This window comes from Cyprinus carpio, chromosome A4, assembly GCF_018340385.1.
Source record: "Cyprinus carpio isolate SPL01 chromosome A4, ASM1834038v1, whole genome shotgun sequence".
In the NCBI taxonomy this organism is placed as follows: domain Eukaryota; kingdom Metazoa; phylum Chordata; class Actinopteri; order Cypriniformes; family Cyprinidae; genus Cyprinus; species Cyprinus carpio.
The window spans coordinates 26,725,044-26,790,051 of record NC_056575.1 but is presented as its reverse complement, the minus strand read 5'-3'; the positions used below and the strand labels follow the sequence as shown (position 1 = coordinate 26,790,051).

Below are 65,008 nucleotides of genomic sequence, written 5' to 3'. Positions count from 1 at the left end.
TAACTAAATAAGAATAAAAATAGATATAAAAAAAACAGCAAAAAATATAAGACTATTAAAAACTATAAAAAGATATGCATTATACATAGCAATACAAAATATAAATAGTCGTACTAAAATACGTATAAATACATCTATATATTATAGTCTATAATACATAAAAATACCATAAATATAATAACAACTATATATAAAAATATTAAATCTCAATAACGTATACTATATAATAATAATTATATAGACATATATAACAATCATGACACTAAATTACAAATATAACCTAGCTTATATATAATACATAAGCGTAGCTAGCTAAATATAGTTAAAAGGGAGAAGAGAAAATATATAAAATAAAAAAATAATAGTAATACTTAATATACCTAGTAAGTATAAATATAATATAGATGTATACAAGTAATAAATAACTAATACCGACTAATAATAGGATCCTAGAACTATAAATACCAACTATAATATATTATGACATAATAGTTTATACCTTAAAGAAATAAAGAATAATTGATAAAAAAGAAACTAGCTATTCTATAGATTAAATAAAATAACTATCTATGATTCCAATAGATAATAATAACATCTAACATGAAATGGATAATCTACTTCTTCCATATAGATAAATAAAATATAGTTCTAAGTATCTATATACTAAAAAGAAAAATATTTAATAAAACAGAAGTAAACTAAAGGGCTATGAATAATACTATGCTAAATAAATATAGACTATATATTAAAAACTAAAAATTATTATATATGCTAAATAAGAAAGCAAAAAACTACGCTATATAAAAAAACTAAAAATATACCATCATAAGGCCGCTAATAGTAATAATAATGGGCCTCACATTAATTGCTAAAAGTAACCAGTCTACCTAATGGCCAATATAATATAGCCCGCAATAAAATAAATATATCCGATAATAACTAACTAATAATTCTAAACTAATTATAAAAAAATAACAGGAATCAAAATATATTAAATAAATAAACTAGTAATATAATAGGAATACAACTATATAATAAAATACCATCCTATCTATAATAACGATAATCGCTTATCTATGAAAAATATGCTAATATTTTGAGATGATAATATATAAAATAAGTAATAGAGCTAGTCAACCTAACTACTACATAAATAATCACTAACTTTATCTAAAAAAATGATACAATTCAGATAGGTAAGAAAAAAGGATATAAAAAATACGATAAAGGTCAATATGGCTATTCGCTAATATAGAATATATAATGAATCTTAATTATCATAATATAATATATATTTTTCGAGAAGGATAGCTGTACAATACTAAACATGTTTCGTCTACTTCTAAGGATATAATAGAGTAAGCAGCAGCCCAAACAAGTACCATAATTACTAATTTAAGCTCTAACAGATAATCACAGCCACTATAAAATCTAAAATGTCGAAAAACTAAAGTAGATTATTATAGATCACTATAGCCAAGAAATTACTTAAGAATGTAATCAGTTTACTTACTCAGAGTACATAAAAAATAGATAGTCTACCATAAACTATAACCTACTATAACTGATTATAGAAATTGGTAACATAATCTAAAAAATAAAAAATAAATATCTAAATATAACACTGTAAAAATTGCAATGTAGGGAGCTATTATACTAAATATCTAGAAAAACTACAATAAAAATAAATGCTAATATAATTGCTAGTAACACTAACTATATACAAATTACATCTTATAATAAAATAACATATAAACATATACTTAAGTGAGACTATAAATAAACGTCTAGATTACAAAAATACTAAAATATAAAATAAGCAATTCTACAGACAAATTGTACTTGATAAAAAATATGAATAACAATCTAAATATAACTCTAAAAGGTAAATAATTGTCTCAATACTAAAAACTCATATCTATATCTATATAGGTATATATCTATTAAAACTAAACTAAAAAAAATAAAAATACTCATTCTATATTGGACTACTTCATCTCCAAACATACGGTAAAATGCATAAGCTAAAAACATTGGAAGGAAAAACATCACCAGTAACAAAATATGGGACTATTCTATACCATCAATATCTATAAAACTATACCAGTATATAATATCAAGATACGGCATCAAAAATATATAGTTGACCAGTAAATAATACTCTATATATAAAGTCTCAAACATATATAGATCATGATACAGTAAAATAAATTATATTGTAATGATAAACATACTAAAATACTTAAATACTGATATTAACAATAATAATATGCGGACATAAAATACGTTACAAATAACTAACTATATATATAAAAAGATCTAATAACTGCGTAAATAGATCTAAATTAACTATAAATATATAATAACCTATTAGTTAAAACTAAAGACTAGAAATGAAACTAGAGAAATTATATATATATGATAATAAAATAAGATAGAACTATATGTAATAAAATAATAGCGGCATATAATATAGAAACTAGGTCTAACATAAAACATAGTTTAAAAATAAATATATCTAGGATAATCATATGATTTGTAACATAACTTATTAAAGCCCACCCTATAAATATACCTACGCTACATCATATAATATATAATAAAGTAACTGAAGAAACTAAATCACTAGGTAAAAGAATAAGTATCTAAACATACTCACAGTACTACAAGATTGGAATCGGATTAGTCTAATCCAAATTACTACCTAATCCGTATCCTACGCACAACACCCCCAATTACATGACAATTCAGTTATGATCTAGATTCAATTAGTATTAAGTCATACATTATACAATACTTCTATAATAAATCCATATATACCAGTCTAAAATACGATATATATGGATTAAAATATTAATCTATAAGTAGCGATGATCGTAGCAGTATATAGTATAGTCTATAAAAGGACTAATCTTAACTTTAATATATATAGTAATAATAAAGTACGTCTAGATAGAATATAATCTAACAATACAAATATCAGCTATGTTTTACAGTAATGATACACCTGAATATCTTTGGATCAGAGCTGCAAACTAAAAATATACTTAAAACTGCCAATTTAAGTGTGCAGGACCATAACGTTACTCAGGGTTACCTCTTTTATGTGATTGTACATTCAGTCAATTATAGGAGTTCCATGACAAGGATGTACAAAATAGCAATTACGTTTAAACCAAGTACTATACAGGGAAATAATGCTCTTGCACAAGTTGTAACCTTGTTCATGGCCTGAAACACATTTAGATGAGCTAAAACTCATGACGTTCTCACAACAATTTCCCCACCTCTTTTGTTCAGACATCTGTTACAGTGGCTATGCGGGCCATGCAGCCAGACCAACTAGGATGCTTGTTGCTTGATGCTTGCAATATTGTCATGATCTCTGCTTTGTTGGGTATGAATTCAGTTCCTTATTAGTAGTATTAGTATATTATTATTATTATTATTTATATTGTAATGTTAGATTAGAAAGCACAATAAGCAAGTAAGTAATAGATGTATTTAATAGTGACTGAATAAAAAAGCTACTGTTGTACATTGACTTATTTGGAATTTATTTAATTTAATGGCAAAGATCAATAATACATATCAAAGGTTTTAGGAAAATTGAATAGTATAATAATAAATTACATATATAAGATCACTGTAATTTATAGATGTAAAAGTCTAAGTATGCGGGTAAAGGCATAATACTGTAGAAATGAACTAAGCGGTATAGGACTAAATATACTGTAAAGGGGGTGTATACCACGTAACTAGCAAGAGAAGATGACATCTAAAAGTATACAGCCGTAACATACAATAAGAAAGTCTAACAGCTAATCCTTAGGTATACCACAAACAGGTTATCACCCTGTCTAATGCTTGTTATTTTTGGAAATAATTTATCCATTCTCCAGCTTTCAGGGAGAAGTGAGAACATTCAAACATGAAAAGCATCGTGGCATTTCCCTTGCCCAGCAAAACACTGAAGTCTAGGAAAAATACTAATTAACAGTCTAACAAGGCCTTGACTAGCAGCACACCGTATAAATCTTTACAGAATAAGGCGGTAGAGGGTAGCTGTGCTAAAAGCTGCAATAATGGGGATTGTGGCGGTCTATGGCACCCCCACACATCTGAGAATGTGCTTTGGTGAGCAGGGCCGCATCTAAGCATTCTGCTGAAGGGTAATTGCTAATAAGCATAAAATATTAGAATATTGAAGGCCTGAATCACATTTACTACCCCTTAACCATACCCCTGGTTATCGCAAAGCACTTAAGGGGTAGGGGTGTCTAGATTCCCTTTTTTGGTTGGAGGAGTAGGGGTACTCAAAAGAGTTTGAACATAAGACTTAAATAAGAGAATTTGTTATATAGAAAATGCACTGATTTTGAATCTTTGATATTAAAGACTGGATAAATAGTCCAATACTTTTTCTTTTTTTTTTGTGCATTCTCATGCACATATTTCATTAAAATCAGAGTAAACCTAATCAGAGCGATTGATACTAACTCAGTTTCAAGCTGTTCTGAACCTGAAACTCAGGGAGTTTCCCAATTCAGAGTAAGTCAACACAGATTTCAAGTTTTAACTCTGAGTTGGTCGAACTCCTTTTTTGTGAATGGGTCCCAGGTAACGAGCCTGCAGGGGGAAAAAAAAAAAAAAATAATAAGACATGACAGACTGCAGGAGGAAGCCAATGATGACCCTGAAACAGTGACGGTATAGGGGAAGGGAATCAGATAGCCATTCAAACTAAGATTTTTCGGGACCCACTTCAAATGTAGGGGGTTTGAAGAATTTCCAGTATACACCAGTTACAGCAGCAACATATAATAAACGCTGCCCAAGTGGCATAAATGTTTTATGCCAAATAATAAGGGTTTTAAGCGAAAATATTCATTTGTTTACTTATGTTACATTTAATCTTGTAATCATATTTACGGGGGCATGTTCTCCAGCCTAAAAATCACAGTTATTATCTGGGTTAGTACTATAGGGCATCATATAAATGTTAGATAATCAATGCATTTCTAACTACAACACATATGCAACAGTTACATATAAGATGCAACATGTACATTTCCCAAGAAAGTAAAGCTCTATAAATCTATAAACCATTAGTATTGTTGTTAGTATTATTAAATACATTTCCTATTCAATTTGTATTATTTATAGTACTCAATTATTACTCTAGCTTTTATCATAGCGACAGTGCAAATATAACCACAGTCATCTGTGACTGGAAGAGTATACAGACAGGGGCCGGGCAAAACCTTATCAGGAATATTCATCAGCTTGAAACTACATAGATTCATACAATAAACTGCCAGTAAACAAAAATAATGACTTTATTCAACAAACTATCCTAATAACTCTGTGTCTCCTCCACATCAGCGTAGCGCCATTTTGTAATTCTGAGCAGCGCACAGATGGTGTACACTCTTCTGTGTCATACAAGCCACCAAGGCTACGTTTTTTTTTATGTGTTTACGCTTTGGTTTGAAAACAAAAACCCCCAGTGCTATCGGCACAGCGCGCGGACCACAGAAGAGCGTGCGCTGCCTGCGTACTACTATAGATTTGCCAAAATGGTGCTACACTGATTTGGGATATGACACACAGAGGAGAGGAATGGTTGAATAAAGTCATTATTTTGTTTTCGTGATGTACAAAAATATGTTCTCGTTAGCTTCATAATGTTACGGTTCAATGGATGGCAAAGATGGAGTATTATGATGATGCGTTTTCATACTTTTCTGGACCTTGACACTGTAGAATTACCTGGCAGTCTATGGGACAGTCTCAAGCCTCCCAGTTTCAATCCAACATATCTTTAAAATTGTCTATAGGATTGAAAAGATGAAAGAAGAAGCTTACGGGTTTTGGAACTTAATGACATCGGGGTAAGTGATTAATGAGAACGCATTTTACATTTGGGGTTGGAGTAACTCTGTCATGTTATGTAAACATTTAATTGAATCGACTATTTAAATGTGCAGATTTAAAAATTATATTATGACTAAAATGATTGACAATAATAATTACCATAATAATCGTATATAAATATAAATAAACGTTAAAGAAGTAAATAAAATGTGGGAAAAAAATAATATATTGACAAAAACAGTACATGAATAAATAAATATGAAATTAAAATAGTTTAGGAAATAAATACAAGTGGGGAAATAAATTAATTGTGTAAATAAATTGCAGACAGAAAAATTGAAGTAAATAAATAAGCGTGGTGGGAAATGAATGTATAAATTAATTTCAGATTGGAAAAAACTATATATGACAATAAAAAAGAGAAATATAAGTATGAAAACTTATTTATTTTTGTTTAGTCGAGATTCCATATCAAAGATGCATATGTTTTACTTTTTAGATAGAATCTCTCATATTAAACGCACTACAAATTTGTGATTGCTGACGCGGCAGCGCGTGAACAGAGACTTGTATTTTGATCTGGTGGTGTGGGCGTCATTTAAAGGATGCGCCGCGCTACTGCGTCTGAGTGTCCAGCTCAAAAAGAAAGGTTTGTTTTTAATCATCTAAAGCGTTTTAAAAATCAATTACAACGCAGGCAGGATGCTTTATAGTTTTTTACACCAAGCGACAGGTTGTAAAGTAAAATCACCTTCTAATAGATATGTTACAGGGTTGTTAATTTCTTTTATAACATTGATGAATGTTATTTGCATGCAAAAAACCCGCATTTACACATTTAGTAACAGACACGAGGGCGTTCTTATTTCGCTCCTATGTGGTTGAATAAGTTCATCCTAAACACGAACTCCAGTCACTGGTAAGTAGTGTGGGAGAAGCAGAGCTTTCAGGCAAAACTAAGAGTCATTTGGAATCAAGTGCTTTCATAAAGATTCGACTGTTTTTGAATCTCTGACCGAGACCTGCTGCTCAAAACAACAAACACACGAGTAATGACCACTTTTACAGACTATATATAGTGTTGTTTTATTCATGTACTAATCATTAAATACATAATGTTAATCAAAACTAAATAATAAATGCTAATTTGTTGTTTTATTCATGTTTATTATCATAATGTATTGTTAAAGTTTTGAGTGTTTTTAGCCAAGTTTCAATAAGGAGGTTCAACCAACTTGAACTCTTGAGTTGACTTACCCTGAGATGGGAAACGCTTGAGTTTTCGGGTTTAGAACAGCTGAATTGTGTAAGTTCAGTCCAACTTTGAAGGTAGGTCGAGCTCTGGGTTTAGTGCAATAATCAATGGAGCTCCAGAAATTATGATTCACCATGGCAACAGCACCAACAAAAGATGTCTGCATACTTTGAGTCAACACATAAGTTTAATTCTTAATCTCTTTTATAATGGCAGGAAGTGAAAGCTGGCAGAGGCAGCTAGGTTATTGAACTAATATTAATTTTCATGGTATCCCATGGGCAAAAAAAAGGATAAAAAAGAAGAGAGCGTTACAGCAGCTAGAAATTAAGTATAAAAACAATTCAATCAGGTAATGCTTAAAGTATAAAAAATATTCTTGGTGTAGGCTACATGACTTTACAAACACTTGCTAAAATACATTTAATTCAGTGTCTATTTCAGTGGTGCAGCAAGCTTTTCACTTCCGTCTAATTCTTTTCACATAAATGGTAAAGATTCTCTAGTCCAGCCTGTTACATGTCTTAATTAGAGTAATGAAATTTACATTTGACTTATACTCAGTCAACAGCAAGAAGGCTCATAAAATAATAAAGAATGGATTTGAAGAGGATATGGCCACACTTGTTTTTTGCTTTTTTTACTTGTGTCTGTCTTTCTTTTCTTGTCGGGTTTTCCCTAGAAAAATTTACTTAAATGCACTTGTTTCCCCCAGGACACAAGAATAAACATCTTAGGCTATATCATTTTTCTTATTATCAGAACAGGGATTGTGATTTAAAGTTATTTGGTATATTTGTACTTGAAAATAAAGGGACCAACAATAATGAGTAAGGAACAAAGCATTTTTTTTGCAGCATGAATGAATAGATAAAGGTATTATAAAACATAAAGCTTACACTTTAAAAAAAGGGAGAGGATGACCGAAAGAAGAAAACTGGGATTTACCAAAGAAAAACCTGCTCCTGACCAGGTTCGGTAGGTTACCTATGGTTAAATTCACCATGGTATAAAGTTACCTCTCTCTTTCAGAAACGGTCTTGACTAACCCTGCTTTCTTCAGGTTTTTGACAAAACCTCCCATTGATGCTACAGAAACCCCAGAGGAGAGTTTCCCTATTTCAGGGTCACCACGAGTTTTGAACTTAACCTCCTTTCTGAAACGGGCCCCAGATCATTTAGTCCTTAACTTCAATCTGAATGACTCCTTGACTAGTGTGTGACTACTGAACTAGGAGCTGATTGAGACACACCCAGAGATTAAGTTTGTATTTATCTTTCTTTCTGTTAATTATTCTGATCTAACAGGACAAAGTGTCCCAACACACAGAAAAAACTCCTTGCTGAAGCAACTGAGATCCAAGGGACACATTAAAAGATTGGCATTTATTAAAAGAGGAAGAGGAGAAAGAGACATTTTTTAAAGGAAAGAAACATGAGTCAAACATGAAGAGACTGAAAAACACAACAGGTTGGTTTTCATCTCAGAGTGAAACTATTTGTCCTTTAATATGCTGTTACATATTTATTTGCCAGGCCATATGTTTTTGCTACATGTCTGTGCAATCAGTGTTGCCAACTTCTTTCAATGGAAAGTAGCTTAAAACAATGTTTGAAAAGTCGTACAAAAATCGATTTATATCGACAATTGTATGATGAAATCAAAAACAATGACAGAACAAAGACAACTTTCCTGTGCGTTGTTTTGGCTATATTTGCTCATTTAATTCTTCAATGTAAATGCCACTGCTAGGACGGAGGTAAACTGTTATTGTGAAAATGTTATTAATCGGTTAGTTGCAAAAATAAAAGGTCAGTGTCCATGATGGACAGATTGCTAAGGACAGATTGGATCTTTCTTAAAAAAAAATACGAAATGAAAAGTTGCGATTTTCTATGCCGATATGGTACGGCAGCAAAGTTCCTTGATTATTACGCTATGGTACGGCAGCAAAGTTCCTATATTACCAAGATATAATGAGAGTATAGTTCTCAGTCATATTGGCCTAGAAAATCGCATATTTTCATTTTCCATCGGTCTTAGTACACAATGTAACTACAGAACAGTCAAGTTTTAAATAGGAAAAATATCAAAACTCTTTGGTCATTTTTGAGCGAGATGCTAATGTCTAATCAGATTCAATGAAATCAATGTTAAGGTTTAAGCCGAAAAGTGGTAATCCAGGACCGGGCGATCGTTGAAGGCTTTTAAAACGGATGTTACATTAGCTGTTTTTAGCAGATTAAGCACTGACAAGCGAAAATATGTCCACCTTCCGCAAGTCGCCCCCACAGCCACGCCCCCCCTTGGACGTATTTGGGCTCACCAGACCAGAAATACTAGGACAAAATTACTACCAAGGCTACATCAGCGGTTCCCAATTCCAGCCCCCCATATTCTGACGTGACAGGGTAAGCTTAAATGGTTCCCTGCTCAGGAGTAGAAGGCGCAAGTCGGGAGCCCATGAACACGGTGTTGTGTGGGGTCACATGGGATCGGAAACAAAGTTCATGCCACATAAACGCGTTGAGTCACTTCCTAACGCGGCTAGTCATTCTGACTCGGGTTTGGTTGGTTAAACTAAGCGAGGCATGCACAAAGGGGGCGCCAGGAACTCTGGGACAATTTGGGAAACGATAGGTTACAATCATGTGGTCGTCACCGCTTGGAAAACTTTATAACGTGCAACCATTACCCGGGAATGGCAAGCCCGGGGTTGTTGTTGATGTGTCTGCCCATGCTGAATCGTTGTGAATAGTAGAATGCATTGAATGATCTGATAAGCGTATCCTGTCTGCTTTCGAAGACAGGTGCGCAGCGGCAGAGGTATGCAGAGATATGGATTGACGAGCAGGTAGGAAGAAGTAAATTAAAACTTTCCAGGACCCGAGACAGTTTTGGTGGATGAACATTTTCTTGGACCTATGCCTATCACAGGATATATAGATAAAGGTAAATGACATTTAGAGCACTTAATTTAATGATTGCTATTGGGATCCTGTGAAGAGCACTTTCAGCCAGCATAACAAAAAACAATTTCTGAAGACAATTGCCACTGATGATTCAAATCGTGTTTGAGGCAGTTGTTGTAGAGTAGTGCTGTTGTTTGTCATGCTCCAATCCAAATGCCGGACATGGATTTATGTTTAGTGGCGTTGATACGCAACGTGTAGAACAAAGACCGTGTAAGTCATTAAATATGTACTCATGTCCCACGGATGCAACAAATGGCTTGTTTGTAATGGGTTTATTGTTTTTGTCTTATTGCGTTGGTTTCGGGCTGGGACCCGCCATCACTGATATATCCACAAGGGGCGTCACAAGCTTGAAGGCATTTGGACAATCTACCTTACACACTGGATAGCTGGCCAATCAGAGCACACATAAGCTTTTCAGGCCCGATGAGCTTTGTAACAAAAAAAACATGCGTTCAGAAATACAGGGCCATAGAAGTGGAAACAATATTGTACAGTATGTCCTTACAACAACAAACACAAACATATGCTTGTGTTTTTAAAGCCTTGTTAGTTTAAACTCATCCTGATACATGGTTTTTCTATTAATGCACACACATGAAGTGGAAGTACAGAAAGCCATCTGTCAAGCGGTGCAACATGACAGTTTCCCTTACGTCAAATGGGTTATGTTAAAAAGCTTATAAAAACAAGTTCCGTAATGTTGGTTATGTGCAGATGTGAAAGAAGTCTCTTGGTCATGCTGGCAACACACAACTAACACAAATTCAATGAGGCCTTAGATGGCAATTGTTTAAATTTGGGATATTGTGAGGTGCATGTTCCTGAAGAAAATTCAGGACTACCACTGAGGCATATGAGGGAGTTCAGAAACCATCCTTACTGATATAGAGAATAACTTCTTGAGTGACTGTCTGCTTTGTAACAAACAGCAACATTACACATTAAAGAAAGTTGAAAGTGTAAAAAGCATAAAATGACCTCTTTAAACCTAAATGGTGTTACATATGTTGGCTATTTGTATCATTGCTGGAAATTTCTCTCTTTCTGCCTTCGGACATGATTGGTGGGTGAGATGAGGACAGTCAAGACCTGAATGAATGGACAGGGAAAGAATCATCTTATAACTGTGAGAAAAAATCATTTGAGTTGCTCACAGACTTGAAAGACTTCCTCACGAAAAACGGCTCAAAATCACGGAAGTAGTTATTTCTCATTGCCCAACAGTGTGGAAAGGGTTTTCGTGAAAACGCAAGATTAAAAAGACACATGAGAGTTCACACAGGTGCGAAGCCTTATTGCCTGCACACAGTGTGAAGCGTCAGTCATAAAGAAAACTCTTAAAGACATGTAGAATTCACAATGGAGGAGATAGCCTTCACAGTCTCAGTGTGGAAAAAAGAGTTTCACTCACCTTGGGAAACCTTGGAGTCCAAATGAGTCTTCACACGGAGAGAAAGAGAAGCCTTACCAATGCCACCAGTGTGGAAGAAAGAAGTTTCAATCAGAAAAAGAAAACGTAATTGCCACATGAACAATTCACACTGGAGAGAGTCTTTAACCTGCCAACAGTGTGGAACAAGTTTCACTCACAAAGGACGCTTAATGACACATGAGATTACACAATGTAGTGCAAGCTTACACATGCTTCAGTGTGGAAAAGAGTTTGATCAACATGAAAAACCTTAACAGTCCATATGAGAACTCATAGAGACAAAAACCCTACACATTTTGTTCTGAGTGTGGAAAACGACGTTTCCGTCAAAACGGCACTTTGAGGCCCACATGAGAAGTCACTTGGAGGAGCAAACCCTCCACGTCGTCCTCATTGCAGAAGAGTTTCAATCACAACACATTGCTCGAAGAAGCACATAAGAATTCCCCTGGAAGGAGAAGCCTTTCACCTGAAACAATTGTGGAAGAAATTTTAACGAAAAAAAAAAAAAAAAAAGGAACCCTGTAACCAGGCACAGAGACTCACACCGAGAGAATAGCGGATTACTGGGTTCACTGTGGGAAAAGAGTTTCAGATATAAGCATAGAGCTTAAATACCAATGCGTTTACCATATGAAAGAACTGTATTTTGTCATCAGTGTGGAATTGGGGAAAGGTTCACAGACAGGAAACATATTGGGCCTCATTTCAGAACACGAAGTACAAGGGGGGCAATTTGTTCACAATACTGATTGGTGGATTTAGGGCCTTGTTGCACCGGGTTAAAATGTGGTTGTTGATCAGATCACAAATACTCTGTATACCTCTCTTGTCCCCTTTTAACTATCGTCCCCATTTTTCACGGGGACGGGCCAGGGGGTGGGTAAATAATATTTGTTTTCTTTCTCAGATCTTTTGATCAAAGCTATAAAATACGTTCTCACAAATCCATATAAATGCAAAATGAGGACAGTGGAAAAGATACGGGAACAGCAGCTTTAGTTTTACTTGATAGCTGCCCAAAACCAGCCCAAACGCTGTGGTTGAATGTATAAATTGAGGTTGGGGGAGAACATGTGGCTGCTAGGTTTGATTAATATGTAACATGTGCTGCATGTATTCCTTTTATTACTGAATAAATGTGAAAAAACGTCCTCTGGTACTAACAATTAACCTCGGTTCCTGCGATACGGGAACAAGTACTGCGTCGCTAGATGCTTATGGAGGAAGGAAGGAAACTCCTTTTCACCAATAACTGAAGCCTTTTTCACTAACGCAGAGTAACTGCACAGCCATTGGTGCATGCAGTGAAAAAAAACAATGGAACAATGGCGAGTACCTGAGCTGTAAGAGCCTATGGAACATGAAGCCCGCCAGAGCCAGAACAGATTTTGCATGGGCGGGGCAAATCGGGCTATATTAGCCCAGATGGCAGCTGCACAGGTGTCTGCTATTGGACCACCGAGTAACTCTGGGTGAGGTTTGTAGGTTACATTTAGCAGCCCCATAGGTGCAGAGCCCACAGCTCGGGTGGGGGGTTGCCAAATCGTACTGTTTGCTGGGGGTCATGGCGACGGAAAGCGTTGCATCGCAGGGGGTGAATTCTTGCACGTCGGCGAAGCGCTCTGCAAGCCCGTAAACAAACAGGTACCGAAAAGCCCGTGGGGGAGACTGGACAAGCGAGCGATGGGAACCTTGTCCTGCCTCCTTGATAAAAACAGAAGTTCCGTAATGTTGGGTTATTGTCTGAATGTGAGAAGTCCGCTTGTCATGCTGGCACACACACTAACACAATTCAGCCAGCCTTAGATGGCAATGTTTCTTGGATCTGTGAGGCGCTTGTTCCAGAAGACAAATTCGGGGACACCCCCTCGACCACTGAGGCATATGAGGGAGTTCGGAAACCATGCTTACTGAAATAAAGAATACTTCTCTTTGAGTGACTGTCTGCGTTGTCCAACAGCACATTCCCCATTAAAGAAAGTTGAAAGTGCAAAAGAATACAGGACCTCTTTAAACCTAAATGTGTTACATATGTTTGGCTATTTGTAAAAATCATTGCTGTTCTCTATTTTTCTTTTCTTGCTTGACTGCTGATTGTGGTGGAAGAGGACAGTCAAGCACCTAATGGAAGGGAAAGATCATTATTTCATAACTGGAGAAAAATCTTTTAGTTGCTCACAGACTGAAAAGACTTCCTCAAGAAAAAAGGCTCAAAATACAGGAAGTAGTTATTTCTCCTGCCAACAGTGTGGAAAGTGTTTCAGTGAAAAAGCAAGTATTAAAAGACACATGAGAGTTCACACAGGTGAGAAGCCTTATGCCTGCCAACAGTGTGGAAAGCATTTCAGTCATAAAGAAACTCTTAAAGCACACGTTAGAATTCACAATGGAGAGAAGCCTTACACATGTCCTCAGTGTGGGAAGAGTTTCACTCAACTTGGAAACCTTGGAGTCCACATGAGTCTTCACACTGGAGAGAAGCCTTACAAATGCCAACAGTGTGGAAGAAGTTTCAATCAAAAAAGAAACCTTAATTGCCACATGACAATTCACACTGGAGAGAGTCTTTTCACCTGCCAACAGTGTGGAACAAGTTTCACTCACAAAGGAAGCTTTAATAGACACATGAGAATTCACAATGTAGTGCAGCCTTACACATGCTCTCAGTGTGGAAAGAGTTTTGCTCAACATGAAAACCTTAAAGTCCATATGAGAACTCATAGAGAAAAACCCTACACATGTTCTGGGTGTGGAAAGAGTTTCCGTCAAAAACGGCACTTTGAAGACCACATGAGAATTCACTCTGGAGAGCAACCCTACACTTGTCCTCAGTGTGGAAAGAGTTTCAATTACAAACAACACATTGAAGAGCACATAAGAATTCACACTGGAGAGAAGCCTTTCACCTGCCAACAATGTGGAAGAAATTTTAACCGAAAAGGAACCCTTAACAGGCACATGAGAACTCACACAGAAGAGAAGCCGTTTACATGTGGTCACTGTGGAAAGAGTTTCAGATATAAAGGAGCCCTTAAGTACCACAGTAACACATGAGTTTTCACATATGAAAGAACTGTATTTTATGTCATCAGTGTGGAATTGTGGAAAGGTTCACAGACAGGAAACATCTTAGGAATCATTGCAGAAACAAGGAAATCTTGTTCAAAATACGTGATTGGTGGATTTAGGCCTTGTTTGCACCTGGGTTTAAAATGTGTTTTGGTTGATCAGATCATAAATACTCCGTATCACCATCTCTTGTCCACTTTCAACTGCTTCTTTCCCCATTTTTTCAAGGGGAGGGCCAGTGGGTGGGTAAATAATATTTGTTTTCTTTCTCAGATGCTTTTACGATCCAAATGCTATAAAAATCACGTTCTCACAATATACATATAAATGCAAAATGAGACAGTGGAAAAAGATAAGGAGAACAGCAGCTTTCGTTTCTACTCTGATAGCTGCAAAACCAGACCAAACGCTGTGGTTGAATGTTATAATTGAGGATTGGTGGAGAACATTTTTGCTTGATAGGTTTGATTAATATGTAAATATGTGCTGCATGTATTCCTTTTATTAACTTAATAAATGTGATAAAACGTACTCTGGTACTAACTTAACCTCGGTTCCCTGAGATACGGGAACAAGTACTGCGTCGCTAGATGCTTATGGAGGAAAACTCCTTTTTCACCAATAACTGAAGCCTTTTTCAATAACGCAGAATAATTGCAAGGCCATTGGTGCGTGCCGTGAAAAAAAAAAAGCGCTCTGCAAAGCCTTGAACAACAGGTCCAAAAAGCCCCATGGGGGAGACTGGACAGTCGAGGATGGGAACCTTGTCTGCCTCCTTGATCTTGAGTCCGGTTTAGCCATAAGTGGTTCTCCAGCATTGACCTGTCAATGGCTTGTACTGTTGCCTTTGTGGCTCGTAGGGCCAAGTCTGTCACGCTGCGCAGTTCTTTGAAAGCCGTGGGGTCGGGTATGGACTCATCCATGCAGCGGGGCTGTTAAGCCTGAACGATCTGGAGTACGGTCATAGAGTGAAGTCCATAGGCTGCTTGGCCAGACGAGGAGTAGACACGTCCAGCGAGGGCCAAAGTAGTCCAACACGGCTTGGAAAGCTGGGAGACATAAGCCTTACATCCCATGACAATGGGTGGGCAAACGTGCGCGGCCACTGACTCATCCAGCGGAGACAGCTTCTTGTAGCCCTTCTCTTCAGCGTCATCGGTGAAGAGGAGGGCAAATGAAGTAAACATACGGAGACAAGCTGAGTAGGGAGCATGCCATAATCTTGTGAGTTCGTCATTGACTTCCAGGAAGAATGGAGAGGCTTTCTGACGAGGTGCCTAGCAGCGCCCCAGCAGGAACCATTTGTCCAGATGACTGTGAGTGGGGTCCTTCAATGTAGACCACTCCCAACCCAGCTCCTCAACCGATTAAGAGAAGACATGGAAAAGCTCGGCATCCATCCCTGTTTCGGCGTTGCTGGGATCCGTAGAGGGCAAGGGGGAGGTGTCAATCGTCAAGCCCGACAACTCCTCCACGTCTGAGGCTGCTAGAGACATGCTGTCATCACTCATGCTAGCAGACAGGTTCCTGGGTGGAATAAAATAGGACAGAGTCGCTCTCTGAAAAGAAAGTGATCCAAGCGCACAGAGAGGTGAGACTCATTTTCTCACAATGAAAACACTTCATCTCTCTGAGAGCGGCTTCGGTGTGGGACTTAGCCAGACAGGAAACACACTCTGAGTGGCCGTCATTAGCGTGCAGGGAATTCCTGTACGATGTGCAATGGTGGCACAGCATTTGCAACAACGCCGTGAAAACCAATGGCTGTGCAGTTACACTGCGTTATCGAAAAAGTTTCCGTTTTTGGAGAAAAAACGGAGGCAGTACGAGTGAAGTATCGATAGGGGACAGGATTTGTGAGCATTGTGGATATTGTAACATTGCTAATTCTGTTTCCTGATTTTTTTTTTTCATGAGGTAATTTTGCTACATACCTCTAGGGGGCGCTTATGTGCCTTATTCCAAGCTGTAAGTCAGGTAAATTCATAGAAGAAATGAGTTGACAAGTGACTTAGGGTTCAATAAGTCTTGTCACTTAATTTCAGTAAGTACACACTTAACGAGTGCTAAAAGAGTATGTACTATATATGTGAATAATATATACCTGAATGTGTCAAGTATGAATGCTTTCCGAACATCATCTGCTATGTTGACATTATCATGTCCCTCACAACATTATAACAAGCGCAACAATTTAAAAGATATGAGCGTCCGGTTCAATTCATCTATCTGTAAATATCTTGAAATTGATTAAACTTGCTTGTGGTCTTGTTGAAGAAACAGCTGCCCATTTATTTTGGGATTTTAGGCTAAATTTTAAATGTGATTATTCTTATATTTTGAACCCTATAGACCTTTTACGCACTTCCGCATTTCCCGACCGGAACCTACGTCATGAATTTGTATTAGAACTTCCTGTTATCATAATGACGAATCATGAGCACAACATAGTCGGAGTCGAGAAGAAATACTACGTTTTCTGTTGTGTTTTCCAGGTTGTTGATCTTCCAGCCAAAAACATTTCACTACCTAAGATCAAAATTCTTTTCCTGTGGATCCAAACCTGAAACCCAAATGGATACGCCGATCCGAAGAGAGGAAGGGCATGGATTTTAATGTAACAAAGACAGAGTAGCCAACAAACTAATAAAAAAAATGTCTGCAGCCGGGCGCTTTTGTTCCGGATGATTACAGTGGTGGCTGCGTCGTTAAATTCGCCTGAAGAGTGGTGTTGTCCCGAGCCTATTCCCTGTAAACAACTTTACTGCTCCTTTAAGAAGGGAGTCATATATGACAGAACCTTCAAACGTCAGTCCCTCATACAGCTATGCTGTTGAGATAGCGAACATGGTGGCTAAGGCAGTAAGGATGGATCACGACTACGTGACACAGCCCACCTGCAGGTATATTGTTCATAATGTGTTTAGTTAACGCTAGTCCACTTAATGTGTACGTTTTGGATAAATGCTGTCTACCTGAACAAATTAATTTTATAATATAAGCTGTTCACGAATTCACTAACGTTAGCCTACATCTGTAACTAAGTCTCATGTCCCAATGCTGGTCTCGCTGTAAGGGGCCAGAGATTGGCAGTAGGGGAGATGCAGGCCAACCTAACGCTTTTCTGACTTCTCCTTTTGTAAACCTCTTGGTTTAGGTCATTTAGTTTTTTCGCCCAAATAATTTTTCCACAGTTAAAGTTGATAGGGTATCGGTAACAAAGTCACACCATGTCAGTCCTGTGATTGCCAGTTGGCCCTGAACCTGCCAGTAGTACTTATGTGAACGCCTCAGACTGGCGTGGCCTTCCTGCACCTTGAGGTGAGCAACCTGAGATGGATCAATTTTTGTGCTGCTCTTCACCTAAACCAGGCCAAAAGGAGGCGACTCTGAAGGGTCATACACCCGACCGTCTGGACTGGCCCTGAGATGTTAACACATTAACTCGCAACAGTTCAGCATAGTTTGCCAGCACTTCAGGCTCCACTAGTAGACCACGCTTCATTGCAGCTGTTTGTTTTGTGGAGCCTCTGATCATCTGAATAGCTGCAGTCCTAAAAACGACTAGCAGTCAGCCTTGGTCGCCGTAGCTGTGTCCACGCAGGACAATTGGATTGCTGCTGAGTTTCTTTTGCTATCTCACAGGACAGCTGCGGTGACACTTCAAGAGACTGAGATGCATTAACTGATGCAAGGTCGGGACGAAATGCAACCTGGGAAAAGTGTGCTGCATCACAGGAAGGGATGGAAATTCTGGAGCCATGTGGTGTAGGAGGAGGTCACTGGACTTCTTGGGTGGACAGTGATAGGACATGGGGGATCCACAGACCCAAATTTAGATGGCGTCAGCTCCATCTCAGAAACCCCATCCAATAAAACAGCCATGAGAGGTTGGGGCTGCACCTGGCTTAATTTGCTTCCAGATGCCATCATATATGGATCTGGCAGTGATCCTAGACAAGAGAAACACAAGATTATTGGTCACACAAAAGAAAAGTTAGACATGAGTGCATAACTACATTTAAATTTTATTCATTATATCTGCGGTAACCATAATTTGGTTAGTCATAACATTAATTTAACTTTTTGTTGCTTTGTGAGAGCAAGTTAAGTTTTTTTTAATCACCTGTATATGCCTTGTACAGTGTGGACCTCAGACCGTCCTTGCCAACTGTTTTGGGCTTTTGCACCACCAGCTCACTAACCGGTTCAGGATGGATTCCCTTAAAAGTAAAAGACAAAAAGCAATTACAGTCTGTAGTCACTACTGGGGGTGTTTTTATAATAATTTACAGTTGTTATAGATACAAATCAGTTCTTAAATCATAATGACATGTTTATCACAAACCCACCTGTGTTCTTGGTCTGTGCCATCTTTGCAAGCCACTTGTGCAGGCCAGGGGGGGTGGAACAGCCTGCAGACCCAGCTGTGAATAATGTGCGGTCTGGTACAGGATGGCAACTATGTGATTGCAGAATCCTTTACCAGCCGCACAACTTCAGGAGAAAGATTTCAGGTGGGCACTTTCTGCATCCAGTGATATCTAGACACAATAATTTAAATAGGTTATTAAGTCATACTTATGTTGCTACATCAGTGTTCATAATAACATGAAACTATAACTTTCAGTAGGGTGACCAGATTTGAGTTGGTAAAAAAGAGGAGTGAAGTGAGTTTGTGAGATATTTCAATCGAGAGTAAATGGGTATGTAGGCAGTGGACGCAGAGCGTGCGTACATAATGAAATAGGATTAAATTTCCTCTATGTTTCATGTTAGTTATTATATAAGGGATCAAAAAAGAGGACATGTCCCGGAAAAAGAGACGTCCTGGTCACCACCTACTGTGGGTCCAGTAAAAGAACAGTAAGTGGAAGAAAAGTGCTGCCACCGCACAAGAAGGGAGTGAATACGCAAGAACGGCACTTTTGCCAACCGTCATTCTGTTCCGTAGGTATTCAACCTCCAGTTTTGTGAGGCTCGGCGCGCCTCCTTTGCCAATTGACCTGAAGCAGCTACCTCTCACGACGCCTGTCCTGGAGTATATTTGATACTATAACCGCATGCAACAAGAAAACATTACGTGTTATCTCACATAGAAATACACTACCCTATACAAGACAATGTCAGTAAATATTCACATACTTTATACAGCTTCGCCAATAAATACGCGGTTGTTTATTGTCAAATTATGCTCCCTCAAATCTCCAAACAATATCATCAACTCAGGAATTCACTGCGATGTGTTATACCTTATATTACAAATTCACAACACCTAAGATTTACAGTTAACATAAACAGAGTTATAACCGATGATACGGCTATGGCTAAAGCTAGCTAAAGCTTACCTTGGTAATTGTGGATAAACTCTTCGTGGAAGAATTTATATCCATTGTCCAATTTGTTCCCTTTAGTGGACGAATGCATCTCCACACTCTTCACCACATCGGCGCTGGTGAACTTCGGAAGACAACTCAGGCTCGTCGAAAACACTCTAGCTGCCATTTCTCCGCCAACAAAGCTCACACCGGAACTGGGTTTGCGCTTCGTTGACGTGTTTCCGGTTTTTACGTAAATGGTCTATTAATGTGTCCCACAGTTTAATCCTTTAGGTGGAAAACCAGAATGGGTAATACCACCGCCGCAGGGCCATGGCGTTAACTGCAAGTCAGTTGCGTGCTAAAATCATTTGCGAAACTGCTGCCAGGTGGTGCAAAGGGACGGATTGCAAACTTGTTTGTAAACGGAGATGAAAGGATGAAGTAAAACAAAAATTACATTATATTGTAACATCCTTAAAAATCATTAGAAAATTTACAGTGAGTTAATTTCAAGATGTGGGATAGTCTTAGGCTACAGTCTACACATCAAAAATTAAAAGAAAGGCCTTTACACAAAGGCTCTTATGCATGCTATTGTTATTTAACAGTCATTACATATATAGGCCTATATATGTGTATATATACACATACATACACACACACACACACGGATTAAAAGCTAAATTTTTTCATTTCGATTCATTCTTGGTAAAAAAAATTAAAAAAAATAAAACAGATAATACTCCATTTTTGGTCACTGCAAAGTGTTAGCAGTTTGAAAAATCAAGAATAATAGTAGAGTTAATAAGAATTATTTCTAAATGCTGGACCATTCTCGTTTTATTCTGCATATGGAAACTGAAGGAATTTTTTTTTTTTTTAAACTAAGAACAAACAGAAATGAAAACATTCAGCTTTTAATCTGTATATATATATATATATAGGCCTTTATATGTAATGACTGTTAAATAACAATAGTATGCATAAGAGCCTTTGTGTAAAGGTCTTTCTTTTAATTTTTGATGCGTAGACTGTTGCCTAAGACTATCCCACATCTTGAAATTAACTCACTGAACAAGACTCCAGTGTTTCAACGTGTTTCAGTGTTTCAAACTCCAGAGTTTGATAGAAATATAACTTTCCTGGGTAAAGGCAGAATAATTCAATTCAATTTAAGTTTATTTGTATAGCACAATACAAATCAATGCAAAGCAACTTTAGAGAAAATTAAGTTTCTACAATATTTAGTAGTAGCTTATCAGTGGTGACTGTCAGTTTATGTGCATACGGCAGAAATGTTCGGAAAAATCAATAAAAGATGTAAACAAACAGACGATTAACACTGTTAACAGTAATTATGCAAACAAACTTATAGCAAAATGTGGTAGTTCTGTATGTTGTCTCTGGGTTAGCATCATCTGAGGTCCTCTGAGGGGTTGGCATCATCTCTTCTCAGGTGTTCTGGATCCAGACTGGAGCATTTGTAAATCCTAAAACATAGAAACAAATAGAGACATAATTAGCATAGCTGCTGTTCCAGCCAAGTAAAATTAATTAGTTTAACCCAAGCTAAAGAATAATAATGTGCATTTGATCAGATATAACTGCAGTACAAGATTATAAGATGCATTATTTGAATGCTTGCCCAAGGAAATGTGTTTTTAATCTAAATTTAAACAGAAAGTGTGTCTGAACCCTGAACATTATCAGGAAGACTATTCCAGAGTTTGGGAGCCAAATGCAAAAAAGCTCTACCTCCTTTAGTGGACTTTGCTATCCTAGGTACTACCAAAAGTCAGCGTTTTGTGACCTTAGGGAGTGTGCTGGATGGTAGCATGAATACAAGAGCGCAGCACTGGACTTTGAATGCCATCGCTCATGTTTTGTTAATGAAATCAAATAGCCTTTTGAAGTTTACTTGTCACATTCAGCCATATCGAATTCCGGTCTTTCTGTCCCCAATTTACGACTCTTGAAATCATAATTAAGAATGTCTTGTACATTTAAGACTTTTTTTTAAAAGGCCTAAATTTTAATACACGAAATTTAGACTTTTGTAAGACTCCGCGGAACCTGCTTCCATTTTAGCGGAACCACAGCACAATCTCACAGAACCACCCTATTCATTGCTTAATAGGCTTGTTTCTGATGATCGGTTGAGTCAAAGTTTCTTTAGGCACCTTTCATAAATATCTGATGAATTAGCCATTTGAACTAAGCGGTTTTGACCATGAACAAGCTCAGTGGTGGATACTGACTCATTTAAAACGACTCACTAATGGCACATACTGGTGTTGTAATTTAGTTTAAAAGTATAATTTTCCACCATCATTTCTTGTTTTTATATTCCAAAAAATATTATGTAAACAAATCTCAAAACACTCTATTCAATGTCAATTGTATTTTTTTTTCAGGGTAAATGATTGTAATTGGAATAATGTAGCGATGACAAGAAGCGCCATTATTAGAATTGAATTTATGTTAAATGTAAGAGTAAGAATTTGAAATAAAAGATAAAGAATAAAGAAGTATTAATGAGGTTTGGGGCGCGGAGAAAGAAAAGAAAATATCCTCTTATAAGGAATAAAAAAATGGCCAATGGATTCATTAAAAAAACCCAGCATATTTATATGTCACAGCTGATAGAACAACTGACAAGAATATTGCTTCCAGCATAAAATGATATTTTATCATATTATTATAGTAGTTCTAGATGTGGATTAGTGGTGTCAAAAGTTTTAATCCGCACCAAAAATACAAAAAAAAAAAGTTTTTGTTGATGTAATTATGTGGTAATGTGTATATGTATAATGTATACACACAATGCATGTATATATTTAAGGAAAGAAAAAATGTTATATATTTCTATATTAAATATATTATATCGAATTAGATATAGAATATAAGCATATATAAAGATATAAAGTAATATTTTCCAAATATATTATACTGTTTACTGTGTGAATTTATATGAACATAATAAATATACAGTCAAACACATTTTTATTACGTAATCAAAAATTTATATCGGAATGCCCGATTAATCGCAATTAATCATTGACAACAACTACTATATCTAAATATCTATATATATAATATATATATATATATATATCTTAGAGATATATATATATAATATAAGCCCCAAACCATAGTAGCCCCCCCCCCCCCATATCAATGCCATTTAAACCATCTACAGCCAACATGCGGCAAGACACCGCCCATCAGTGCTGCAGTTTTGATGAAATTGGGCTACTATAACACCTGTTAAAAGTCGTGTGTTGAAACGACTCCCAATACCATGATACTTTTCCCCTGGAATGCCAAAATTTTAGCAGGGGAACCCCACCAAAAAAAAAAAAAACGTGTATTTTACCCCCCTCTGAACATGTTGAGTTTTTTAAACTACTAACCTCTACTTGTCCTTGTTCTTGTAAATATCCCTACAAACTACAGTACAGTACCAGTATACAGTATAAACATCATTATACCTGTGTGGAAAGTCCCATATAACATTAAACCCAGTATGTGTATGTTAAAAAAAAAAATCAGTATATGATCAGTAAAATTTTCTTAGAGATACAAATCTTATTTTTTTGTTTATACCAGTGGCTATGGACATACTGTACCCAATTTTATGATGCTGACAACAAAAGATATCATTAATATGAATGTATATTCTACTTAAAACAGCAGTTTCCTGCTCGTGTGATATCAATTAATAAATTGGATGCCAAGTCATTGCATTTCACTAGCAGACTGTAATGCAACATACAGTTGAAAGTGATATGTTGACAACTAGCTGCTCTTCTGCTGCCCTCTGCAGCGTCATTCACGATAGTTCAGAGTGACATGTGATAACAGTACAGGACCAGAGGAAAATGTCTTATTTTCATGTGTGATTATATAGTAGAAACAGTTATTTAAACCTGCCGTATACAAAATAATTTTACCTGGAAAAAAATAATAATATATATATATATATATATTTGACAGGTGCAACTCAATAAATTTGAAGTTGTGGAAAAGTCATTTATTTCAGTAAATCAACTCAAAGTGGTGAAACTTAAAAAAAAAAATAAACTACTTCAGTCTGTGTGCATTGAATTTAAGTCTTTGGTTCTTTTAATTGTGATGATTTTGGCTCACATTTAACAAAAACCCACCAATTCACTCTCAACAAATTAGAATACTTCATAAGACCAATAAAAAAAAAAAACATTTTAGTGAACTGTTGGCCTTCTGGAAAGTATGTTTATTTACTGTACATGTACTCAATACTTGGTACGGGCTCCTTTTGCTCTCCTCTTCTTCTTCTCCTTAGCCCAGGTAAGACGTCTCTGACATTGTCTGTGGTTCAGGAGTCGCTTAACAAGAGGAATACGACAACTGTAGCCAAATTACTTGACACGTTTGTGTGTGGTGGCTCTTGATGCCTTGACCCCAGCCTCAGTCATTCCTTGTGAAGTTCACTCAAATTCTTGAATCGATTTTGCTTGACAATCCTCATAAGGCTGCGGTTCTCTCAGTTGGTTGTGCATCTTTTCTCTTCCACACTTCTTCCTTCCACTCAACTTTCTGTTAACATGCTTGGTACAGCACTCTGTGAACAGCCAGCTCTTTGGCAATGAATGTTTGTGGCTTACCCTCCTTGTGAAGGGTGTCAATGATTGTCTTCTGGACAACTGTCAGATCAGCAGTCTTCCCCATGATTGTGTAGCCTAGTGAACCAACTGAGAGACCATTTTGAGGCTCAGGAAAACCTTTGCAGGTGTTTTAAGTTGATTAGCTGATTGGCATGTCACCATATATTCTAATTTTGGTGAGATGCCAATTTGGTGAGTGATGTTGAATGGGTGGGTTTTTGTTAAATGTGAGCCAAAATCATCACAATTAAAAGAACCAAAGACTTAAACTACTGCAGTCTGTGTGCATTGAATTTATTTAATACACAAGTTACAATTTGAGTTGAATTACTGAAATTAACTTTTCCACAACATTCTAATTTATTGAGATACACACCTGTGTGTGTTTTTTTTTTTTTGTATATTACTTAACTAACAACCCCCTTAAGGCACAGCAGAGGAAAACTGCTAAGTAAGGAACATGACGTTTTACTCAGGGTTTTTTCAGTAACTGCACTTTCAGTCTTTGTGCTTGACCACTACTCAAATTACATTATGTCTTATTTTGTAATTGAAGTTTCTATGTAACCACAGATTGAGTTCCTGATCTTTTCATAATAGGAGGAAAGCTGTCAAAACATCTACAGATAAACAGATAAGTTGCATTAAAAAGTCCTCATAAGAATCAGATGTTTTATAAAAATCTAAAACCAGAATAAATCAGAGAACAGTATCTATCAGTATTAATATTAGAAATGTGCCTGGCAAAAAAAAAGAAAAAAATAGACAGGGATTTGTTATAGCTTCCTGTATGTTATTAAGACACTAAAAACTAAAGTATAAATGTTGTAAGTATGAAGACATACTAGGTTTGGAAATGTGTTGAGAAAAAGATTAATAGCTTTAGTGACCAAATATTAAAGCTTTAATTATTCTGACAAACTCAACATGAAGCAAGAACACTTATTTTTTATTTTATTTTTTGCCACCGAAAAGAGATTCAGAGATTCAGCTTAATGTAACATTTGACTTACAATATAGTCAGTATGAGAGAATTTTGCCTTTGTTACTTCTATACGGCAGCCTGAAATCTTCTTCTCCTGTGAAACATGAAATAGGCCATTGCATATATTAAAATTAATACAAGTAATATTACGACAACACAGATTATTATGACAGTCGTCGTCTGGGCTGATCCTTGGTTTGCTTGTTCAATAGATTTGTTTCCTTTTCCTACTGTTAATTCTGCAACAAAACAAGTTCAGAAAAATCAACATTACTGCACTGTAATACAGATATACTCTATACTCATTTATACTCTATATAGCAGCATTCAGGTGCTTTTTTATTTGAAAATTCAAAAATAAATTAACTAATTTCACAAACCCTTGATGTTCAGTTGTATCGTTTCCTGTTCATTTGAGGGTGTGATGAGGCAGCTGAACGTTCCTCCATCAGTGTGTTGAAGATTGTTGAGTTTGATGGAGAAATTTCCTCTCAGATACTCATCAGGGAAAGTTTCAGCTCTGTTCTTGTACCGTGGGTTTTGTACCGATACTACATCTCCACCCTTGATTATATCATACACAATCTCACTGTTATTGTGTCTCCAATGCACACTGATGTCTTGAAGTTTAAGATCATGTTGAGTTGAAGAACACGGCAGGACAACAGAACCGCCGATAACACCCTCTACTGTGACCTGCAGACACACTGAAATGACAGAAACTTTGATTGGAAACAGTCTGTTTGATGAATTTATCTTTCATATGTGGTTTGTTCAGATGCTCACCTTTGTGTATCAGCAAGGCAAATACACAGATAAAGCAGCCACTGGAGAAACAGAAAAGAAAAACGTGTTCCTTTAACTTCCTTAATATCAACCGATGATGCCATTTAGTACTTTAGGACTTGATGTAATGTCAGCACTCTCACAAAATGCAAGTAAACAGTTTCTATTAAACAGCTGCACAAACTAAAAGCATGAAGGAAAGTGATTCTGTGCTGATAAAGCTTAACGCACACTGACTTAGAACCACATGGAGTTTTGGTTTTGTCAAACATGTTAGTCTTAAAAAAAAATAATAATGATAATTAAGCTAAAACTTATTTTCCTGTTGGTCTAAAATCAAGTCAAAACATTAAAAGAGCCGAATGCAAAAGCTTTTTAATACTTTCTATCACTAAGACAAACTGTAATTGAAATGAATGAATGGTCCATTGCCATTATCTTCCTTTCAATTAAAAATAATTTAAAAATAACTGGATTTCATTTGCCGATTGTAAATTGTCACTAAATTGTCAAAATGCATAAATTAACAAATGTTTTCATTAATTCCCCTTCATAATATATTGGATATTGCATAATTATCCTGCAGATGCTAAACTCTGAATTTAGCGGTACATGTTTTTAAGGAAGCATCTTCACCCATTTACCCAATCTTTTATATCTTTAATGCTCTGTAAGACTCTGCCAATCAAATTACTAGCAAATAAAAATAGAAGCACATGCACCATGACAAAAAAGTTAAATAAAAAAGCAATATACATGCTAAAGCTAAACCATGCTAATATACAAGCTGATGCTAAACCAAAATAATTGTTTCAGCTCTTTCTTTGTGTATAAACCTGTTACTCGTTAATTGATCAAACAATGATTCATGCATTAATGATGTTTAAAGGGTTTGTTTGTTAATGCTAGTTTAAGTGAGGACCTAAACAAACAAGGTCAAATATGAGCGCTCACACTTTTTGGAAGTGTCACAGGGTTCAGAAGTATATTGCATTTAGTGAAAACAAAACTTCTTTAAGAAATCATAAACATACCTGAACATCTTTATGCTCCAATATAACTGATGTATATTTTACATAGAATTTCTAAAATACTGCATATGATTTTTCAAGGTTACGTGTTCCGTTTGAACCACGGGGTCAAAAAACTCTTCCGCTGAATGACGTCAACAGTAACCAGGTGAACCAATCAGAAATGCGTACCAGTCATCTATAAAAATTTAAAATAACATTACAATACTTTATATATAAAAATAAATATTAAAAAATCAGTATCTTAAAACATTATAAAACAGTATGGAATAATAAACAAAAGCTGTTTTATTTTTCATCTTCATTGGTCAGACCATAAAATATTGTGCTAGTTTCACTGAAAAATGGCTAGTTATGTTTGATATATAATAATAATTATTAGCACATCAGTATTGTAATACATTATAAAACAGTATGGAATAATAACTTACTGAGTGTACATTTTTAATTTTAATTCAAATTATTAAATGGATGCCACCTTATTGGGACAATAAAGCCCCTCCCTACTCCTATCCTAACCCTACCCAATACTTTATTTTCAAGTTTTAGATTTTCTTCTCAATTTTATTGAAAAATAAATGTTTTTCTGTTGTGTTGTGTTTTGAAATTTGAAAAAGGAGAAGAAAAGGAAAAAAGTTTGCCAAAAAGCGGATTCGAATCCGCGTTGATTATGTGAAAATGAGTAAGTTTTACCATCTGCGCCACTGAAGCTGATGACAGTTTACTGTCTTTTGTAATGTTGACTATCCAAATCCCACATTGGTGGGTGGAGTTAGTGAAAATAGACTCTGCCAACAAGGCAGGAAGCTAAAGTCGTCCTCATGACTTAAGTTAAGTGAAACAAACAAACGCAAATTAAATAAATGAGTAAATGTACTCAGACTTACATGAACACGAGATTGAAGCTTCCTTTTGTAAACTCCTCTAGGAAAATGTTGTATTCTGGATCCTTTTCCTCAAATGAAACATTTCTCTGAATTATGTCTTATATATTCCTGAAGTTTATAATATAATGTCATGAATTGAATTCAGTTTATCACTGTAAAAGCAGCTCAGGATTGCAGAGCTTCCAAATAACATTCTTTTAAATCCATTAACTTACAAACAGCTTTTTTCAGATCTGGGGTCAATCCCAAAAAATCTGCTTCATCGTTCCTCTCGCTTGTTTTGATCATGACAGATAGATCAGTACTGTGAAACTCGAGGGTAATATAGATCTGATGGGAGGAGGGACTCAACTATATGAGCAAACAAATGAGCAAGTACAGTGTGGTTTGTGGTTTTGTTTATTTTACATTTCTCTTTTAGTTTCTCTGTTATAAAATGAGGAAGCAGTGATGATACACAATGATTTGTTTTGTTTTTTTAAAGGTTATTTTATGGTTCTGCATTGGTTAGCCTTTTGTCATGACAGGACCTCACAAAACCAGACAATCAGGTTTACATTTCTCTCATATTCCTTTGTATTGTGTATATAGACTATTATAGCATTTTGTATAGTGTGTTTGTAGTATATGGACAATATGCTTTTGATGCTCATCATACTGTTTCTGAGATATACTGAAGCATTCTGTTCAGGGGCATCAATTGTGTGTGGAGACTACCTGGTCAGGTCAATGAAAAATGATATATTTTTATTGTAGGATTAAAGGAATTATATTATTACATGTATCATATAATTTGTAATCGTTAAATAAAAGAGAAAAGTAATAAATTAAAGTGATCTGGTTGTTATATCCAATATAACGTAAGCTAAACAGCGCTGCAAGGTGATTTTGCAACGTCGAGTATAATATTTACTAGTGTTTCTTTATATGAGATCATGGAGATTACTGAACAATGATGGGGAAATGATGTAACATGATTTGGTTTAGAAATTTCCATATGAAAATTTACCTGATGAAAGAATAGCGTATGGTAATCTCAGCAGCACTGTACCATTGAGGTGCAATACAGTGGAAAACTAGATTAACCTGTTTCCTGCTGCTTCCAGGATATACTATTAATATAACATCATAATACATGTATATTTACCTTATAATTTTCCGATAGCTGTAGTGGTGCTGGTGCACTTTGGGCTTTCGTATGTGGATTGAGGCAAGTAGGATAAAATGTACTACAAACTTTTTCTTAACTACTATGCAAACATTCACAAACAAGTGTTTCATTGGAGGACTGTAATTTAAAGTGATCCCTTGTTGCCCTCTCATTTCGTGTAGTTATGGGGTATATATGTAATAAACATAAAAACATCCTAGATTCTCTGAACTGTATTGTAAACATTATTAACTTTTTCCAAAACAGACATTCACTTTTTCATTTAAGTGAAACATTATCAGTTGGAATCAGACTACAGTTACTTCTCAATTGATCACATATTCACACAATAGGAATAAATTATTTATAATTCATTTATTCTCCTTAATTCCTCTTTTTCATCTTTTAAATGTTCTTTTCTAAAATATACTACCGATAAAATATACATACAGAAAGTTCTTCAAAGACCTGTCACTAGTCAGGTGACTAGTTCTCTGATATTGGTTAATGTTCACATGACATGCTGGTAAACAAATAAAAAAAGATTTTCTAGTAAGTGTTTTATTTTGATGTTAATTTCAAATGATTTATTTTAATTTTACATTTTTATGATTTAATTAACCTCAAAGTAACCCCCTGCAGTTCCTTTTTGAACCCCGGTTTGGGAAACCTTTATAATGTAATGTTTAATGCACTTCATGTTGTAAATAGCAACGAATGGAATATATTTTCTTTTTCTTTTTATATCAGTATGGTATAAAATTGTCCTATTTAAATCGATGTGATAAATGTGATTCTTATATTGCTTCTAAAATTGTTTAAGCATAGGCTACATAGAGTATGAAATAGTTTTTGCTGCTTCACATCACTCCAGGGACAGTTTACAATTAACTTGTTGTGAGGTATTGCGTAGTTTACATAAATCAGCAAAGTTCAGGTTCTATTGTGATTTTCAGTGTAATATTGTGTTACTGTTCTGGTAATATTGGTAATATGCTCCCCGGGCACCGCAGCATAAATGGCTGCCCACTGCTCTGGGTGTGTGTTCATGGTGTATGTGTTCACTGCTGTGTGTGTGCACTTTGGATAGGTTAAAAGCAGAGCACAAGTTCCGAGTATGGGTCACCATACTTGGCTGTATGTATGTCACGTCACATTAATAGCAGGACTCCAGACTGCGACCATTTTTTCTGCCTATGTGACTAAATTTTGTGAGCTGTCACACTGGCACAACCACTGCATTGATCAACTCATAAGCGCTTGGAGTGTAGAGCCTGGTTTATACTCGCCGCATCAGCATGAGCGCGATGCTGCGCGCAGCAAAAATGATGTGAATATTGAGGAAACGATGGATGGTCTTTATGCTAAAGTAAAGTAAAAGACTGCTTCTTAGACCAGAGAAGGTGAACATGTTGTCGATGCAAGCACTATCACCGGCAACAAGTTTAGTTTTACTTTTCTTTTCGTTTTAATTTTGAAAAACTTACCTTTGCTGTTTACCTCACATTATGCTATGGAGGCTCTCTTTTATTTTTTTATTTGATTCCTCAGTGTTTGCTAAACGTTCTGTAATTTATTAGACATTATATAATACAGCATGTGGTGTATACCATTCCTCAACTTTAGTTTTTGTTAATAAACGTTTTGTAGGCTAGTTTGTCATTGTATATCATTTTAATGTTGTTATGCTTTTTAATGAAAAATAATGAATCCATCGTTTATTTTAGTCTTAAAAAGTGAAAGGTGTACAGATGTAGTTTAAGCAAAAGAGACTATTTTCTTTTATTGTAAAAAAGTGACAAGATCGCGAAATTGAAAGTGAAGAATCCAAATCCGGGCTTATACCAGAGCAAAAGAGGGACTCCCGTTCACAAAATTCAAAAATCACAAATAATACTACTGATGAAAAACAACGGGTTGAATGTTAATCACTTTCGTTTCCATATAGGCCTAACTATAAACTATGATAAGAGTTCATCAGCATGCATTGATTAATCCCATGTTGTAGAAAAAAAGAATAAAAAAAAATGTGCTCCTGCAACCAACTGAGAAAGTTAGTCGCAAAAGAGCGACCAGTGGGAAGAATGAGTCTGGAACGCTGAATTGCCCAGCTGCCCTTTTCAATGATCTAGCACTCCCTCAGCACCTGCATTCAAAATTCTCTAGCGCCGCCCCTGACCTCAAACAAGGCTAGAGTGGAAAAGAAGCCCTGGGTGCAGAAGGTCTACAGCTCAAGAGACATCACTAGGTGGCAAAGAGCAGTCAGGTGGTCGTGAAATCATCAATAAGAGAAGAGAAATCCTATAATCGACTATGCCACCCGGAATACACCGGGACATAACAGTTCTAAGAAAAAGGGACACAGGTTCAGTACCAAGAAGGCAAGGTGAGCATAGAGAGACAGATAAAAGAACATACAATTAATAAAACACTTCACTCAAGATCTAAAAACATCACAAGTCTGTACCAGTAACATACAAAACAATAAGTACAATACAATACAATAACAAATAAAGAGGGAGGTGGCCAGCAAAGGCCACCAGATTTCTACCCCACACTCTTGTGAAAAATTAACTATTAAACAGCACTCCATGTGGACACCCAGTGAAGGGTATCATGGCCAACCCCTCCCACCTAAAGCCATCCACACGGACCCAGATGAGTTCTGGACAAAACTATAAGGCTGACAAGAGCAGAGCTGCAGTCAATTACTTGATGTTCATTAGGCTTCAATTAAGATCATTGGAAACCCCTGGACATGCAATCAAACCAAGGAAACAATGCAAAGCTGCAATACACATGGGCCCCATTTACACTGCATGGTTCAAGTGACCCAATTCCGATTTTTTCCTCTCATGTGGCACAGATCGGATATGACCGCGATGTGAACGTGTAAGCAGGAAAAAAAAACGCACGCAATGGATTCCGATTTTCTCAGATCGGATCAGGCCTCATTCATATGTGGTAATAAATCGGATATGAATCGGATACGTGCATTTGCGTGTGCCATGTAATCAGACAAATCGGATATTCCCCAGTAAATGTGAGTCGTACGTCTTAAAAAAGTGATGTCAACTCAGGTGGCCACCACCAACTGAGATCACATGACTTATTATAGGCACGATGGAGGACAAAGAATACACACAGTGGAGCAATGTGGAGGTTTCATGTCTTTTAAGTCTTTGGGGCGAAGAGACAGTGCAGGCAAAAATGCAGGGTTGTTACAGAAATAAATCCGTGTTTGAAGACATTTCACGAGATATGGGGAGGCACGGTTTAAGCGCTTTTTTCTCCGCCGTATGAGACCAATGTTTTGCAGATTTCTTTTGATGACTTTTCAAAATATTGTGGAAAGCAAAACACTGTATAATTTTATTTGCATCTGCATCCATTGTATTTCATGCTGTTTTACTTCCTTTTCCGGGTCAGAATGTCTACGTTTGGTAGTTTCAGCAGTGTATAGTGTAAATGCAAAAATCGGATACGGGTCACTTTTAAAAGATGATGTAAGCGGGTCGTCAAAAAAATCGGATATAGTCAGAAAATCAGATTTGGGCATCAAGACCTGCAGTGTAAATGTAGCCTTAGTCACTCACCATGCAGGATTACAACTACTTGCAGGCCCATATAACTAGCCGACAGCCAGCACACAATGACAGAAAGGAGGATAACCCAACTGCTAGCACTCACTCAATGCACCACATGTCACAAAGGGGCAGTACCAAGGATGATGCATCCCAAGCAACCAAACACTTCTACCTTTTATATGCACTACACATGTACTAATTGGCTCATGAATCTTACCCAACTGAACAATCATGATTAAGTACGAACACTGATAGATTCACCTATTTGGGTAATGTCAGCCAATCATACTGGGTCTATACCTCACTCTGCTACAACTATCTGAACCTGCTCCTCCATCGGACTCGAACAACTAGAAAAAAAAGTTGCAATAAAAGGGAAGAGTGGTGCGCATCTTCAATGTGTGTAATGTGTACAATCAGGTAAAGCACCAGGGGAAATGTCAATCCTTACCTCATCAGTCAATCCACAAATGTACATAGACATTTTTGACACTTTTTTATTCCATCAATTGAAAAGTTTGGTGATGTAATTTTTCAGGATGATAATGCATCTTGCCACAGAGCAAAGAGTGTTAAAGCTTTTCTCCAGGAAAGCCATATCAACTCTGGCCAGCAAACAGTCCGGATCTCAATTTGATTGAAAAATTATGGTGGAAATTGAAAAAAACTGGTCCATGACAAGGCATCTGTCAACCGCTATTCAAGAAAGTTGGAATCAGCTTGATGAAGAATATTGTTTTTCATTAGTGAAATCCATGCCTCAAAGAATTCAGGCTGTAGTGATACTCAGTAGGTCTTTGTATTTTAAGTCCTGATTTAATTTTATTTAGACCTGATTTTGTTCTGGTATAATTGTGGTTTAGACCTGGTTGAGTCCTACTTTTGTCCTGGTTTAGACCTGGTTTTTCAGTCACAGTTTAATTCTTGTTAATTTGTGATTTAGGCTTCCTTTAAATTCATTAAAGTGGTACTATTGCAGTGTACTTATATTATTATTATAATATTAGAATATTATTATATCATTATAAGAATATTATAATAATATTTATAACAATGTTTTCTAGGTTTCTTGCCACTGGGGACTCATTCAGGACCACAGCGTCCAGCTACAGGGTTGGTGTCTCCACGGTGTGCCAGATCGTCCCCCAGGTAGTGACTGCCATCTGGGACTGCCTTGTGGAGGACTACATGGCTGTGCCCACCACTGATGACTGGAGGTCCATCGCAGAGGGATTCCAGGAGCGGTGGAACTTCCCTCTGTGCTGTGGAGTGGTGGATGGGAAGCATGTGGTGATGAAGGCACCCCCCAACTCAGGATCCCATTTCCACAATTAAGGGAACCTTTTCCATCGTTCTCCTTGCAGTTGTGGATGCGAAATATCGCTTCCGGGTGATCGATGTTGGGGTACGGCAGGACCAGTGACGGTGGGATTCTGGCAAACTCCGCCTTTGGACAGGCTCTCCGGGCTGGCACACTTCATCTGCCTCCTGACCAGCCTCTACCTGGTGCTGAAGAAAGAGGACCCCAGCCCCATGTCTTCGTCGCTGATGAGGCGTTTCCGCTGCGGAGTAACCTCATGCGGCCCTTCCCTGGACGCACCCTTCCTCCAGAGAGGCGTGTCTTCAATTACCGTCTCTCCAGAGCCCGGCTGGTGGTGGAGAACGCCTTTGGCATCCTCTCCTCACAGTGGAGGATGTACCGGCGGCTCATCGAGGTCCACCCTGAAGTTGCGGAGAAGTGTGTGAAGGCGACATGTGTTCTCCACAACTTCATGAGGTGTTCGGAGGGGAGAGAGGCACCTGCTGTGAGGGGCGCGGGACAAGCTGGAGAGGAGCCGCTGCCAGGTCTGGGTCATGTTGCAGCAAACTACTCCTCCAGAGAGGCAGTCTGGGTGAGGGATGTCTTCATGGCACACTTCTCTGCAGAGGGAGCAGTAGCATGGCAGCCGACAGAGTAGTGTTTGAAGTCCTACTCAAGAGCTACCCACAAACCTATAAAGAGCATGACTATCTTAAAAGAGTTTTACGCTTATTACTAATATATATATACACACACACACACACAAATTAAATGCAATATGTTCTATGTAAGATTATTGGTTTGTATGTTGTTTTGTTTTGCCTCCTCTCTGTTTGCAGGTCATGGCTGCACTGTGTCTGGTCTATCTGTCTGCTCTACTCCTGCTGGCCCAGTTCCAGGCTGTCAGTTGTTTTCCTCACACAACACTGTCCAGACACAATAAAGTATGTTGGTTGTCTTTACATTATAATACATGTTTCATATAATCAAGATTTAGATATGGAATAAATAGCATTCAATACAAAATAATATGTGTCATATATTGAAATCAAGTTTTTATGTGATAAAACACTTGCTTTGTTGTGCGTTAGAACCACACCAGGCATTTAGTCATATTTCAAAATAATTTATTCAGGCCAAACATAAAATAATTTGAATATAAACTTAAAAAAATACAACATTTACAAACTATTTACATACAGAGACAGAAATAAAAAGGACCTTCGCTTGGAACGTGGAAGAGCCTCAGGGGAACAAAATGTAGGAGAAGAGGAAGGAGGGCATTCTGCATTTCCTGCAGAGCCTGCTGCCTCATTTTTTTTAAAGCCTACTGTGGGCTGTGGGGGTCCGATTGTTCCAAATTTAGCACAACGGTGCTGTTTTCCATTGCCAATTTGTACATTTGAAATTTTATAATTTCTTTTGTATGAGACGGCATGCTCTGCAGAAAAGGCAGAAGGCAGAAGAGGAAGTGCTCATCAGCAGACTGTGGTGGTCGTAGTGGTGGTGGTGGAGGACGCCTTAGGAGCTCGAGCAGTGTCTGCTCCACCTCCGACGGACCATCACGGGGACGCCGGGTGCCTCTCCTCCTCTGTTGGCCTGTAAAATTAAAAATACAACACACAGTGCAATGAGAAGACAGAAAGATGATAATTGAAATAACAAAATTGTCTAGATATTGGGAGTGAGTGACATACATAGCCAGTGCTTAAATACAAGTGTAAAATTGTTTTGAACTTACTTTAACATATTTTACATAATTAAAGTTATACTTCAGACATATAAACATCAGAAAGATAAACATGTAAAGGAACAGTAGTTAAAAAGTATCTATGCAGGTGATTGGTGGCATACATTGCAATAGAAGGCTCGAGGAATCCCAGGATCTGTGAGTACTTCCACTTCTTCACTGACCCTGCTCCTGACCCCTTCCTCTTCTCCTTCAGGTACGTGTCCCTGAGGCTTTTCCACTTTTTCCTGCACACGTCCTCTGAATAAACACATTATCTTGTTAGCGAAAAAGTAGCTGGGGGGAATAACTTAGTTGTAAAAAAAGGCGGGAAGGCCGCGGCTCGATAAACGTGTACGTGACTCAAAAGTTAAATGTGTATTTTTATTCCTGTCTCTATAGAAGTATGAACTTGTGTCATAAATCTCTGGGTGACTGCTCACTGACAATATCAGTCGTTCCTCCATTTTGAATGAGTGACTCCGGGCGGGCCTGCCGCCACAGCAGCAAGCAGGCTCCTGATTGGTTAATGCGGCGCGAATTTACGCCAAAGTTCAAATTTTTCAATTCGGGCGTCAAGACGCGAATTCGCGTCAAATGCGTAAATGCACAAAAAGCACCATTCACGCATAATTCGCGTCTTCCGCGCCGCGCTAAACGCCTCATTCGCGCCGCGAGACCTCCAGACGCGCGTAAATGCGTCTTTACATTGACTTAACATTGAAATCATTCGCGCCAGACGCTCTATTCGCGTTTAGTGTGAACACAGCATAATAATCAACTTAGATACAGATACATTTTCTACCTGGCCTACATGTTTGCATCTTTATCTTTTTGCTGGTTTGCATGGCACACACACATTTGTTTAGTGAAGTTCAAAAAAAGACTCGCTTAAAGAGTTCTACGTAATGAAAATGTAATGAATTTAATTCATTCATTTTTGTTCAAATGATCACTAAACGTTTGTCATGACATCTTTCTGCTTGCATGATAAATATATTTTTAGAAATTAATAATTATTTTAGTTTAACACCGAATACTTGTTCAGTGATAACAAATACAGATACAAATACTAGCTGTTACATGAAAATGTAAATATGTAATGTCATGATAAAGTTTTGACAATTTACATATGTAGGCTAATAATTGTTGCATTAGGCTATTAATTAATAAGTGTTTATTGATACAGAACTATTTCATGTATTTTCATTTACAGTAGCATGAACCACAGGTAGTTGAGTAAACGAGTATTTTTTTAAATAAGAAATCCACTAGCAGAAATCAGTAGCACAATGCAACCCTATAGTACAAAGACAGGCATTGTGAAAAAAATTTCACTTCGACGGTACATTCAGCATCTGCCTCATATTCACGATCTCAACTATTTTCTGAAAATGATCATTTTCAATGACTTGATATCAGTATTTTGATCACTGGCAGATTATTCACCACATCCAGCATCAAATTACATGAATTGCTTATTACAATATTGAAATAAAAATTTAAAGCCTGTACAAATACTAGAAATCGTGAAATATAAATAATTGTGAATCATATAAATAAAAAAAAAAAAAAAAAATTAAATAAAAACAGTTTGTTATCTATTATAAAATTTATGTAGTTTTCACTTCACTTGGCTGTTTCATTATAAAGGTCCAGAAATTTGTCAAGTTTTTCGTCAGGTGTCTTTTTTAATTATATGATGTCATTACGTTATTGTCTTGCCACCAGCCAATCACTGGCCATTACTGATCATGGTTTCAATGATCGATACATTAACTCTTTACAGGGAACACGAGAACGGGCAGTATCGTACCCTGGGTTCCATTCGGAAGGGCAAATCCCTATGCCCTAATCCCTTCAAAGGGTTTACCCTCCAGAGTGAGAGCTTTGAAGGGTGTAGGGGACCAAACAACTGTTTCTTGAAGTGCCCTTCTGTGTCATCATCACGTGCCCACATGGAGGCGCTGTCATCATGCAAAGGATCATGGGAGCCCAAAGTTTCCATCAGTTGTGTCCTTTGAAATCCTTCATTCCAAAGGGCCCTTTGAAGTGGCCAGTTTGAGCACTTCGGTTTGGAACGACCCTTCAATATGGCGGCCATGATTGTTTTCACTCCGAAATGCCCTTTGGAGGGCGATATATCCAGTTTGGAAGACACCTTTTGACAACTTAGGCCCCGTTTCATTTTAAAACATTATTTTAGAATGAAAACGATCCTCATCTACACTGGCGTTTCCGCTGTGTTTCGGAAACGATCTCCGTCTACACTACACAACCTAAAATGCATGTCACGTGACCATTCAGGCAGGTACGGCCATAGATATGAATAGATAGATTCCCTATTATTTAGATCGCAGACGCGTCTACGTGCTTGGAGCAATTGAATGGGGAATCTACGTATACATCTATGGGTACAACAATGCACATGATTGTTTACACAGTCGTCAGGGATATGCAGAGTGAATGTGGGGAGCCATGTCATCGTTTTCAAAAGTCTCCATTTTGGTTCATTTACACTGAAAGCAACCCTGTAGTTTTCAAACTAAAACGGGGTCTGCAGCATTTTCAAAAATCTCTGTTTTCCGAGGGCTGAAAACGCCCAGAGTAACCGTAGCAAAAGTTATGCGTTTTAAAACGAAAAACACACTAGTGCACACGGGGTCTTAATCTAAAGATTTAATCAAATCCGCAAATTAGTTTGAAGTTAGAGATCAGTTATCACGATTAGAAGACCTGGCATCTTTTAAATCCTCTCAGAAGTATTTAAGTTAGGTATGAAGAACGCCCTGGGCATGTCTGTATAGAAGCGTTATCCACATTTTTCAGATGAAAAACTCCTTTAAATGTGTGACCTTGGTTTGTGAGCCAGGTGGCTTACAAAAAAACGGAACCACAGGAGTAAATTTTATTGCAAAAAATGCTATTCGATTACTTTATCTTCAGTTTCTGACAATGAAGCAGATGAGGCTTTATTGTCAACTGTGTCTTCAGTGAGGTCCCCTACTGTTGCTTGCTAGCCCTAAACTCAATAATTAAAATGGTTTTATGGCGTAAAACAATTCACATGTTTAGAACATTGTGCATCTGGTTCTTCAACACCATTGGATTTTCCCAATTACAGTACCCTGAGATGCAATTTGTTTACATGGCCAGTTACAACCTCTTAAAGCCAGTTTGTGGATTGACGTCCCCCCACCGACTACAGACTGTTTGTGACCTGTAACGTCTGGTCTCCACAGTTTCCTTAACCCCCACCTGCCTCCTTTGCAAACCATAATAGTCACAAAGACTCAAACTGGATTTTGGCTCATTCACACATGTAACCCCCACATTTGATTTTACCTAGTTGTATGTCGTTTTAAAATAACTCTTGAAGCTTAAATCCACATTTTCATTTTAACTGACTTTCGAATATACTTTTTAACTTCTGGCTCAGTTATTGTAAAGTAGGATATTCCTTGCATGTCAGCAAGGCGCGGGAAATCGGACCATATAGATACCAAATGCCTTTGTTGGTGACAAACATCGACACCAAGAGAAAAGACTATCGAATCACAACGTCCAAAGGCCAGGAAAATTCAGGACACCATCACTTTTCGCTTAAACCTTTGGCTATCAGACCAGGCCGGCTTTGGTAGTTTAGCTGGTATGCTTTGTCATCCACTTTTTTAGCGGCTTTGAGCAGTGCTTCGGCCTGAAAAAAAAAACTCCTTCGACTTAGCCACGATGAGAAGAACACCACCGTCTTCGTCCAAACTTTATTTCTTTACTTTTCCGTTTGAGAGTTTCGTGTTCTGATTAAGTTTTGTAACCCGTGTCCTCCGGTCTGACCTCGCGTGCCCGTAAGCTGAAACTTCAGCCACCCCCACTCCGCAGCTCCGCCTAGCCCAACCACGGGCTTCCCGACGTCCACTTCAACGACACTGAAAGCCAAGCAACCTCGTGACACCCCCTCAACAAAGGTACCCCGTGGCAACGCAAGTAACCTCCAACTCACCTCTGTAATGGTGTTATCTTATCTTATCATTTGTTGGGAAAAGTGTTAATGGTTTTCAGCATGACGCGTTTTCCCGGTAAACTGCCCAGCTCTTAATACGCACTTTTGTAACAATCCTCCTGCGTTTCTCTGTTGTAAAATAAAATCTAATAAAGCCTTATTTATAAATAATCTTGTGTGCCTCAGGGTTAATGTTTAACTGCCGATACAGTGCTGCAGGACTGATTGGATCCTGCCTTTGCGGTTTCATGGCCGTCTATATAGCTGTGAAAAGTCTTTCAAATTCCCTTTAAATCTAAATGAGAGATTGAGCCTGCACAAAATCAGATTCTGGAGTGTGACACGCTGAGGAAAATATTTTTGCAACATTTTTAAAGCTGTTTAATTGATGACTACTCACTCCTTCTCAGGGCTAGCTGATAGTTGAAAAAGAGGTCGTTTGGGACCTGTATTTTTGCCTGAATCTTTATTTTAAATCTTGGCGTATTTGATATAAAAGTTTGCTACATTTTGTAACACCTCTGGTAAAACTCACTTAATTTTGTATGGCCCAAACCTCATTATATGTGATAATCTTGAGAGATTCCTGCACAAAAACTCAGGGAGGTTAAGTTGACTGTTGTAACTGGGTAAAGGACCGCTATATTTCTGGCGATTTGCAGTTTTGACACACCTCTGGTAAAACTACTTAATTTTGCGCGCACTGAACTGGCAGAGCAGTTTTTGAAAGCGCCATGAATTTGCATTTTTCAATAAGCCCTTCTACTACGCCAAAATCGACCCTTAATTTTAAGCAGAAAACATGCAGTTGTAAATGTGAACCGGTGGATCAACAAGAAGATAATGAATTTTAAAAATCTAAAGATATAGCCTACACTAAGATATATTTATATGATACTAAATGAATATATTTTTTGATAATAATTGTTTAAATAAATATAGTAGGCTAATTGATACGTTTTGACTCCCCCCCAACCCCCAAGACTAACATTACCCTAAATAAGATATAAAGATTTAAAAAAAAAATGTAGTAACTAATGTTGACATATAACACGCAATAATACTTCAGGGTGCCCTTTTTAAAACAGATCATTTAAAAAACAAATGCAATTCCACATTACCATCTCTTACTTTACTCAAGTTACAGTGTAAAATTATTATTAGAGCTGTCAGTTTAACGTGTTAATTTAAATAAAAAGTTATGAAATATAAAAGAAAAAAACGAATGCACCCGCCCCCAAAGCTACAATTACATTTACGCAGTTGATTGGTGATGATCATGGTGGAGCAGAAAGAAATGGAACAAGGGAGAGGGGATGAATGAAGTTATATGCCCCCCTAATATTCAAGAAAATGAAGAATAAATGCCCCTGTACAATATTGTCTGTTTTTGCCCACAAAAATTTTGTGTTGATCAATGAATCCACGTTTTGAATGAATCGGGTTCACAAATTATATAGTATTATATATATATATGAAATATATATATATAATATATTGAAAAAGGGTAACCAAACTGTTTTTGGAAAATCTATGGGGTATTGTGAAGAGGAAGATGTGATATGCCAGACCCAGGAATGCAGAAGAGCTGAAGGCCACTATCAGAGCAACCTGGGCTCTCATAACACCTTAGAAGTGCCACGGGCAGACTGATCGACTCCATGCCACGCCGCATTGCTGCAGTAATTCAGGCAAAAGAAGCCCCAACTATGTACTGAGTGCTGTACATGCCATACTTTTCATGTTCCATACTTTTCCATTTGGCCAAGATTTCTAAAAATCCTTTCTTTGTATTGGTCTTAAGTTATATTCTAATTTGCTGAGATACTAAATTTTGGATTTTCCTTAGTTGTCAGTTATAATCATCAAAATTAAAAAAATAAACATTTGAAATAATATCAGTCTGTATGTAATGAATGAATATAATATACAAGTTTCACTTTTTGACTGGAATTAGTGAAATCAACTTTTTGATGATATTCTAATTATATGACCAGACACCTGTACATTGCCAGATGTCAGTAACAAGCTAAAAATTATTCAGAGAGTTGTGTTGTCATGATTGGAATATACAGTTGCATTGGTGCAGGTCGTGGAAAAGTTCATTTTTATTTCAGTAATTCAACCAAATGTGAAACTTGTGTATTAAATAAATTCAGTGCACACAGACTTAAGTAGTGTTGAAGTCTTTGGTTATTTTAAATGGTGATGATTGGGGCTCAATTTTTAACAAAAACCCCACCAATCACTATCTCAACAATTAGAATACTTGTAAGACAATTAAAAAAAAAAAAAACAAAATTAAGAATTGGGCCTTTCTGGAAAGTATGTTCATTTATGTACAGTTCAATACTGGTAGGGGCCCTTGGGCTTTAATTACTGCTCAATCGGTGGGTGTGGCAGGGAGGTGATCAGTTTGTGGCATGCTGAGAGTGGTAGGGTAAGCCCAGGTTTCACTTGACAGTGGCTTCAGATCATCTGCATTTTTTAGTCTCTTGTTTCTCATTTACTATTGACAATAACCCATAGATTCTCTTATAGCTGCGGTTTCACCACTGGAAACATTGCCCCAGGAACTAGGGACTTTTGGGTAGTACATATGTGTGTTTCCAATGCAGGAACCAGGATTCTAAATGAAAGTTCTGGGTAAAAAAATGCGCCCTCAGAAAGTCCACTGCTCGCGAGGTATCTACTTTTTCCAAAGGTCCGGAAACTTCGGGGGCAGGACTTTGGGCACTGAGCATGCTGATTGGTTGAGTTCACGCAGCATTGGGATTTCAACCACCATTTATTCGGAAATTTTCAAAATTACAACTGTTATTGTTGCATGAAATGTAGTTTAAAAGTATTTCAGGCAAGAATGAAGGTGTTTAAAACTCAAATCTGCGGTTTATTTATAAGACAGTGCTTTTAAAGGTTTCGCAGATTTCGGAGACGGATCACCTCCACGCGATCAGCGGGAGCTCGGGGTGTGTCATGTACTCGCCTAGGAGCAGTCGAACTCGGCTAGTCCTTCTGACTTTTGCCGCGACTCTATATCTCGTTAGTGGTTAAACAAATATAATCGTTTTGTGTGAATTAAAAGGTAATCTTTATCTTTATTCAATTTTAACTACATGTAAATGAAAATAAAAAAGAGCATGATACACATTTTGTTTCATTGTAATGGGCTGTATATATACTATTATCCCTGAAATAAGTACAGTTCTGCAGTATTATTATGTGTACTGAAAAACGACAAGGAGGTAGTGGTATTTTATATTCGTTTTTTTTTTTTGGTTCTTATTTAAATCTAAGTGAGAAAATTGAAAGTAGCCACGGCAAGATTGACTGATGTTATCAAGTAAACTGCTGTTTGAGAATTTACCAGACGTCGTTCGTCCGTCCCTGGGAGATCACACTCCCAGTCAAACTCCCAAAGTTACGAACACATACCGAGGATGAAAGTAGGAAATTGCATAGTTTTGTATTGAGAAAGTTCACCAGAACTACGTCACCAGACTTGTTGCATAATCTTCACGGTTACTTCCGAGCGCGATGGAACACGCAGAAACAGCAAAAGGGTCTGGGGGTGGAAACTAGTTTCTGGTGAAAAAAAAAGTCACTGTTGCCTTTTTGCTGCAATGTTTGGTGCTTAATCCTGCTGGAAAATGAAATCAGCATCTTCAAAAAGCTGGACAGCAGCAGGATTGGAGCTGGCAAGTGCTCCAAAATTTATTGGAAAACGGGTGCAGTGACTTTGGTTTTCAAAAACAACACAAGTGGACCAAACACCAGCACGATGACATTGCCACACCCCAATGAATGGACTTCAAGCAACTTGGGCTAGGAGCTTCTCCACCCTTCCTCCAGACTCTAGGACCTTGGTTTCACAAAATGAAAATAACAAAAACTTCCTCTCAATTTGAAAAGAGGACTTTGGACCACGGGGCAACAGTCCAGTTCTTCTCTTCTTAGCCCATGTGAAGACGTCTCTGACATTGTCTGTGGTTCAGGAGTGGGCTTAACAAACCCCAAAACAAGTGGGAATACACAAAACTGTGAGACCAAATTCCTTGAACAAGTCTGCCTCAGTCCATTCATTGTGAAGTTCACTCAAATTTTTGAATCAATATTGCTTGCAAATCCTACCTAAGCCTGCGGTTCTCTCGGTGCGTTGTGCATCTTTTTCTCCACACTTTGTCCTTTCACTCAACTCATTCTGTGAACATGCTTAGGATACAGCACTCTGTGAACAGCCAGCTTATTCTCAATGACTGTTTGTGGGTTACCCTCATTGTTAAGGGTGGTCAAGGATCTCTTCTGGACAACTGTCAAGTCAGCAGTCTCCACCCTGATTGTGTAGTCTAGTGAACCAAACTGAGAGACCATTTTGAAGGCTCAAAACACCTGCAAAGGTTTCCTAAGTTGATTAGCTGATTTGGTGTAATGTCACCATCAGCTTAATTGGTTGAGATAGTGAATTGGTGGTTTTTTGTTAATGTGAGCCCAAAATCATCACAATTACAAAAGAAACTACTTAAACTACTTCAGTTCGTGTGCATGTCATTTATTTAAACCACAAGTTTCATTAATTTGCGTTGAAGTACTGAAATAAATGAAACTTTCCACGAAATGCTAAGTTATTGAGATGAACATGTATATTAACCAACAAATGGCAACCTTATTTTGTTCAATGGCAGGGTTATAAACCACTGTTAAAGGTAAATGCATACATACCAGTTTTCACCGAAGCAAATCCAATCTGATAAGTTTAAGCTGATCTTTCATCATCATCTTATTATCAGAGAAAATTATGGTGTTATTAAACACATGTTGCAATGGAGCACAAACATGGAGGGGTTTACAACCGTATGGGTTAATTTCAAATATAACAATTTTTAACAGTGATTTAAACACTGTCACCAAGTTGGTAGAGAAGACCAGCATTGCTATTTTATTATACTTATAACGTTAAAATAAGCACCACACAATGTGTAGTTTTTAAATGCTCTTTAGAGCTATAACACTAATGATTCCCCTTCTAGGGAACTCGTGCTGCATCCTCTAATGGACACAATGGGGAATGCTGCCAGCATGAATGCGTGTTTGAAGCACTCCACTCCTATTGGTCCACGTTGGCCTGTGCCAGCACAGGCAGGTTCCTGGAAAGTATTAAAGGGGCACCTACAGAATACGTTTGTTGTCTTCAGGAGCCATTCTGCGTTAGCAGGGCGTGTACTATGTCTCTGGAAAAGCTGGCAGAGCGTGTGCTTGACTTATGCAGGTATGTGCCTGGGAAGGAGCACGAGGGTTCAGTGCTCGAGGGGTTCCGAATGGCATGCATTGTGAGAAATTCCACTATGCAAAAGCTCACAATTCACATTTGTCTGTCTTCTCGAGGGAAGAGGGGCAAGAGTTTTCTGGCTTCATGCCGCTCGCGGTCCCGCTGCTGGGGTCCCTGTGCGGGTACAGAAAAAGCTCAAATTCGTGGCGGATCGCAGGGCGATGCTCGCGGAAAGATTAGAGAAAGGTTGGGATTTTCAAAAAAGACGCCGCTCACGGCTTGAGAAGTGGGTCTCGGAATCTAGACACTTCTGGTTCATTAGGGTCATTTGATCCCGATAGTGCACGCGATTGCTCTTCTAGCTAAGAATGATGAGGAAGAGATTGATGTGGTTGGTGACGGCAATGAAAGTCCAAGCACTGAGGTGTCCTCAATCTCCCCAAAACTACAAATACAGGGAAACTTCTGGAAGAAGGGATGGAGCACGCTAATAAGCAGCTCGATCTTGTGAGGTTGCCGTGAAAAAGCCTAAGACTGTGCACAGCCACCTAGATGAGTGTTTTTGTTCGGCCAGTCTTGATCATTCTGGCACGGGAGTTCCCCATTTCTCCCCGATTTCTCCCTTGGAAATATCTAAATCCTGGGGGGAACCATATTCATATCGGCTACATCTTTTTCAACACACTGATTAAGCTAATGTTGATGGTGATGCTGAACGTGTGGATACGCGACGATGCCCCCTGTTGAAGAGATGTTTGCGAGCTGTCTCTCGCAGGATGAGTCATCCTCATTAAAGGCTCCTGCCTCTGCCATCTGGCAGCACTTCAAAACACCTCGCACTTGAATGGGAGGGAGTATGTGGCAGCAGGTCAGGCTGGTGGAGCGTTGCACACCATGGTGATGTTACAAGCTTATCAGGCTGGCCAGTTGAAGGATTAATGTAAGGGTAGAGGTTTGTCTCCTGAAGCAGTTGAAGAGCTGTACCGCACTACAGATCTAGCTCTCTGTGCCACCAAGAAAAACTGCTGTTGTCATTGGGCACTCAATGGCGGTGATGGTTGGTACAGAGAGACATTTGTGGATCAATCTAACGGCCATCTGGAAAAAAAGAGAGGACTTTCTTCTTGATGCCGCCCCCGCTTTCACCTGCTGGGCTTTTTGGCACTTACTGTCGAGGCGGTTGTGGATAAGTTCAGGGAGACCAAGGTGCAGTCAGCTGCCTTCAGGGGCGTTCATTCATCAGTGCTCTAAATCCTCATTTAGAGGGGCAGATCTCTAGATCAGAAATCTAGCGTAGCTAAAATGCGCCCCCTCCTCCTCTAGGAGTCGGCAGTGGAAGTGCCACGTGCTAACAGAGGGAAGAAGGATATCAGGGAATTGCTAGATAACGAGACGCGGTGATCGCCAACATCCTGAGGCTGGCACTTCCTGATCATTCTCTTCCCCTTCCTCTAGGAATTGTTATGGGCAGGACGGGCTTACTCACTACAAGCTAAGGCTAGCTGTCTTAGCTCATTCCTGAAAACTAGCTATATGAGGGTAGCTATGTTGCTTGCTCAGTGATCTCTCCCTATTATGGTTTCCTAGTAGTGGTCTCCTTGAGCCCCATCGCATAGATAGTGCTGTTTTCCCTCTAGGTTGTAAGTAGACAGCCCACTCTCTGTGGTCTGAGCAGTTTCAGTCAGTCCCCCTTCTGTTGCCCCTTCCTGGGAACATAGCTATCTCAGCTATGTGCTAACTCAATGATTGCTCCCCTTCTTAGGGTTTTTAAGTAGCGGTCTCCTTGAGCCCTTGCTTAGACAGTGCTATCTCCCTTTAATAGGGTTGTAAGCAGATAGCCCACTTTCTGTGGTTTTAGGAAGTTTTGAAGGATGGTCTTACTTGGCTATCTGAGGCTAGCTGTATATGGGTTTTCTCCATAAAACCTTTCATCAGATCCTTAGGATATGGCTATTCTGAGGATAGCTGTATTCTAGCTCAACAGCTAATCCCCTTACTTGGGCTTTAAGTAGTGTTCTCTTTGAGCTCTTATCTAGAGTTTTTTTTTTTAGTTTGCCTCTTCAGTGGTCTTGTGTATTCAGGATAGTTTTGCTCACATCTGAGGATAGCTGTGTCCTTACTTTGGGTTGGGGTGTTCCCCTTTTATTGAATCGGGTTCTCAATTCCCAAGTTAAGTGAGCAGCCTAGGGTTGTCAGTGGCTTGGCCCCTTCTGAGGAAAGGTTAGGTGTATGTCTGTCACTTCTTTGGTCTCTCGCCAGGTGAACAGGTATGTGCCTCGGCAGGGCATAGTTGGCATTTCGTTCATTTCACTTAGAAGAGGAACGTCTCGGGTTACACATGTAACCATGTTTCCAGGAGAGGGAATAAGACACTGCGTCCCCTTGCCATGCTTTAGGACTGCTGTTTACGTTGTCCTTCACCTTCAAAGGGAGTCGTATTTAACAGTGTGCCCCCATTACTACTTTCCAGGCATCACATGTGAAGTCATGGGCCACGAGGACCAATAGGAATGGAGTTTTGCACATGTGCTTCAGACAAGTCAAGCTGGCCAGCATTCCCATAGTGTTCCCTAGAACGGACACAGCGCATCTCGTTCCCTCTCCCTGGGGAACCATAGTTATATGCATAACTGAGACAATTTTGTGCTCTGTACTGATTGACTTATTGGTCAGTTATCAGATCGACATTTCATCGCTTAAAAGAGGAACGTCTCGGGTAACATGGGTTGGAACCAGAGGGGCGTAAGTGGCATTTTGGGCGAAAATGAGTTCTATATATCAAATTAAAGGTCTTGATGAGCTCTATCTAGTTGTGCCAAAAAGACGCATCAGAAATCAACCGTGTATTGAATAAAGCAACAAAACAACCAAAGACCTTAGAACAAAAGTTGGCGCATTGTTTGGGACCCAGCGAGGGGCGTTTATGTCCACTTACGCCCTTCTGGCTCTAAAAAATACAATGTATGGCCTACACATTGTTTGGAGCAGAAGGGCGCAAGTCCACTTACGCCCTTCTAGCTCTGAACAATACAAGAGCCTACAGTATTTTTCAGAGCCAGAAGGGCGTAAGTGGTGGTGCCCCTAAACAGCACTAGCTAAAATGGCTGACACGCATGCTGCACCACATGGAACTGTCTGAGGCAGAACAATTTTGATGAATATAATGAAGCAAACGGATCAATCTTGTGAAGAAGTGACAGATGAAGAGATGTTTTTGTATGCTGCTCCTCACTTGAGTGTTGGAGGTAAGACACATGCATTGATAGTCTAGCCTTGTTAGCCTAGCATGCTAATACCTTTGTCTTGGTCTAATCTGGCTAACTGTGATTTAAAGTAGCCCTAATATTCCTGGCATAGACTATTTGGTAACACTTTTGTACTTGATTTACAAGCATATCTATAATGTGTTTAATAAATGTATTTTCATACTTTATTAATAATCAATTTATCATTTCTAAATGAAGTATAGCATTATTTACACACCAATTATTTAGGAGTTGTCAGATAAGATCGCTTAGAAATTGTAAGTAAATGATTAATAAACTATTTAAATGTACATTCATACATCTTATTATTCAGACATATAGTAATAGTTGCTTGGTGTGTTAATAATGATTTATTATGTATTTCTACTGTAATTAAGGGTTAATTCAGGTAGTTATAAAGCATTTAGTAGTGGTCAGTTAACTATTTTGTGAGCTCATCTAAAGTGAGGACTAATTATGCCTTGTACTAGTTATGCCTTGTCATTAATCACTATTAATGATTAATAGTGTGCAGTTATTATAAAGTGTTACCGAATATTCTTTTAAACATTCACAGTCAACTTAACTCTAACCCTGAACTACTAGATTTCAGGGAATTCATGTAGGATATTAATACATACTGTATGTAAATCATAAAGGGACAGAGCCGAATAAGGTGAGGGAGAGAGATCGGCTTAAGGGAAACATGGAGACAGCACATGATGGAGAAAAAGTGAGTTCTGACTTGCACTTTTTGAACATTAAGCATAACCTAATTTAACCCTTATATCTGTTATCAAGAATCTGTTGCAGGCCCAGGCTCAGTAGGCCTATATATATATATATATATCATATTTTATAAACAGTACTACCTATTATATATATATATATATATTATATATAGATCATATTTTATAAACAGTACTACCAATATAGGATAAAGGTAAATATTAACTGATTAATCGTTTAGGGACACAACCACATGAGGATGAGGGAGAGAGATGAGGAGACTTGGACGGAGACGAGGAGAGACACGCACATGGAAACAGCACAAGATGGAGGGAGAGAGAAAGACAGGACGAGAGATCATGCAATTGATGAGGGACACACAGAGACAGAAGAAGCTCTAGGGAGTGAGACAGTTATTGTGCTTGAAGTTGTTCAGGAGGGAGAGGCAGACAATGGACAGGAGGAGGATGCCAACACACAAAGAGGCGGAAAAAGACAACAAGAAATGTTGACAACTGGAAAAACAGAACAAACGCAAGAGGTTAAGAAAATTCTGGCCAAAAGCTACATGAATTCACATGGCATTCAGGTCCCAAGAAGGAGGATGAGGCGAATCAGAACTTGTGCCTCCTGTCGCTACAAATGCAATGAAAACTTGCCTGAGGAAGTGAGGGAAAAAGTATTCAAATATTATTGGGAAATGGGAGATGCAGCGAGGCAGAAAGACTTCATTGTCAATCATGTTGTCAAAAGAGAGAAAATAAACAGGGAAACAATCTCAAGAAGGAAATCAGAGAGAAGACAGATTAGGGTATGCAAGGACTTTTTTTTGAAGACCCTTGATGTGTCAGAGAAATTTGCAACGGTCTACAGGTGGGCCATACCTCTAGTGAATTGGGAATTACCCCTTCAAGCAAGAAAGGGCAGCATGCACCTCAAAACAAAGTCCCTGAGAGTAGCAAAGATAAATACGAGAGGAGCATATCGATTCTTTCCCCAAAACTTGAATCCCACTACTCCAGGAAAGATACAAACAAGCTCTACTTGGAAGGATCTCTGAATCTGCCAAAAATGTATGCACTGTATAAAGAGAAATGCGAACAGGAGTGGAAGATTATACCAGAAAAAACAAAGTCTTTATAGAACAGTGTTTGACAATGAGTTCAATCTTGCCCTTTCACACTCCGAAGAAAGATGCATGTAAATACTGTGAGTGGTACCAACGTTTAGAAGACAGTGAGAAGACAAATCACAAGAATGAGTATGATGCTCACCAGTTAAAAAAGACCCAGGCCAGAGAACAAAAATAAATTGATAAAAAGAAAGCACAAGAGAATGAGTCATACAAGGCTGTCACTTTTGACCTAGAACAAGTGTTGACCACTCCCTGGAGCAACGCAAGTTGCCTGTTCTACTCACGCAAGCTAAGGTACGTACAACCTCACTGTGTATGAATTAGACAGTAAAGATGTCAAGTGTTACATGTGGCATGAGGGGGAAGGCGGCCGTGGATCTTCAGAGATTAGCACATATGTTTACAAGTACCTTAAAGAACTTAGTCCACATGTAAAACATGCAGTTCTTTATTCAGATACTTGTGTGGTGGACAGAACAGGAATGCTGCCTTTAGCACGATGTGCCTGCGTGCTGTCAGCTCACTGCCCCTCTCCAATAGGACCATAAATACATGGAGTCCTGGTCACAGCCAGATGGAGTGTGATAGTGTGCATGCTGCAGTGGAAACTGCAAGAAGAAAAGTTTCTATTTACTCCCCTGATGGCTACTACACACTTGAGATGAGAATGGCAAGAAGGAACGACCCATACAGTGTACATGAACTTAAACACAAGGACTTTCTGGACTTCAAGTCCCTCTCCAACCACATACTCAAAAACAGAACAAAAGATGAGGAGGGACAATCAGTTCATTGGCAGAAGATTAAATGGTTCCGCTACCACGAAAGATGAACCAAACACAATCTTCTTCAAGTATGATTTCACCGCCCCAAAACTCCGAAAATTGACGGTGGCACAAACAGGCAACAAAAGGGCACCAGAGGCACCAGAACCACACACCCCAGCTCATTGTATGAAAGTCCTCCAGGGATCAGTGCCTTAAAGAAAAAGACCTACTCACCCTGTGCACCAATGGGAGTATTCCCCCACTGTTATGCAGAGTTCTAAAACACTCTGACAGTGGGCAGTGAGTGAACTTTTTAGTTCAACTAAAGTGAACTAAAAAAGTGAAATGTGTAATAAACAAGAGAAATTAAACTGTTTTGAAATTAAATGTTAAACTGTCTTGACATGAATGTGAACTCATAAATGAGAACTGAAATTAAACGGTTAGAAATGAAATGTTAAACAGTTTGAAATGATGAAATTAAATGACTATTAAATAAAATGGAAAGTTATGAAGTTAGAGTGTTTTTAACCAATGTTTTACCAATCATTTCTGCATTGATCAGCAGATACGCCCTATTTTTCTTTAGAAGAATTGGAAATGTTTGGTGCCAAAAAGGCGTATTTGATGTTCTTGCCATATTTTCAAGATTTTGCAAGGTTTTATAATATGTTCATTGTGTTAATATGCCATAATATGTTCACTTAAGAACTTACTCGTATAAAGTATTGTATGTGGTTGCAATGTTGTGGTTTTGAAGGTTAATAAATACAGCTGATTGAAGTGTGGTCAAAATTTTGTTTTGGCTCTCCTGTAAAGTTTGTCAAATGCCACTTACGCCCCTCTGGTTCCAAGCCCTCGGCATGTAACCATGGTTCCACGAGAGGGAATGAGACACTGCGTCCCCTTGCCATGCTTTCAGACTGCCTGTTTACGTCTCCTTCAGACGTATTTAGCAGGTGCCCCTTTATACTTCCGGGCATCCACGTGTGACGTCACGGGCCACGTGGACCAATAACAAATGGAGTTTTTGCACATGTGCTTCAGACAAGTCAAGCTGGCAGCATTCCCCATAGTGTCCGCTAGAGGACACAGCGTCTCGTTCCCTCTCGGGGAACCATAGTTACATGCATAACCTGAGACATTTTGCTTTGTACTGATTGAATTATTTCAGGTCCTCTTTTATCAGATCGACATTTCATTTGAATCGAGCTTAATCAGACTGATTGGGGTGTTTACATGACAGCTTTTCAGATTATTATTGGGTAATTGGGAAAACATAGGTAGCAATGGCTCACCTCTCTCCAGATATTTTATGATTCTTAAGGTTTTTTCCTGTCTAAGAAACTCATTCCATACTGACAACATCTAAAACACTTCTCTTAAAGTGAATCTTCACATGTTGATTAAGGGTTACTTTTCGTCCAAAACTCTTTCCACACTGATCACAAGTGAAAGGCTTCTCTCCAGTGTGAATGACCATGTGATTCTTAAGAGATCCTTTTCGTGTAAAGCTCTTCCCACACAATTTGCAAGAGTGAGGGTTTTTCCCAGTATGAATTCTCATGTGGGAATCAAAGGATGGTTTATGTCTAAAACACTTTCCACACTGAGAGCATGTATAAGGCTTCTCTCCAGTGTGAATTCTCATGTGTTTTATGATGTTCCACTTTTTAGTGAAACTTTTTCCACACTGCTTGCAGGTGTAAGGCTTCTCTCCAGAGTGAATTCTCATGTGGCTTATAAGGTTTGCTTTTTGACTGAAACACTTTCCACACTGTTGGCATATGTAGGGTTGCTCTCCAGTGTGAGTTCTCATGTGGTCTTTCAGGATTTTTTTCCCGTTGAAACCCTTTCCACACTGTTGGCATGTGTAAGGTTTCTCTCCAGTGTGAATTCTCACGTGGTCGTTAAGGATTTTTTTTCCCTGAAACCCTTTTCCACACTGTTGGCATGTGTAAGGTTTCTCTCCAGTGTGAATTCTCATGTGGCTTGTAAGGTTTCCTGTGTGACTGAAACTCCTTCCACACTGGGGGCAGGTGAAAGGCTTCTCTCCAGTGTGAATTCTCATGTGGATTTTAAGGTTTCCTGTGAGACTGAAACTCTTTCCACACTGAGGGCAGGTGAAAGGCTTTTCTCCAGTGTGAACCCTCATGTGGTCATTAAGGTTTTTTTTCTCTCTGAAACTCTTTCCACACTGATGGCAGGTGTTAGATTTGGTCTTCTGGGCTCTTTTTCGTGAGGAATTTTTTTCAGTCTTTACAGATTTTTTTACACATATGAAAAAAAAAAGTTCCTCATTCTTCTCCTTCTCTTCCATTTCATTCAGTTCTTGTCTCTCCTCTTTTGGTGGCATTGTGGCTACAGTGGAAAAAAATAAATACATGTTAACCTGTGTGTAAACCAATGTCTTATGGCTGATCAAATTAATTGGTCAGTGATTAATTGAACGGCCATAACTATCAGCTCTGCAATGGATAATAATATACAAAGTATAGTGAAAACACTATTTATTAGAACTGTAACAAGATGAGCAGTTTAAGACATTAACTTGTAAGCACAAAACACACAATACTTCTCTTTTAATACATACATCACAAACACACCGAAAGAACGCAAAAAGTGGGCAAAAAGCAGTAGTTTGTTTTTTATCATGAGTTTTTAAACTCAGCTGTTAGACACATCCCTACTGGTGTCCTGACCAATTAGACATTGTTTTAGCTGGGGGTGTGACTATGTTTCTCCTCCCAATACGAAAAACAATACGTTATCTTAATAGTCACATGATCTGAATTTAACCGCTGTTGCAGAGTATAACTTAGACATGATTTCTATAATTATGTAGAAGATATTGGGTTTAATATTATACAAATTAATTATTTTATTTAGACTACTTCTGTATTACTTTTCCTAATTTAACATGTCATGTCATAGTAACAAATGCCCAACTTCAAAGTAAAATCTTCTCAGCTGCACTTGAAAGCAGCGTTTTAGTATTTTTCTGGTCATGTGATCTCATGTCATGTGACATGTCGTCCCCTTGGAATTATAAGGTTCTATCTTACATTTTTGTCAAAATTGAGTTATTAACATATTCTTATTCTGTCAACGTATTTACAGTATGTGATAGATTGTTTTTAATGTTGTGTACATTATGGGCCTTTTTATTTTAAAAACAATAAGGTTCTATCTACACAGTCGAATGGAACACAAAAACTTTGAAGCTCAATATCTCAAAACTACTCGGAATGCAGATAGGACCTTATAATTCCAAGGGTACGATGTCTGTTCACAGGATGTGACTCACTCCATGAAAAATAAAATTGAATTAGGACTAGAGGTCGACCGATATTGGAAAAAAAAAACAAATAAAAATAACTAAAAAAACAACAAAAATACTAAATAATTAAACAAAACTAAAAAAAAAACAAAGCACTAAAGCACTAAAAAAAAAAAAACCTAAAATAATGCTTTATTTACAAAAAAAAGTAGTAGCAGTAATAATAATAACAATAATAATAACAGTAATAGTAATAGTAAATGTTGAAATTACCACACTCTAATAATCTGTTTAATTTTTTCCTAAATTCCATTTTATTTATTTCCAAATTCTGTTATTTAATTTTTCTGGATTCTGTTTTTTCCATTTTAATTTTACTGCACTCCTTTTTAATAGTTAAATTAGTTTATTCATCATAAAGTAAGTCTAATTAAATAAAATCATGAAACTTACACATTCAGTTTAATAAAAGTTTAACAAAAAATACATGATTAGGGCCCTATAAAATGTTTTATTTTTTCTCACCATATTTTTTTATTGTTACCAAATTCTATTTTATCATGTCTAATTATTTGAATGCATAAAACAACTTATTTATTTTTTTCTTAAAGAAGCCTAGTGATTTTTCCGCTCAAAAATTCTGTGTGTATTTACATTTTTATTATTTAATCAAGGCATGAAACATTAATTTTATTTGTCTTTTAATTACTTAAAATAAAGCAAACTTTTTTTTATTTACTATTAAAATTAAAACATGGAAGAAATGTTGTGTGATTATTCCTTAAAAAATAATGCTCGTCTCATTTTCATAGTAGTAGTAGGCTATGTACATTCTACTGAACAATAGACTTCAACACCGGACTTTTATTTTGACGGGTTGCAAAATAAAAGAATACCTTTACAATTCTGTGCATGTGATATGATGCTTTTGCTCGAATCAAACGGTCAAATGCTCATGAAGTGACTCTCAGAGCAGTTCTGGAGAAGTTCTTCATGTGTTTTCGTCCTCATTTAGTGAGACAGCAGACGCTGAAATCACCGCGAGCGTCACGTGCGCTATACTGTGAATTCCGTTTTTATGAATGGATTCCGCGATTCAATCCGCGTTTTCTGCATTGCGGAAAACATAGGGCCCTACAATTATACCAGCACAATGTTTACTCTCGCACTTTAACTGCATCTATTATTGAGCACTTAATGATTGTCTAATCAAAATAAAAGAGCAGCTGAGTCTAGGAGAACTCACCGGTATCACACACATCCGGACGCATCGCGTTCAGCTCGAGCAGCAGTAAACTGTTTATTTATTCACCAAACGGACACAAGCTGACTAAAAGAATGAGCAATGAGGCGAAGATAATTTGAAGTTCAGTGTTTAAAAAACGGAGCAAATGGAAAAAGCGATCTATATTATAGCTCTATAAATGAAGCATACAGACTTTATTAGAGCCACAGAAAGACAAACGTTTCGATGGAAAATCTCAATATACAATTCATTATGTACATTAACAATGATTCGGGGTGAACATAATGTGATTTAATGGAAAACTATGTGAATGGCACTCTGAGGTGCAGCAGGATTTTCTGTCTGAATCTTCTCGCTCTGTGCAGCGTGCAGCGTCACGTGTCTAAACAAACAGCACGTGCTGTCAGTGATTTCAACCACTAGAGGCCGCTCTTGCACTGTATAATAAAAACAGAGCATTCTCAGCTGCTCCAACAACAGACGCAACCCGGAAAACTATCAGCAGTTCCAGCAAGGGACGAAATGCGGAAAACTATCGCCATGGATTTTTGCCGATAACCGATTGTTCCAGCAATCAACTATCGGTGCCGATTAATCGGCAAAACCGATAAATAGGTCGACCTCTAATTAAGACACTCATATATTATTCTTCAAAAAACAGAATTCATTCCTGTAGAGCTGGACAAGCTGGACATTTTTTAAGGATAAAATGAGTGAGTTCAGCTTTGAGAAGAAAACCAACCTGTTTGTTCCTCAGTATCTTCATGTTTGACTCTGAATGTTTCTTCATTCATTGTGTCTTCAATCTCCTCTTCAATTAACACCATCTTTGTTTGTGTCTCACTATCTTCATGTTTGACTCTGAAAGCTTCTTCATTACTCATGTCTTCACTCTCCTTTTTAATAAGCACCATCTCTGTTTGTTCCTTAGTATCTTCATGTTTGATTCTGAATGTTTCTTCAGTCCTCGTGTTTTGACTCTCCTCTTTAATGAACACCATCTCTATTTGTTCCTCCTCAGTATCTTCATGTTTGACTCTGAAAGCTTCTTTCATTCTTCATGTCTTCACTCTCCTCTTTAATAAACACCATCTCTGTTTGTGTCTCAGTATCTTCATGTTTGACTCCGAAAGCTTCTTCATTACTCATGTCTTCAGTCTCCTCTTTAATAAGTGCCATCTCTATGGTGTCACGTATCTCAGCAGGTTCAGCAGGAGTTTTTCTGTGTGTTTTGACACTTTGTCCTGTTTAAGATGAGAATAATTAACAGAAAGAAAAATAAATCTAAACTAAATCTCTGGGTGCGTCTCAATCAGCTCCCTAGTTTAAAGGATAGTTAACCCAAAAATGAAAACTACCCCATGATTTACTCACCCTCAAGCCATCCTAGATGTACAGTAGGTAGTCGAACAGAATACCTATTACCGCCCTGCTTGTGCAAATACAAATCAGTCTCATGTGAAACTCGTTCGCGAAAATCACCACCAGGTGGCGCAAAGGGATGGTTGACACCATTTGCTCAATAAAATAGAAACCTTATGTTTTTACTTGTGAATAAATATTTAAAAAAAATAATAAATAGTTTAATATCAATAATACTATAGCATTATTAAATCCCGACTATATGCATAAAGGTTCAACATTTCAAAAGCAGCTCTCCACACTGCTTCGCTAAAGATAGGTTTTTAGTCTAGTTTTAATGGATCCTACATCCAGGCCGCATATAATTAGATACTTGAGGATGAATTTTAAATAATGAAAATACAGCTACAAATCTTTTATCCTTGTTGTTCATAACTACACTTTTAAGGCCTGGTTTCACAGTTTAACAGCTTAAGCCAGGACTAGGACATAGTTCAATAGAAAAATACATTACTGGTGTGCACCTTGAGACAAAAACAAGGGCACTGACATATTTCAAGATCAATCAGTGCAAGTTTCTTTCAGTTGAAACAGCTCAGACTAACATTTTATTCAGGGACTAGGCTTAAGCCTTGTCTGTGAAACTGGGGGTAAGTGTATTAACTTTGCCTTTTGGATACATCACACAAAGTAGGATATAGCAATAAACACAATTAAACCAGACAAAACAACCACTTAAGCCGGTCATACACTGTGCGATTTTCATCTGATTTTGAGCCGAATTTCGGCTCGTGCAACTCTTTTTTGAGTCGGGCTGAATTTCAGCTTTCTTGTGCATTGTTTGTCGTGCAGTGTACAGGGGGAAACGATCAATCCCCACACGAAATCCAATCGTCATAAAATAAATCCTCCCCTCCCCCACGGTATTGCACAGCACAATTCAGTCATATCAACTAACTGACCTAAACTAAACTCATTTCCTCTTTTCTCTTTTTTTGCGCGAAAATAAAAATTTAACCATTTAATCTTTAATGCAGCAAGAAAGAAAACGAAAAGAGGGAGATCTTTTGATAAAATAGTGTTATCACGGGAAATGTGAACCATTGTCCATCATTTGGCAATTAGTGATAAAGACAAAATAATAAATATTTCAGTTTTAAACCATGAAGGCAAACTGCATGAGCATTATGCCTATGATCGAAGAAGTTCTAAACTCTAGTCAATTCATTAAGCTACAGAAAGTGAGAGTAAAAACTGACCGAGCTGTCAGCATCTGACGCTGCATTAATGGCACATATTCTCTCAGAGGAGACAAGAGATATTGGGTATTGTCTTAATTTATTTTCTAAAAAAAAAAAAAAAATTCTTATGGCTGATATACAGTGCTGCTTGAAAGTTTGTGAACTCAATAGAATTGTCTATATTTTTGCATAAATATCATCCAAAAAATCATCAGATTTCCATGCAAGTCCCGAAAGTTTACAAAATCAAAACAATCAAACAAATAAGATGAAAATATATACTTAAATGAGATGATAAATATAAAATATATATACTATAATGCAGGGGTCGACTGCAACCTACGGCACGCGTGCCAACAGTAATAAGCAATAAGGAAAACTGCATACTGACGTACATTTAGAGGTAATAACTTCTCATAGTCACACAGCCTGTTAGGAGCTATAAATACTGTTAAACTGTGACAATTAACTTGCGCTAGTCCACGAATGCGTGCGACCACTGCACATACTAGCTGCTTTAGAGCAAAGCCTCTGTGGTCTAACAGCGCTCGTCAATGTCAAAATTACTGGAGATGGCCAATCGAATCAAAGTAGGCGGGGGGTTTACTGTTCACAGAAGCAGAGTGCGAAGCGAGCGAGGAGAGCGAGGTTCTGCGTGAACCGGAAGTTGCTGCCCGACTTTATTTCAGTGTAGTGACGTATTTCCATCTGAAACGGAATATTGAAAAGAGGGCATGGTTTATGTTTGCGCTCCTGGTCTCTGTCTCTCACTCATAGCAATCCAATGATTGGAGGTGTGTGTTTAAGGATATTCTGCCCAAGCCGTCAAACTGACGTCATCAGAAAAGGAATGCCATTCCAGAGCGGAAGTAAATGTTCAGATTTTGAGGAAAGATTACGAAGACAAAAGGCTATTTTTTTCAGCGGATTAACTTGCACAGATTGTTTACATCAAGACTAGCAATGTGCGCTAGTAAAGTAAATAAAGTCAATTTTGATTTCATGCAGACTTTAAAGACAGTGAGCTGTGATGAAACTGCAAATCATTTAATATATGTCTTTAACGATATGTTTTATGATAGCAATGTTAAATGACCAACAGCTATATCCAGTGATGCAAACTACTCTATTTCTCTAAAAGGGACACTTAAAGAGAGAGAGAGAGAATGAGAGAGAGAGAGGTGTAAATTGTCTCTGTCTGTGTCTCTCTCTACAAACAATGAAGCTGAGTTGTTAGCCGATAACTATAACGCGTTGCTGAGAAATATACCATGTAGTGATTCAGTATCGATTAATAAAAGTCGCATGGAACCGCTGACAAGTTTATGAGCTTCTGAATGTTTCTTTTTGCACAGCGCGATTTCAGATCTCTTTTTGTGCGAGTTGTTTGTGTGTGCATGCGCATTAGTTAAAGCAGCGTGTGTAGAATGGTGATTAAACTGAATGGTTTTTAATGCATCGGCCTTGTCTAAAGTGCATGGCCTTTTCAATGCACACACACACACACAACACACACACATGTCTCACACACACACACACATACAGTGGTGTTCAGTACAGTCACATTGTATATCAGTTATTCAAGAAACTTTTGAAAAGTAAAAAAAAAAAAAAGACTTTGCATGAAAATCAAATAGGCCTAATGTTTTTTTTTAAATTTTTTAAAAATGTGTATGTACAGAATGCATGGGGGGGGGGGGGGGGTTGGCACATTGGTTAACTATACATTTTTTTTTGCTTTATTCAATAACAGGAAAAAAGACACAACTTGACGTGAAAAATAAAATAAACAGAAGGCGATGATATGTATAATATCAATAAGTGCAAATGTTTCCTCCACAGACCAAACTATCTCAGAAAAATTTTTTTTTTGGCTGTTTTATCAAATAGCGTGTTTCCGCTTAGCCAGCTATGGAGAAACTGGTAGTCAGGCAACAGAGTGGTGACGTCACGCACACGCACTCTATCAGCATAGCTAAGCATGGTTGTCTAACCGTGCCGAGAATTCCAGGCCAAGAACGGTTTGTAATCTTGCCGCACCATACCAGGCTCATGTGGAAATACAACTGTAACCGTACCTGACAGTCCTTAGAACCGTTCTGCCCGATAGTAAAAAATGGCTATATTCAAGCGTGAATGAAGTGGGGGATCCCAGGTGTAAGAAAAAAAAAAAGATTATTCGAATCGCAAAATTTTTGTTGTTCTTTAAATTTCTTTGTCTGTAGGCTAATAAAGGTCTTATTTTGATGACTGATTATTACAGTGTTCAGACATAGGCTACTTTAGATGGAATTTTTTATTATAGGCCTTTTCATTGTGTAATATATCTAAATGTTTTTAATTATTTTTAATGTCGAGTAATCTAATTTAATCATTTATTATCTGCGCGTCAGTTGTGCTATGAAATTATTGCGGGGCAAATAAATTGTAGTAGACCTATAAATTTAATAATAAAAGTAAAATAATAATAATAATAATAATAATAATTGTAATTAGGGCTGTCAAATGATTAATCACGATTAATCACATCCAAAATAAAAGTTTTGTTTACATAATATATGTATGTGTACAGGGTATATTTATTATGTATATATAAATACAACACATAAATTATAGATTATTTAGAAAATATTTACATGTAGTTATATATTTATATTCTTATATTTTATATTATATATAAATATATTTAATATATAAAACATAAACATATTCTTCTAAATATATACATGCATGTGTGTGTGTATTTATATTCATAATAAATATACACAGTATACACACATATATTATGTAAACAAAACTTTTATTTTGGATGTGATTAATCGTGATTAATCATTTGACAGCCCTAATTGTAATAGAAGAAACCTTTGAAGCTCCTCTGAACCCAAACACAAATATGCTGATCGGGTCAGTCGCACTGGTGCTCCTAAATATTTTTTCATAGTCACACGCAGTAGTTTTCAGTCGCAAATATATATATTATTTATTTATTTATTTTTTGTTCAGTTTTAAATGCATTTTAAATACATGTTTACAGAATTTATTGTGTATAAATTTCCATTCGTCTTATTAATATAATCAGTATTTACATTATTTCTGAAAGTAATTAAGTAAGTAGTAAAATGCATCTTATACACTGATGCAATCTGTGTGTTTTTTCCTCAACTGGTGATTTTTTTTTTTTTTTGTTTAAAAGTAGAGGCTTCTTTATTTTACTGCATTACATGTTCAGATTTTCATACGACAAAATATTCAGGCCATTTTGTGAAAAATTATTAAAAAATGCTTGCGGTGGCTGGCAACTTTTTTCAAAAACACTGGTGGGGAAAGAGTTAATGTCAGATAAAAGGTTTAAAACTTAAAGTGTTAGTTATCCCAAAAATGAAAATTAGCCCATAAATAACTCGCCCTCAAGTCATCCTAAGTGTATATGACTTTCTTTCAGACGAATCCAGTCGGAGTTATATGAAAAACTGTCTTTGATCTTTCAAGCTGTTGAATGCCACTCAGTGGGTGTTACATGCATCAGTCCAAAAGAAGCTACATTAAAGTGATTATTACATTTTGAATATGGATATTTTTCTTACAAAAACGCATCGATTCGCTTTTTATGGATGGGTGCTTTTTTTTTTAAACTACTGTTTCAAACAATACTTGAAAATGAACACTAGGTGTCACCGTACAGACGGGTGTCTAATTTTTTCAAAGCCTTGGCACATTTGCTTCGACTGTTTCATTGTTTCATGAAGCCTAGCTCTGCCTACCACTAGTTTTACTGGACTTCGAAATCTGCCGTTATAAAGCTTGGAAGAGCCAGGACTAGACATGTCCCGGGATTCAGTAATACGATATTTCACGATAATAAACATGCACGATATTGTTATCATGGGTACTTCAAAATACCGTGAACAATTATTCATTTAATTATGAGTTTTTGAACATGTTTTAAGAATTATTTCCGTTAACCTGGTTAAAATGCACAACACTGCTGTATGCTGCGTCAAAGACACATGTGCACTCTTGATGTAAACAAGCCCGACACAGATGAGAAGTGCAAGGCCAAACGAGTACAGGAGATGCGCTGAATGAAAGCGCACATTCACTCTCTGACAGCAGATCGCACTGATGGAACAGCATGAATGCAGCCGTCAACAATTCAGCTGCACTACTTTCTGTTTCTGAACAGTATTTAACCTTTTCAGTGGTGTTTAAAATATTCTAGCGGTCCCCCCAGAGTGAGTTTTTTAAGACGACCGTTTTTACAATGTTCCCCTTACTGTTTCCATGGCGACGCGTCAGGCTTGTCGCGTGACACACCGCGTCTACAATAACACTGTATGACAGATAGATCGCTTTTTAGTTTTTCCTTTTTAATTTAAAATATTCACAAACTTGCATACCATGTCATGAACAATCCGATATTCCGACTCATATTTATGTGTAAATGAGTTTGTTTTGTCGTTTAAAAACCTTTCTAAATGATCTTGATCGTGATCTGTAATGTGAGACGGGCGCCGCCATGTTTGTTCGCACTGCAGTTCAGAGAGTCCTGTCAGTCAGATTTACAGCCGTTAATTCATCAATTTCTCCTGAAATACAAGTAATAAGTGGCCGGTGACATGGGTGAAGAATAGAGTGAACTTTACAGTTACTTACACTATGTGTATCTGATATGAATAAAACACATCTGCAAATTAAATTTGAATGGATTATTATTGTTGCTTCCATAGACTTCCATAGAATGTGTGTATTTTTTCAAACTCTAAATGTATTGTTTTACTAGTATTTATGTGTATTTAAATGTCTGAAACCTAAAATATGCATTATGTGGTTAAGAACACTGCATAGTTGTGATAATATGACAAGAGCAGTGCACGTCTCTCTCTGGCTCAGCGCCAGCCAACATTTGGGCGCAAATATTTTTACGTAGTGATGTAGACGTGGGGGTGTTTGAATGAGTCTAAAGAGGGGCCTTTTAGAGGGGCATGGCAGAGTCTAAACTTTTATAAAGAATATCTCTTTGGATTTGAGACTTTAGTCTTTGCAACTTCACAGATCTTCTTTATGCACCAAGAGCTTATAACACTCCAAAGAGAAAGAAAAACTTGAAACTGCATCATATGACCCCTTTAATGAACTCAAGCTAACATGAACTAACAGTTGTATTTTTATTTAACGAAGAATCTTCTGTAACAAATGTAGCTATTGCCCATTATTAATGTTTATGAATTAACCAAGGTTAACTAATGAGATCTTATTGTGAAGTGTTACCTATTGGTATAATTAATTTGCACATTAATCTGTTTGAAACATCGGTTTACTTGATACATTTTTTGTGTATTGTTTTATTGTATTTAAATATTCTGTTGTTGCTGATATAAGAAAAAAAAAATTATTAAACCAGCTAAAACTGCATTATGACAACACTTTTTTGCATCTTATTTCAGTATCGTGATAATACCATATACCATGATAAAAAGCCTTAGCTATTATCGCAAATTAGATACCGTCACAATTTTTAATACATCTTTGATTGTCTTTGTCTGAAAAAAAAGTTATATACACCTAGGATGGTTTGAGGGTGAGTAAATAGTACTGCTACAAATTAATAAAATAAATCAAAGAGACCCTTCTTTTTTAGGCATTTATAATCTACTTTTAGTATTGATTTGTAGATTACTTTTAATATATTTAACTTTAATGACAACTTTTACTAATAAATAGCAAATGTTTTAATTACTCATGTTTGTGTTGTTCTCGTTGCATTTACGCAGTTTTGAGCAGTAGGTGTCGTGAGCGAGCGATGATTCGAGCGAATCGAATCACTGAATCATTTTGCGAAGCACTTGATTCAAATGACTCGAAGTTTCGAAAAGCCCCGTTTCTCTCATCACTAACGTTACTCGCCAGTGACTGAATTCGTGTTTATGATGAACTGATTCACGATGTATGGAGCGAAATGAGAACGCACCTTTTCTGTTCTTCATGTGGACGCGCTTTACATGCACAACATATCGTTTATTAGTGTTAGATAAAGTATTTATGTTGCATTAAATAACATATTCATTTAAAGTTGTTGTAAAAACAACTAAATAGCTCGAATGGCTAATACCTATTTAAACCCTTTAAAGTCTTAAAAACACAAACCTTTCTTCACCCGAATCTCAACAGATGCTGGAGCGCGGCGCAGCCCTCTGACGTCACTCCACAAAACCAAAATAAAAGTCCCGTTCACAGGCTGCTTTCTAAAATCACAAACATGCGTAGAAAATTACAATAAAATATAAGTATTGAAAATAGATGAGAATAGAGTGGTAAAACTGATATTTAAATACATGTTGCTTAAATCTATAAGGATCTATAAGAAACAACTGCAATGTTTGGATGCAGAATCCATTTATAGCATGCACCTGAATGGTCAGAATGCTTCAGCATAGTCCCTGCCAGTGAATAAACAGCAGACTAGCAGAAGCCAGTAGCCTTTCACCTGTCCGTGTCTTATAAACATAAAGCTTTTAGAAAAGTACAACCTTAGTGGTAATGTTGTTAAGGTGATTGTTTTCTTTATATACACCTGTTAATCCACATGAAAAAATACTGTAGTAAAGTATTTACTATAGTAATTTGTAGTACACTGTGTTATATTATAGTATTTAGTACAATTTGTTAACTTATACTACAGCATACTCTAATATTAACTGTA

General features: G+C 37.4%; 3 protein-coding genes across 3 annotated transcripts; 1 reads left to right on the top strand and 2 right to left on the bottom strand.

Annotated features, from left to right (window-relative positions):
• Positions 1 to 13,675: 13,675 nt before the first annotated feature.
• LOC122141663 (gastrula zinc finger protein XlCGF8.2DB-like) lies at positions 13,676 to 15,654 on the top strand. The gene has a single exon (XM_042749600.1). It carries the CDS (start codon positions 13,836 to 13,838, stop codon positions 14,598 to 14,600), a length of 765 nt encoding a protein of 254 aa, XP_042605534.1. The 5' UTR covers positions 13,676 to 13,835; the 3' UTR covers positions 14,601 to 15,654.
• A 9,902-nt stretch (positions 15,655 to 25,556) lies between these two features.
• LOC109086148 (ICOS ligand-like) lies at positions 25,557 to 33,241 on the bottom strand. The gene is made up of 5 exons (XM_042746555.1): positions 33,226 to 33,241; positions 28,272 to 28,368; positions 26,354 to 26,394; positions 25,948 to 26,274; positions 25,557 to 25,806 (listed from the first exon to the last, which is right to left on the bottom strand). Exons 1-5 carry the CDS (start codon positions 33,239 to 33,241, stop codon positions 25,634 to 25,636), a joined length of 654 nt encoding a protein of 217 aa, XP_042602489.1. The 3' UTR covers positions 25,557 to 25,633.
• Positions 33,242 to 52,514: 19,273 nt separating this feature from the next.
• Positions 52,515 to 57,206, bottom strand: LOC122141638 (gastrula zinc finger protein XlCGF52.1-like). Its single transcript, XM_042749541.1, has 2 exons — positions 56,448 to 57,206; positions 52,515 to 53,540 (listed from the first exon to the last, which is right to left on the bottom strand). The coding sequence occupies exons 1-2, from the start codon at positions 56,758 to 56,760 to the stop codon at positions 52,528 to 52,530; spliced, it is 1,326 nt and encodes a 441-aa protein (XP_042605475.1). The 5' UTR covers positions 56,761 to 57,206; the 3' UTR covers positions 52,515 to 52,527.
• Between the last annotated feature and the right edge of the window lie 7,802 nt (positions 57,207 to 65,008).

Excerpts from the sequence above, each read along its gene's own strand:
- LOC109086148 (XM_042746555.1), bottom strand. Across the intron at positions 26,395-28,271 it reads AGCTTCAATCTCGTGTTCAT|TGGCTGCTTTATCTGTGTAT; the intron begins GTAAGTCTGAGT and ends CTGTTTCTCCAG. Across the intron at positions 26,275-26,353 it reads TGCCTTGCTGATACACAAAG|TGTGTCTGCAGGTCACAGTA; the intron begins GTGAGCATCTGA and ends CTGTCATTTCAG.
- LOC122141638 (XM_042749541.1), bottom strand. The coding sequence starts at position 56,760 with ATGAAAGAAGCTTTCAGAGTCAAACATGAAGATACTGAGGAGGAACAA. Across the intron at positions 53,541-56,447 it reads AGATACTGAGGAACAAACAG|CCACAATGCCACCAAAAGAG; the intron begins GTTGGTTTTCTT and ends TTTCCACTGTAG.
- LOC122141663 (XM_042749600.1), top strand. The coding sequence starts at position 13,836 with ATGAGAGTTCACACAGGTGAGAAGCCTTATGCCTGCCAACAGTGTGGA.